General features: G+C 46.4%; 1 protein-coding gene across 1 annotated transcript; it reads left to right on the top strand.

Annotated features, from left to right (window-relative positions):
- The first annotated feature begins 16,527 nt into the window (after positions 1 to 16,527).
- Positions 16,528 to 66,875, top strand: FZD6 (frizzled class receptor 6). Its single transcript, XM_044294684.1, has 7 exons — positions 16,528 to 16,672; positions 28,826 to 29,175; positions 56,306 to 56,502; positions 57,184 to 58,186; positions 59,372 to 59,520; positions 64,209 to 64,640; positions 66,183 to 66,875. The coding sequence occupies exons 2-7, from the start codon at positions 28,996 to 28,998 to the stop codon at positions 66,325 to 66,327; spliced, it is 2,106 nt and encodes a 701-aa protein (XP_044150619.1). The 5' UTR covers positions 16,528 to 16,672; positions 28,826 to 28,995; the 3' UTR covers positions 66,328 to 66,875.
- Positions 66,876 to 72,089: the final 5,214 nt, after the last annotated feature.

The following is a 72,089-nucleotide window of genomic DNA, read 5'->3' as shown; positions in this document are numbered from 1 at the left end:
CATTGTAACTGAGAAAAGTTGTCTCCCGAAAGCTGTGACTGCCGGCGTCTTGGAGAAGGAATGAGCTCGCTGCTAAAAGCAGAAATGGAGAAGTGTAAAAACTGTAACATAATGGTTAAGCAAATATGTCCTGAAATCTTCCTTTTCTGGCAAGTTTCAAAAACACTACAAGTATTCAAAAACTAAGACGACAATAAAAAGAAAAAGACACTGTTGTAGCTCCCGCAGTGCAGATATATAATTTAAAGCTCCTGGGACCAACTAGAAAATGTGAGAGTCCTTAAAGGGGTTAGCAGGGGTACCCTATTCATTAGTTAGATATCTAAATTTTAAATCATTTAATAGAAATATGAGAATGTACAAATACACATATACACAGAGTTATGTTGCAGTTAAATCCAAGGAGAGGCCAGAGTATAGTCAGATATAAAGGATAAATACTGAATAGAAGCGGGGGGCCGGGGAGAGAGTCCCTCGCACTGATTCCCTAAACTGATCCTCTGCCCAGGGACGTCTCCTGGTGGTGGAGGCGCCCTGTCCACGTACCTATTCTCAAATTCCTAAATGTCCCTGCTGGGGTGGCAGGTGGAAGAGGAAGGGTAATACGTGGTATCCTAACGGATAACTAGCACAAAACAATGAAAGAATTAGTTAAAGAGGTGTCCACTGTATACCGCCCTCGTGGCGTAACCAAGAGGTACAGGGCACACCAAGAGGATAAAATTAATAATACAAACAAACACACGCACAATTAAACACAGATATACTGAAATGGATAGCCTACAGCCCCGACGCGTTTCACCCATACCAGTGGGTTCATCAGGGGGTTATATGTGGTAGGTATAATAGGTCCTGGGACCCTTGCCAAAGGTTATGGCCGTCCCAGTCCAATGATACGTGCGTAAATAGATATAGGAATAAATAATCCTTTACGACATGACATCAGACCCAGAATAGATAAATGATCGCCCGGAGGCAATTTACATACGGTTACTTTACAGCATGATCGATGATCTCAACTGCCTAGATACACACTGCAAAAGTGAAGATAGAGGGGCACCTCTATCCTTTTTTGGTACATTTCAGTCAGGTTGACTCATGTACCTATCCATGAACCTCCCGACCAACGATCTGTACGTGATCCGTTGTTATTGCCAACATCAGGTACCTATATACCTTAAACATTTATCACTATGGGCGTTCATCATTCGTTGTACTACTTACCCTAATCGGAATCCTCTATCTTCACTTTTGCAGTGTGTATCTAGGCAGTTGAGATCATCGATCATGCTGTAAAGTAACCGTATGTAAATTGCCTCCGGGCGATCATTTATCTATTCTGGGTCTGATGTCATGTCGTAAAGGATTATTTATTCCTATATCTATTTACGCACGTATCATTGGACTGGGACGGCCATAACCTTTGGCAAGGGTCCCAGGACCTATTATACCTACCACATATAACCCCCTGATGAACCCACTGGTATGGGTGAAACGCGTCGGGGCTGTAGGCTATCCATTTCAGTATATCTGTGTTTAATTGTGCGTGTGTTTGTTTGTATTATTAATTTTATCCTCTTGGTGTGCCCTGTACCTCTTGGTTACGCCACGAGGGCGGTATACAGTGGACACCTCTTTAACTAATTCTTTCATTGTTTTGTGCTAGTTATCCGTTAGGATACCACGTATTACCCTTCCTCTTCCACCTGCCACCCCAGCAGGGACATTTAGGAATTTGAGAATAGGTACGTGGACAGGGCGCCTCCACCACCAGGAGACGTCCCTGGGCAGAGGATCAGTTTAGGGAATCAGTGCGAGGGACTCTCTTCCCGGCCCCCCGCTTCTATTCAGTATTTATCCTTTATATCTGACTATACTCTGGCCTCTCCTTGGATTTAACTGCAACATAACTCTGTGTATATGTGTATTTGTACATTCTCATATTTCTATTAAATGATTTAAAATTTAGATATCTAACTAATGAATAGGGTACCCCTGCTGGACTGTTTGTTTCATACACTAATACCCCGTTTTTGTATTTCTTGATATTTGTATTGCTGGACCTCTAAATTATTGTTTCTTTGCTATGGCTACATTCCTAACAGGAACTATCTTTACTGATGATCTGATAAATGAAGCAAGGGACGTCTTCTCGGATAGGGGCGTTCCCGCGCTGGACCAATCAGCATCAGGTAAACAGGTATTCAGTGATCTATACACCTACTATAAAGACAATATCAAATCCTGGTGGGAAATAAAGTCGCTTGAGAGTTATCTCGAGCAAAAAATTGTACCACGGGGACTCCGTATTCGTATACGGCCCGCTGACAGAATCTCCTCACCAGGATTCTTGGTTAGGTGGGAGGACACCCTGACTCATAACTCCCTGTCTCTTATGAAATTGTTGTTGGATGAAGAGAGATTATTGTTTGAAAGCACTTCCAAGAAATTAAGGGAACAAATTGACAGGGCCCTTAAACTCAAGGAAGATCCAGAGTTCGCCAGAAGGGAGGCATCTCTACAATCGGCTGTAGTTAGGTTTCAGGCGCTCATAAAAGAGCGCAAGCACAGACAATTTGTGCGGGACCTGGGTGATTTTAGAGAAAATCGGGCATATATTGCCACACAGAGTCAGGTGTCTGAATCCGAACCATCATTCTCGGACGCAGACACGTCTGACACCGAGTCTCGACCAAAACCACGATACGTGCCTTCGAATCGGGGTCGCCCTGACTCCAGACGACAGGGCGGTCGGCGATGGTCAGGACAAAGCGGCTATCGTGGCAGGGGCGGAGGCTATCGGGGTCAAGGGTATCAACATCCCCTCCCCGTTTATCAGCTGCTCCCCTCCTCCGGTTCTTCTCAAAACCACCAATCCCAGCAGCCGCCACCTTCCGTTGCCTCTGCCTCCTCTTCATCCTCCTCATCTTTTTTAGAGAAAGGGGTGATCCCTTACTCGCTTCGGAATCGCTAAGAAGGGTACCTGCAGATGATCTCCAAATCATCAATCTCTCTGCCCGGACCCTTCGCCCTGAGGAGGTGGAGGTCCTCAGGCGGGGACTGTCGTTCGTACCCACCACGGACTTTAGTACCTTCGCCTGGACTAAGGACCTCCACCTCTTCTGTAGGAGGCTCAAATGGCACAAGTTCTTCAAGAGCTCCAATAGAGACACATGCCGAAGACTGGGCCTGGAAGAGACGGACTTTGGGGACCTGCAGGACCTTGTTGACCTCAATAGTGAACATAACAGAACCCCTGGTACAGGCCCATTTACCAAGCTTAGGCCCAAAAGTAATAGAATGCCACCCCCATTGAGTTCAGAACACATTGATATATTCCTTCAGCTGGTCACACGAGATCTTGACCAGCTAGGATATGTGAGACCTAGATCCTTTAACCTATCAGTTTCGGAGATGGAGGCACTGAGGTCATTGGAGGGATGAGACGATCGTGATCAAGCCATCCGATAAGGGTGGCAACCTTGTCATCCTTGACTCCTTGCTGTATAAAAATATGTGCCTAGACCTCCTTAAAGATAGAGAGGGCTATGAGATTCTTCATAATAACCCGACTGTAATGTACTTGGGGGAGCTCAAAAATATCTTGGACATGGGTTTACAGAACAAGGTGATCAGCACCACGGAATATGCATTTCTCCTGCCAGTGAAACCTTTGGTAGCTACATTCTATGGCCTCCCTAAAGTGCATAAGGGTACTTCTCCCCTCAAAGGCCGTCCAATCGTGTCAGGCGTCAACTGCTTGACACAGAACTGTGGTGTCTATTTGGACCAGATTCTGAGGGAGTTCGTCGTGTCCCTCCCTGCATATACGAGGGACACGATGGACTTCCTCAACAAGATCAATGCCTTGAATCTGGATCCAACATGTATACTTGGTAGTATTGACGTCGAGGCCTTGTATAGCTCTATACCACATGAGTATGGTATTAGGGCTGTTGACTACTACCTGAGAACCAGAGGTACTCATTGTTTTTCCCATAATGTCTTTATTCGTGAACTCTTGACGTTCACTCTCAATCACAATTTTTTTCTGTTTAATGCACGGTTTTACCACCAGCTCAGGGGGACGGCGATGGGCAGTCCTTGTGCCCCGTCATACGCCAACCTCTTCCTGGGCTGGTGGGAGGACACTCATGTTTTTCCGGACCACGTCGTCTGGTGGGCAGATCATATCCAGTTTTGGACCAGATTCATAGACGACGTGTTCATTGTCTGGAAGGGCGATCCTCCCAGCTTCAAACGATTTGTGGCGGACCTTAACGCCAATGCTGTGGGCCTTAACTTCACCTGTGAATGGGATCATGAGTCCATTACCTTCCTAGATGTAAGGGTCACTAAGATGGGTGATAGCCTATCAACTAATATCTATCGCAAGAGTACGGCCACCAACTCCCTCCTCCACTGGAGCAGCTATCACCCTGCCCCACTTAGACGAGGTATACCCAAGGGCCAATACCTGAGAGTGAGGAGAAATTGCTCCAATGATTCCTCTTTTTTTCATGAGGCTGGCAGGCTTCAGGATAGATTCCTGGCAAGGGGTTACCCTAGAGGAATACTCAGGGAGGCGTTCCAAAGTGCGTCCACTAGACTGCGGACCGAACTCCTAGTCCCAAGAAGGAGAACTGACGATAACCCTCAACCGGCACGTATCATCGCGAATTTTGACTCCGCTAACCGTCAAACGAGGGAGATCCTACAGAAATACTGGCCGATCCTACAAATGGATACTGATATTTCTGACATCATAAGCAAATACCCAGCGGTTTCTTATAGACGGGGCAGGAGCCTTAGGGACCGTTTGGTTCATAGCCACTTTTCACCACCGCATAAGGTTGGCTCCTGGCTTGACCGCAAACCCATGGGTATTTACAAATGTGGTCGATGTAAGGCCTGCCAATACGTCCTAACCACCAAATCAGTCACCTGCTCGGCCACCGGCCGCTTGTTTCAGGTCCGGGATTTCGCCAACTGCCTATCCAAGGGGCTGGTCTACCTGTGCCAATGCCCATGCCCATGCCCCATGGATTACGTGGGGAAAACGATACGGGAGTTCAGGAGAAGAATTTTAGAACATGTGAACGATGTCATTAATAAGGAACCCACACCTGTGGCCACACATGTGAATGATTGTCATGGTGGCGACCCCTCGTGCCTCCGGTTCACGGTCCTTGATGTGATATCCCCCTCTCCAAGAGGTGGTGACCTCGACAGGCGTATTTTACAGAAGGAGAGCGAGTGGATTCACAGGTTTCGCTCCCAATCACCTTTAGGACTCAATGAGCGTTTGACTTTTTCATGTTTTCTATAATTACCCTCCCTCTCTATATGTCCGATGACATTAATACTCATCATACACTTGATTGTAAATTCCTTTTTGCCGTGCTGGCTTGGCCTGGATGCGGGTTCCCCCGGTTCGGGAGCCATCCACTATGCACCTCTGGCCCCAGTAAAATATTAAGTTCCACGGGATATAGCCTGGGCACGTAAAGTACCCAAAAGTTACTTATATGGTGTGTCTCTGTACGTTAACACACCCCCTAGTTGGCATCCTTGTTATCCTCAAGGGAGCCCTCCATATGCACTGAGTATGTTTATATATATATATATATATATCTCATCTTCCCTGGCACATTATATTCTGATGCCCCCCCCCCCCCCCCCCGTTTTTCACCTTTATACGTCCCTTATCATTTTGTCCATTCCGTTTGGATTTCACCCCATTTTTTGGATTTATGCATACCGAGGATTCCCTATCAATATAACGACTTGGACAATTCTCCTATATTTGCAGTCCACTCAGGGCTATTAGTATGGCCGATCGGAAATCCCTGTTTCACACCAGACCTCCGGCTCGGCACTGACCTTGCTGCGTCAGTTCCGGGTTGCGTCTCAAGCTGAAACGCACGCCTCCTACCACATACCGCACTTCCGGTTTGGTAATAACTACATGCACGTCACTTCCGGCGTGCGGTCCATGCTGACACGCACGCCGTGATACTAGTAACACATGGCCGGACCTGACTACACCTTTGGGTGTCGCTAGTTATGATTGGGCGCATGGGGTATTTAAAGGGAGGGGGAAACTCAGGATGACTACATCAGACCTATTTCCCTTCACTGCTAACGACACCATGTAAGTTTTTGACAACATTATGTGCATTGCCTATATATGGTTTACCTTTTAACCTAAGTTTAGACACTTATACAATTTAGGTGTCTCTTTGTTGGCTAGCCCTGCACCTTGGGGGACATAAATCAGGGCACCTCTATCCTTTTTTGGTACATTTCAGTCAGGTTGACTCATGTACCTATCCATGAACCTCCCGACCAACGATCTGTACGTGATCCGTTGTTATTGCCAACATCAGGTACCTATATACCTTAAACATTTATCACTATGGGCGTTCATCATTCGTTGTACTACTTACCCTAATCGGAATCCTCTATCTTCACTTTTGCAGTGTGTATCTAGGCAGTTGAGATCATCGATCATGCTGTAAAGTAACCGTATGTAAATTGCCTCCGGGCGATCATTTATCTATTCTGGGTCTGATGTCATGTCGTAAAGGATTATTTATTCCTATATCTATTTACGCACGTATCATTGGACTGGGACGGCCATAACCTTTGGCAAGGGTCCCAGGACCTATTATACCTACCACATATAACCCCCTGATGAACCCACTGGTATGGGTGAAACGCGTCGGGGCTGTAGGCTATCCATTTCAGTATATCTGTGTTTAATTGTGCGTGTGTTTGTTTGTATTATTAATTTTATCCTCTTGGTGTGCCCTGTACCTCTTGGTTACGCCACGAGGGCGGTATACAGTGGACACCTCTTTAACTAATTCTTTCATTGTTTTGTGCTAGTTATCCGTTAGGATACCACGTATTACCCTTCCTCTTCCACCTGCCACCCCAGCAGGGACATTTAGGAATTTGAGAATAGGTACGTGGACAGGGCGCCTCCACCACCAGGAGACGTCCCTGGGCAGAGGATCAGTTTAGGGAATCAGTGCGAGGGACTCTCTCCCCGGCCCCCCGCTTCTATTCAGTATTTATCCTTTATATCTGACTATACTCTGGCCTCTCCTTGGATTTAACTGCAACATAACTCTGTGTATATGTGTATTTGTACATTCTCATATTTCTATTAAATGATTTAAAATTTAGATATCTAACTAATGAATAGGGTACCCCTGCTGGACTGTTTGTTTCATACACTAATACCCCGTTTTTGTATTTCTTGATATTTGTATTGCTGGACCTCTTAAAGGGGTTAGCCCACAAATTAAAAAAATATATATCTGTGGCTCTTGATGACTATAACGTATTAGTGACAGGTAGTGTTGATCGAGTACCAAAGTGCTCGGGTGTTTGGGTCGAACACCTCGGGATGCTCAGGTGCTCTACCGAGCACAATGGAAGGAGAACCCGAGCATTAAGCCAGGTACCCCGTGATCTGAAGAGGGGAGGGTGTCTGGTTCAGAGGAAAATGTCAGAAATTGATGGAAACACCACTGAAATGGTTCAGCATGGGGAGGATGTCTGGATGCATCTTGGACTCCCAGGTCGCTGCTGGGAACAGTGTTGTCCGAGTAGTACGCCACTTTTACAGACTGACAATAATACACACCAAACCGAAGATAAAATCGATTTTAGAGGAAAAATTGTTAGGAAACATTCTTTCCTGTATATTTACTTGTATATAAAGGGCAAGTGCTGCCAAAAATTACAAGGAAGAGGCACTCCGATACAACCTGTATATCACATAAAGGAGGGCATCATTCACATTGTGGTACAATTGTTCAAGTAGTGGGACTCCTACACTCATAAAGCCTATGCACTAATTTAAAGGGGTTCCAAAAATTACAAGGAATTGGCACTCCAATACACCCTTTATTACACATAAAGGAGGGCATCATACACCCTTGATGGCCTGCTGGTGAGTGGTGACCCTCAAAAACATTAGGAGCACGGGCCTGCAGGTGACACTCTAAAACATTGCGGGCGAGGGCCTGCTTCTGAGCTGACCATCTTAAACATTAGGGGTGAGGGTCTGTTACATAGCTGACTCTCTAAAACATTAGGGGCGAGTGCCTGCTGCTGATTTGAGCATCGAAAAAAATATGGGCGAGTGCCTGCTGCTGAGCTGACCATTGAAAAAATTATGGGCGAGGGCCTTCTGGTGAGCTGACCCTCAAAAACAGGGGTTCAAAAGTACTTTTTGTAAAGGTCCACATACCTGAGTCTGCTGTAGGATGAAGGTCCGAGCTGCAAAACATAAAAATATATAAGGAGGGACAACACTATTGGCGTGTAGCGCTGCCTTATTATTATTATTTTTTTATAATAATCCACACCTCCAAGCCCACCTAATCTCTTTTCTGCTGACCAAGCAGTAAGAATGTCCTTTCAGTGCCCCCTAACAATAATGATGTACCTTTATTGGCCCTTAGACAGTATGATATCCCTTTAGTGCTCCACAGAGTATGATACTCATAAGTGCACCCTCACAGCAGGGTGATCCCTTGGTGCCCCCACACATTATGATGCTCCTTAGTGCCCCTGACACATTGTGATGCCTTCTTAGTTCCTCCCTACAGAATATGAATACCCTAAGTGCCCCCCTTACAGTACTAATGCCCTATATGTGCTCCTTCACAGTTGTAATGCCCTTTTTGTGCCCCTTCACAGTAATAATCCCCATTGTGCCCCTTCACAGTAATAATCCCCATTGTGCCCCTTCACAGTAATAATGCCCATTGTGCCCCTTCATATTATTAATCCCAATTGTGCCTCCTTCACAGTACTAGAGCCCCTTAATAGTAGTAATGCCCATTGTACCCTCGTCACAGTAATAATGCCCATTGTGTCCCCTTAATAGTAGTAATGCCCATTGTGCCCCCTTCACAGTAAAAATGCCCATTGTGCCCCATTCACAGTGATAATGCCCTCTGTGCCCCTAAATAGTATAAATACCCATTGTGCCCCCTTAATAGAAGTAATGCCCTCTGTGCTAGTAATGCCAATTGTGCCCCTTCACAGTAATAATGCCCTATGTGCCCTTTACCCCCTTTAGAGTAGTAATGCCCTCGGTGCACTGTGCCCCCTCCAAAGTAGAAATGCCGATTGTGCCCCCTTAACATTAGCAATGCCCTATGTTTCCCCTTAACATTAGCAATGCCCTATGTGCCCTCTCCATAGTAGAAATGCCCATTGTGCCCCCTCCATAGTAGAAATGCCCATTGTGCCCCCTCCATAGTAGAAATGCCCATTGTGCCCCCTCCAGAGTAGAAATGCCCATTGTGCCCCCTCCAGAGTAGAAATTCCCTATTGTGCCCCCTCCAGAGTATAAATGCCCATTGTGCCCCCTCCCGAGTAGAAATGCCCATTGTGCCCCTCCAGAGTAGAAATGCCCATTGTGCCCCCTCCAGAGTAGAAATGTCCATTGTTCCCCCTGCAGAGTAGAAATGCCCATTGTGCCCCCTCCAGAGTAGAAATGCCCATTGTGCCCCCTCCATAGTAGAAACCCCTATTGTGCCCCCTTAATAGTAGTAATACCCTCTGTTCTAGTAATTCCTATTGTGCCCCTTCACAGTAATAATGCCCTCTGTGCCCTCTGCCCCCTTCGGAGTAGTAATGCCCTCTGTGCACTGTGCCCCCTCCATAGTAGAAATGCCCATTATGCCCCCTCCATAGTAGAAATGCCCATTGTCCCCCTTCACATTAGCAATGCCCTCTGTGCTCTCTCCATAGTAAAAATGGCAATTGTGCCCCTTTCACATTGGCAATGCCCATTGTGCCCCCTCCATAGTAGAAATGCCCATTGTGCCCCCTTCACATTAGCAATGCCCATTGTCCCCCCTCCAGAGTAGAAATGCCAATTGTGTCCCTCCAGAGTAAGAATTCCTATTGTGCCCCCTCCAGAGTAGAAATACCCATTGTGCCCCCTCCAGAGTAGAAATGCCCATTGTGACACCTCCAGAGTAGAAATGCCCATTGTGCCCCCTCTAGAGTAGAAATGCACATTGTGCCCCCTCCAGAGTAGAAATGTCCATTGTGTCCTCTTCACATTAGCAATGCCCATTATTCCCCCTCTAGAGTAGAAATACCCATTGTGTCACCTCCAGAGTAGAAATGCCCATTGTGCCCCCTCCAGAGTAAATATGCTCATTGTGCCCCCTCCAGAGTAGAAATGCCCATTGTGCCCAATCCAGAGTAGAAATGCCCATTGTGCCCCCTTCACATTTGCAATGCCCATTGTGCCCCCTCCAGAGTAGAAATGCCATATTTGCCCCCTCTGTGTTAAAAAAAAAAAAAGAAACAAAAAAATTCAACACAGTAACTACTCACCTTGTCCAGTTCCTGAAGCTCACAGTCCTCTCTCCACTGCAGACACAGATCGCTCTGCAGCACTATGTGGGCGGAACTTATGCGGATTTCCGGGCTGCAGGCTCCTCCCACACAGGCCGACAGCGCAATCAATGCCTGCAGGCTGAATGGTGGAGGGGGGAAAAGTCTTCCTACTTAGCAACAAACGTGTGGGGAGGAGACTCGAGCATTGCGCTTGAGCACATGCAGTATTTGGCTAAATACCGCCATGTGCTGAGCATTGAGATGCTTGAGCCGAACTAGTGTTCGGCCGAGCATGCTCGATTTACACTAGTTACCTGTCTTCCCCTCACTAAAGTCTCCTCTCCAATCTATCCTGAAAGCATCAGCCAGGCTTATCCATCAGTCGAGCCGCTACACCAGTGCCTCCACCCTTTAGCAGTCCCTACACTGGTTTTCCATGCAATTATTACTGCTCACCCATAAAGCTCATGACAGTGCTGCTTCCCCTATACCTCCACCCTCATTTCTATCCTGTACCTAGGCTGTGCTACTTCTAACAAATTAGAGTCAGCCAGCACAATACCTTGCTGTCTGACTCCGATGCACGGCCTTGCAGGTTCTGGACCTTCTGACTTTTTCCCTTAATCACTTTTGATGATAAAGTAACTTTTTGTGGCTGTAGCTGTCTCAGAGATAAAGGTTCTCTGAGCTCGGGCCTAGCTCTGAGGAGCTTGTACATGTGGGTCCTCTCTGTAGCTCACTACACACTAACCAGGGGCGGACCCAGGTCCATCTCCTGGCAGCCTAAGAGGAAGAGCCTAGGTGTTAAACCTTGCTTGACCATACAGTGATATTAGGTATACAGATACAGTAAATTAAAACATTTCACTTGACATTACAACAATTTACCCTTTGCAATGACCCTGTTCTGGGGGTCTGCATTCCCATCTCAGACATGGATGGCATATAGCTAAGATACGCCATCAGTGTCAGATAGGTGTGGGTCCCGTCTCTAAGACCTGCTCATATCTCCAGAACGGGCCCATTGAAGTGTAGAAGAGCACACCGTGCAAGTGCAACCGCCTTCCATTCACCTCCATGGAAGTTCCGAAAATAGCAAAGCACACTTGACTATTTCAGGAACTCCCACAGAAGTGAATGGAGAGGACGCTACACATGCATGCTGTGCTCTTCTACAATTCAGGAGGCCCTGTTCTTGAGATAGAAGAGGGTCCTAGAAGTGGGATCAAAAACTATCTGACACTGATGGCTCTCTGCAGTTTCCCCCTCACTCAAGTTTCTGTCACATCAAGGACAATGAGGGGACCCCTCTCACTGTGACAGGTGTCTGTCCAACAACTACTGGTGTCAACTCCAACCGCTCCATCCTGCTCCACTGGGTGTCACCATAGGGATCTCATGTGGAGAAGACATGTGTATGACCAGCCTCCTGCAGAACAGGGACTAGAGCCATAACTCCCCTCTAACATTTTGCTAACATGGACCCGGAGGCTGCACGCCTGGCCATACTGCCCAGCCCAGTTAGGGCTGGGCACACTGCTGTAGATGTTTTGTGGTCCACAAATTGCCGATCTGCAAAACATGGATACCATCAGCGTGAATTCAGAATTTTGCGGGAAAAGAACATCCGGCCCATAATAGAACAGTCCTAGCCTTGTCCGTAATGCAGACAAGAATAGGACATGTTCTATATTTTTGCGAATGGCACGGAACGGACAATTCAGAATTGTTAGCAAACCATCTTCACAAATGTCTGTGATCCCCAGTATTCATACCAGTATGGCCATTATAACCTGGCTCACAGCTGATATAATGTGTGGGAACATGTCCAGGAAACTGGAACAATAGCCTTTTTCCTGTGGAACAAAACTGATTGGTGGCCGGGTGACTTCCTGGAAATCCATCCAAACAGGTGCACCAGGAAGTGAGCCAGCGCCATACTGCCCTCGTCATTTCTATACACCGACACTAACCTTTCTCAGGCTGTCACTGCACATAGGTGCTGCCTACTGTACCTACAGTCATTTCTGGTGACATGCTGACCGGCTACAAGGGGTGCAGAGTCTAAAAAATGCCCTTGTTCTTCATTCCTAACCCACAGCAAGGAGGTTATAAACTTTCACAGATTACCAGATCGCAGTCCTCGGAGGAGCAGAGCCAGGGATCACGACCAGAAGGTTGAACTACAAGTACCAGGTGACAATCCAAAGGAGCAAGACAAAGGCAAAATCCAGAAGCAAGGTTAGGGTCAGAGTCAGGATCAATAGTCACAAAACACAGGCTGCAAAAAGTACCGTAATATGCAGGCAAGGATATCTGGCCAACAGAGGCGGATTGGCCATGGTCCCTACAGGGAAATTTCCTGGTGGGCCGATGCCCAGGGGGCTACCTGAGCATTCTTTACGGCAGGGTACATGTGATACTCTCAGCTTTAATTAATACTCGGACCATCAGGTACTTATGCATCTGGCAGGTGCCCTCCTGAATTAAACTGTATCCTCAGGACTTTTATACAGTTAGGCCTCATGCACACGACCGTTGTTTGGGTCCGCATCCGAGACGCCGTTTTGGCGGCTCAGATGCGAACCCATTCACTTCAATGGTGCCGCAAAAGATGCGGACAGCACTCCGTGTGCTGTCCGCATCCGTTGCTCCGTTCCGCGGCCCTGCCCAAAAAATATAACATGTCCTATTCTTGTCCGCAAAACGGACAAGAATAGGCAGTTATATCAATGGCCGCCCGTCCGGTTCCACAAATTGCAGGAAGGCACACGGGCGACTTCCGGTTTTTTGCGGATCCGCGGTTTGCGAACCGCAAAAAATGGCACGGTCATGTGCATGTAGCCTTATACTGAAGTGGGGCGGCAGTATTTTGTGCTGCACTGTGGTATTTGGTTCTGCTGGGACAGTATTTTGTGCTGCACTTGGTATTTCATTCTGCTGGGGCGGTATATTGTGTTGCCTTAAAGAGGTATTGCCATCTTAGACAATGGGGGCATATCGCTAGGATATGCCCCCATTGTCTGATAGGTGCTGGTCCCACTTCTGGGACCTGCACCTACAAGGAGAACGGAGCCGGGGAGAGTTGTGGCTGGAGGACCCCGGATTTCTCGGGGTCTGTCCACCCACCAGGCGCAGTTCCCCGCCTCTCCCATTTAAGTGAATGGGAGCACACCGCGCATGGGCGGCCACCGCTCCCATAAATTTTTCTATGGGGCCGACGGAAATAGCCAAGCCAGCGCTCGGCTATTTTCTGTGGCTCCATAGAAATGAATGGAGGGCAGCTGCACATGCGCAGTGCGCCCTCCTAAAGTTTCTCTGCTCCGTTCTCCTTGTAGGTGCGGGTCCCAGAGGTAGGACCCGCACCTATCAGACAATGGGGGCATATCCTAGCGATATGCCCCCATTGTCTAAGATGGAATAACCCCTTTAAGGTATTTCTGACCCCACCTGTTCTCCCTGCCTATTCGTGTTGCCCTCCGTTCTGTCAATTTGGACCCGCCTACAAAATAGGGGCCACCTCTGCTGGCGAAACACAGTTTTAAATAGGCTACCAGGAGGAGAGCCATGGCTGTAACACCACTTCCACTGTTTTCAATGGGAGGTGTATAAATCCATGTGCAATAGGCTCCCCCTAGTGGTGGTTGTAAAGTGGCATTGTAAACTTTTGATATGTCATAGGGACAAATCACATCAAAAGTTTAGATTGTGGGGGACTAGAAGACTAGTCACATGACCCTTATCAGCCAATAGAAGCTCGCAGGCCTTTAGTCTCCACATGCGCACAGTTTTAAACCAGGTTTCCATACCAACCCAGCCATTTTTCTTCACTGTTCTAGGTCAGCTTTAAAGGGGCAGGGCACTGTGGATGACACTGTTAAGGGGGCGGAGTGCTGTGGAGGTCACAGTTCAGGGACAGGTAGGGTGGCTATTCAGGCCATCCTCAAAAGACGGACTTAAAAACCAGGCCCCCAGGTCCCACTAAACCACGCCGATCCGGTTAGGCCACGCCCCCTCCCACACCGCAGCTGGCGGAGATTGAACAAATTAAGGTAAAAATCTACCTCTGTCAGCTGCAGGGGTGGGAGGGAGGGTGACTTTCTCCCTGCAGCTCACGCTCAGACAGCACAGTGCTGCTGTCTGAGAGTGAGCTGTTCAAAAGGACATCCCTGCGTCCATCCAGGCCCTGGGTCAGACGGAGGACAGGGAGTCTGAAAGCTGGACTGCCCGCCCTAAAACCGGACCTCTGACCACCCTAGGGGCAGGCTGCTGTGGAGGTCACAGTTAAAGGGACGGTCTGCTATGGAGGTCAGTGTTATGGGGCAGATTGCTGTAGAGGCCACTGTTAAGGGGGCGGGGTGTTGTGGAAATCACTGTTAAGGGGATGGGGTACTGTGGAGGTCACTAATAAAGAGGCGGCTGCTGTGGAGGTCATTGTTAAAGGGGCAGGCTGCTGTGGAGGTCACTGTTAAGGGGGCAGGATGCTGTGGAGGTCACTGTTAAAGGGGCAGGCTGCTGTGGAGGTCACTGTTAAGGGGGCAGGATGATGTGGAGGTCACTGTTAAGGGGGCAGGATGCTGTGGAGGTCACAGTTAAGGGGATGGTCCGCTATGGAGTTCAGTGTTAAGGGGCGGGGAGCTGTAGAGGTCACTCTTAAGGGGGCGGGGTGCTGTAGAGGTCACTCTTAAGGGGGCGGGGTGCTGTAGAGGTCACTCTTAAGGAGACGGGGTACTGTGGAGGTCACTAATAAAGGGGTGGCTGCTGTGGAAGTCACTGTTAAGGGAGGAGGGGACTGTGGAGGTCACTATTAAAGGGGCAGCGGGGTATTGTGAGGTCACTGTTAAGGGAGCAGGGTACAGTGGAGGCCTTCCTCTGGATCAACTTGCAGGATAACAGGCCGAATTGGTTGGACAGATGTCTTTTTTCGGCCTTATATACTGTTACTATGTTACTGTTAAGGAAGCGGGGTACTGTGGCAATCACTGTTAAAGGGGCAGTCACTGTTAAGGGGACTATAACCTATGGTCACTGTTAAGGGGCGGGTGCTGTAGGGGTCACTGTTAAGGGGGTGGTGTGCTGTGGAGGTCCCATTTTAAGGAGACGGGGCACTGTGGGGGGGTTAGTGTTAAGGTGTGGGGGGCTGTGGAGGTCACTGTTACAGTGGATAATGTTGATTTATTTTAATGACACACAAACATTAAATGAAATAGATGAAATATACCCGTGCAACGCCGGGTCCTTCTGCTAGTTTTAATTAAAAATGAAATAATTATTTTTTATAGGCAAAAAGGGGGCAAACCTGGTTCCCAGCATGGTGCCCTTCATGTCACATAAGTGGAATGCTGGGTTCACATCACGTTTTATTTTATAAAACCACAACTCTCATCATGCCCTGATAGCTGGAGAGCCACAGGTTGGGGAACGTAGCTGGAAAACATAGGGCCACAGTATTCCACAGAGCTCCCCGGACAGAGGCGGATCGGCCATAGACCTTACAGGGAAATCTCCCAGGGGTAGTTTTTGGGGATGTATTTTGTGCTGCTGGCAGTTTTATGTGATGGACTGTGGTATTTGGTCCTGTTGGGGCGGTATAATGTGCCACAATATGGTATTGCTGGACTTGCCTTCCATCAATTTGGACCCAACTACAAAATGGGGCCACTTTTAGTATTTTTACCAGGGCCACTTTTAAGTTCCTAGTCCGCCCCTGCCCCCCAGCCACCCCATAAGGTGGCAGACCCCTTTATTAATCATTATGTGTGGAGGTCATGCAGATCTCCTTTAATAATAATCCCTATAGGGCAGGTGACTAGATCTTTGGCCAGTTTTCGGCTTTCAGCCTGTGAGTGCAGGTCCCAGTGGCCTCTCCTCATGACACCCAGCAGGGAGGTCACAGCTTTCACTCAGCAGATGATGAATAAATCATTAGCACTGATTGTTGTCAGCCTCCCATAAACGAAAGCCTCCGATTGTAAAGACTGGAGCCAATCAGCAGTGAAAGTTCAGTGAAGAAAGGATTGGGGGCCGGCGCGGCCAATCAGAGGGCGTGTCTACGAGGAGGGGGGCCCGGAGCAGCCAATCAGAGGGCGCGCCAGGTAGAATGGGGGCTGCTGCGGCCCAATCAGAGGGCGGGCTTCAAAGTGAACTTCAGGAAACTCTATGCACATCGTGGGATCAGAGGATCGCTCTCGGGGCGGGCGCAGGCTGGATGGGAATCCGGGTGATCGCCCGAGCTTCACACAAGGTGGATTACATTGGCACGGTGACCCCGGAGAATCGATCGGCCAGGCAGGTAAGATCGATGACAAGGAGAGGAGGCGGCTTCTCTGCGGGGGATAATGGGAGCAGCCGGGGGGCTATACAGATGGAGACGGCGGTGAACAGATCAGCAGGCAATAAAGAGAGGAGATGGGAAAGGCTGGGGGAGGGGGGTTATATTCTGGAAACAGGTGCACTGGGGTCACAGGGGAGGCCGCTGTGTTGCATTCTTGAGGGGGGGTTGTCACATGCTGCGACTTTATTGCAATGCGACTCATGGTTATTACTTCCCATAGAAATCCATCAAAGTGGCTCCTATTAGTATTTGCAAATGAATGCGACTTTTTTTTTGCGCCAGATCTGATGACATACAATGACAGCTAGAGACCCTGGCTCCCATAGCTCTGCATGTCTATTTGTACTAGAGAGCAGGGGCTGCCAGACTCTGCTGGCGCTGCTTATCTCCCACAGAACAATCAGGTTCTCTATTTACATTGTTATATGATGTGATCAGATAGACTGAGAGATAAGCAGCTGTCGGAGACCTTTTGTTGCCGCTTATCTTTTGCGGACAAGGTAAAATCCAGCTTGTCTTTGCAGTGGGGGGCAGTCAGGTTGACCCCCATATGTGAGAGATTGGGGGATCCACTAACAATATCTGATGTGTAAGTGAACATGGCTCTCCTGTAGGTGCCAGTGGCGGCACGGGGTGACAGCCCGCCAGGGGCCATAGAGGTGCAAGAGATACATCGCCAAGAAATTTCTGTGGCTGAGTATTTGTTCCTTGTCCTTGAATGGAGATGTTTTTGCAAAAAAATCTGCCGTGTGAGAATTTATCCTGAGGGCTCATGCAAACAACCATATGTATGGATCAGCAAAAAAAACAAAAAACGGATGACATCTGTGTGATGTCCGTGTTGCATCCGTTTTTTTGTTTTTGCGGGTCCATTGTAACAATGCCTGTGCTCTGTGCTTGTCTGCAAAACAGACAAGAATAAGACATGTTCTATTGTTTTGCAGAACGAACATACGGACACGGGATGCACATGGAGTCATTTCCGTTATTTTTTATTTTTTTTCCAAGCACCATTGAAATGAATGGTTCCCCATACAGACCTGTGAAAAAAAAGTAACAGAAGAAAAATATGTTTGTGTGCATGAGCCCTAAGGCTATGGCTACACGACGACATGTGTTGCACCAATGTCGTGCGGCAATTTTTATAATGATAGTGTATGGTGTCGCGCTGCAACACGACAGTAGCAAAAAATCCATCCAACATCTTGGATGGATTTTTTGCTACTGTCGTGTCGCAGCGCGACACCATACACTATTATAAAAATTGTCGCACGACACATGTTGCAGTGTAGTTGTGCCCTATGTGTTGCGTGAAACATGTTGTCGTGTAGCCCCAGCCTAAGGCCTGGTTCACCCTGCAGTGAATCACGGACATGTGCTGTCCATGTTCTCCATGTTCATCACACATCTCCACTGACTTTTAATGTGTTCGCACATAAGTGGTTTTCCATGGACCGTGGGTCAGTGAAGACATCTCGGAGACATGCACCACTTTGGTCCGTGATGTGGTCCAAACACGCTTATTGGTATCCGTGTTCTGTCACAGCCAAAAACACTGAACAGTCTTGTCTGGACCATTTCCTAACCCATGACCTGACACGGCCCTGTGTGATCACCGCCCTTCTCACGCCGTGGTTTATTTTGCCGTCTTAGCATAATATCAATTCTCATTGCAGGTGGGTGGTTTGTCCTGGGAGCTGTGACACGTTGTGTAATCGCAGACTTGACAGCTCTGTGCAATGTATAGGTGACTGGGAGTAATGGGAACAAGTCTGGTTACTGGTTATCGTCCACCTCTTCTGGGGCACTTTTACTGGACTGCCCCTTAAAAGGGTTTTCTGGGATTTTGATACTGATGACCTACTCTCAGGATAGGTCATCAGTATCTGATCGGCGGCGATCCGACACCCGCCGATCAGCTGTTTGAGAAGGCAGCGGCACAGCTCAATAGAAGTTAATGGGGCCATGGAGTGTTCAATAAAAACATGGAAACATTATATTCTTTGTGTGTTATTAGTTTAAGCAGACTGTGATTGTCTATTGTTGTGACTTAGATCAAGATCAGATCACATTTTATGACCAATTTGTGCAGAAATCCATATAATTCCAAGGGGTTCACATACTTTTTCTTGCAACTGTATGTATCTGGTTTATTATAGCGAGGTGTTGATTTCCTCTTCAGACTTCTCGGATTTGCAGGTTTTTCTCTGGCTTATTTGCAGTCATGTAATGTACACATTTGCGCTGAGGTCAGCCAAGTGTTTTCACAGGTGTGGATGTGTGTGGTTATTGTCCCTGCGACTCCTGCTTGTCACGTCCTAAGGACAGGAGGAGGGCGGCTCTGCTGGTGGCCAGCATTTTAGTTTTTACTCCCTTCTTTCTTGTTTTCCTCGCTTAGTCCATAACATGGATGAATGTGAACGTCTGTATCATGGCTGCAATATCCAGATCCATTGCGCGTCTACTGACAGCGCCACCCTTGTTCTAGGGGCCATGTCCGGTATTGCTGCTCAGTCCAGTGAAAATGGGCCTGTCTGAGGTAGATTCCTGGATACAGACATATCTTGGATATATAGTATGGTGGTAAATATGGCCTCTGTCCTTTTTCACTCTGAAATCCTAACAAAAAAGTGTGAAATTGAGGCCTGTTTTAGACGAAGGGTATCAAGTTGTCAAGACTGACAGGGCTGGCAATCGCCTCGCTGCTCCTTGCCTTGGGGGAAGTAACTTATGTAAATTTCACAAGTAATCCTGCCAAGCCCAAAACAAAAAACTGGTGCCTGCGTGATATCGGTGCGACGGTGAGAGAACGCCATGAAGAGAACCGTAGGCCGAGCTGTCCTCTTATGCTGCATGGACACATGAAATGCGGGCGCCATTTTGTTGTGGTCCACTGTGGCTTGAACCTGTGGGGATTTTGCCCAAAAGGTTCATCTATACGATGTGCAAATGTTTGTCCTCAGCCCCCGGGCCCAGGCAGATAGTCACTGAGGTAAATAAGAAGCTGACCATGGCTTCCCCTGGCAAAATTAAATACTGTCACCATATTGCCGCTTCTTTCTTGCCTTTTTTGTAGTTGCTTTGACTAATTTTTCAAATTTAGATTAGACTTGGGAGAATTGCTGTGGACACTTTCATCCTGTTTTTGCCCAATCAGCAGGATTTGTGGAGAAATGCATTTCTGGTAAAGATTTGTCAGCCAATAGTACGTAAAGTGTCCGTCCCTGCGACACATTTATCATCCAGTGATAAATCTGTATACTGTCTATGGGATTAGTAAATCTGGGCTATTGTGTGGAGAAAATTCAATTGTGGGTGGAAATTGAGCACTTGGTGTGGAAATTATTATGATTATTAATACATTAAAGGCCATAGTGAAATTTAAAGCTCAGTACATACAGTGCATTTTGTTTTGTGCTTTTTTGTGGCTTCAGCTCCAAAAACTGTGTGACACTATCCTAAAAATTCCACTAAAAGGCGTGTAAAAATATGAACAGCACTCGAAATTCATTATAAAAAATGGTGAAGAACTATGTATGAAGCTCTTAGGGCTGTTTCACACCAGCGAGTCCATTGCGGGAGTCGCGCTCCGTGTGTGATCCTCCGCTCTGGACTTGCAGAAACACGCGGCATTATTATAATTTATAATGCTATGTGTCTCTGCATGGCCTTATTTCTACAGAGTCATACTGACAGCTTTCTGTCACTTTGATTCTGTGGAAAAAAGGCCATGCAGAGACACATATCATAATGCCGTGCGCTCCTGCAAGTCCAGAGCAGAGGATCACACTCTCTCACACGGAGCGTGATTCCCGCAATGGACTCGCTCGTGTGAAACAGCCCTTGGTGTACGCCCGCACTGGACTGAAATGCCGCAGATCAGTGTGTGGCTGCGGAAAAAAAACCCACAATGTAAATGTATTCACCTTCTGGATTTTAGCTACATGCACACGACCGCAGTGTCCTTTTGCAGTCTGCAAATTGTGGATCCGCAAAACACGGATGTCGGCAAATTACGGAACGGGCTGCCGATGATAGAAATGCCTATTCTTGTCTGCAAAAAGGCCAAGAATAGAACATGTTCTATAATATAAAAATATATATATTTGCAGCCAGGCCACAGAACGGAGCGATGGATGCGGACGGCATATGGAGTGCTGTCCACATCTTTTGCGGCCTCGTTAAAGTGAATGGGTCCGCATCACGGCTTGGATGTGGACCCAAACAACGGCTGTGTACATGAGGCCTTATGCTGCAGCTCTCCACTGTGGATTTTACCCTTTGCAGTGCCTAGGGTAATTTCCGCCGCAGATCTGCATGTAATATGTGGATTTTGCCACAGATTTGCTGCGGATTCATGGCAAAATCAGCAGTGAGGGACCCTTTTCATCAGTCATTTATTTATTTTTGCAGTAACGATCTTTCCTCCCTCATTCGAAGTTTGCTTCGGCCTGTGTAATCAACGAGCTCCAATGGATAATTATCATCCAGTGACACTTGTGCTGCCTGAAGATCAGGCAGTGTAATACCGCCCTTAGGGTACTTTCGCACTAGCGTTATTCTTTTCTGGCATAGAGTTCCTTCCTAGGGGCTCAATACCGGAAAAGAACTGATCAGTTTTATCCCTATGCATTCTGAATGGAGAGCAATCCGTTCAGGATGTCTTCAGTTCAGTCTTTTTGACTTTTCAGGACTGAGATAAAACCGCAGCATGCCGCGGTATTATCTCCGTCCAAAATTCCACTGCTGGATCCGGCATTAATTTACATTGAAATGTATTAGTAAAAATACCGCAATGCCGGATCCGTCCTTCCGGTCTGCGCATAGCAACCAATGACGCCGTGCGCGCCTTCTGTCAGCAGGAATCCAGGCCGGCATACCACGGACCACTCACTGCCGTGTGCATTCGGCCTTAATGTGCGCGTTTGGTCCAGAAAACAGAACAAAGCTTTGTTTTTTTTGTTTTTTTGTCCGCAGAAATAAATGGAAGCCTGAATATACTCATTGAAGTCAGTTTATCTGTATGCTGTCCATGGAAAACATGGATGGCACACGTGTGCAAATAAGGTCCCATGCACGTGACCATTATCCATTTTGCAGTCTGCAAAATACAGACCCTGTCCATGTTGCATCCGCCTTTTTTTTTTGTGGACCCATTGACTTCATGGGTCAATGCGGTCTGCATTTTGCAGACAAGTGGTAGGACATGTTCTATATTTTTGCGGAATGGATCATCCGTGTGCTTTCTACATCCGTAGGTCCGTTCCAGAAAAAAATGGCCTATACCTGCAAACTGCGGACCAATGGGTCTGCAAATAAAACACGGACAGCACACGGACCTCATCCGTATTTTGTGGATCTGCGATTTGCCGATATGGTCGTGTGCGTTTTCACCCTTTACTATAACAAGAAGTGTAGATAAGCTAAAGAAAAGCTTTATCCCTGGCTGTGGCTATAGACTCACAGAAACGCATACAGGTATATTACAGTGTAGCAGCAGGTCGGCGGCCATTTTTGGTCAGTGTGTTGCTAGTTGTCATATTTGCTTGTTAATGACAGGAGCCAGCTGGAGCCTCACGTGTTTTTCGTCTGCGTCGTCGCCACAGTCATTGGCAAGGTGGACTGAAGAGAAGACGCTGAGATCTAATCTTGGGATTGTCAGATCCTTATCAGTTTCCCTGGGGCTAATGCTGGGCTGATCCTCGGCTGTGGATGTAATTAGCATTGTGAAAGCTATACGCATGAAAATGAATGGCGGCAGAAGAGGAGGGAGAGGTAGGACGGAGGTGTGGTAGTAAGGCTAGGTCTACACGACCACATTTGTAGCACCAATGTCTGGCGACAATTTTTATAATGATCGTCTATGGTAGGCATGCTCTCACCCTTTGCGCCTCCAGCTGTTGCAAGACTACAACTCCCATCATTCCCTGACAGCCTACAGCTATCATCCTACAGAAGGGCACTGTGGGAGTTGTAGTTTTACAACAGCTGGAGGGCCGCAGTTTGAGCATGCCTGGTCTATGGTGTCTCACTGTGATGCGACATTCGCAAAAAATGTATTCAAAATTGATTTTTCTGCGACTGTCGCAGTGCGACACCACAGACTATCGTTATAAAAATTGTCGCGTGACATGTTGCAGTGTAGTTGTGCCCTATGTGTCGCACGACTTATTGTCGTCGTGTAGACCTAGCCTAAGAGAGGTGGCACTCGCACGTGGGCTCTGATGGGCCTCTCTGCCACACAAGATGCTATAAACTGCACGTGGCAGGTAGGGGCCCTATTACAGGGTTTGTATTAGGCCCCAGGAGCTACACCCCTAGATACAACATACACGTGTACCCAAACTCCTCACAGGTCTCCGTCACACACATTTCTTGTTTTTGGTTTTTTATTTTATTTTTGTAACATTACCTTTTTTTATGGTATTTTTCTAATCTTATAGGGAAGCCTGTGGGAAACACCAGGAAAAAAAGCCATACCCAGACCTTGCAATGTTCTGAAAAAGACGTGGGCTCAAAAACATAAAACAACTAAAACGTACTGTGCTTTATATTTCACTATGGACTTTCATATAGAATCTGGCATTTTACATAAAATCTCTGTTGCAAATTTAATAATCCTGTCTTAAGTGTTGAAACCCTAACCTTAAGGCCTCATGCACACGACCGCTGTGTGCATCCGCGTCCGTTCCGTCATTTTTCACAGTTTAGTGGAGGTCCCAATTATTTCTATGGAGCTGTGAAAAAAAACTGATAGTCCTCTTTTTTTTTTTTTCTCCGCGTCCGTGATCCGTGATTCCAGTCCGTCAAAAAAATATAACCTTATAACCTGTCCTATTCTTGTCAGTGGAAAACGGAGGACGGACCCATTCAAGTCAATTGATCCATAAAAAAAACAAAAAAAAAAAACGGATGCACAATTGGTATGTCATCCGTGTCCGTTTTTTTTTTTTCTACAAGGCCTTGGTGCAATAAAATTACACTTTTCATTAACCTTTCATTTATTTTTATTTTTTTCCTGTCAGACAAAAAAAAAAGACACAAGGAAACACAACTGAAGCAAAATCGGACACAGACCACTGAAGCAAAATCACTGACAGTGAAAAAACACTGTTGTGTGCATGAAGCCAAAAGGGGTTGTTCTCACTTCATAAAATAGCATTTATCATGTAGAGAAGGTTAATACAAGGCACTTACTAATTTATTGTGATTCTCCATATTGTCTCCTTTGCTGGCTGGATTCACTATTCCATCACATTATACACTGCTCATACTGTATCTGCTCGTTTCCATGATTACGACCACCCTGTAATCCAGCAGCAGTGGTCGTGCTTGCACACTAACCCTAAGTTCACACCTGAGCGTTTTACAGCGCGTTCAAACGCGCTGTAAAACGCTCAACACGTGAAAACCAATGCTTCCCTATGGCCCTGGTTCACACCTGAGCGTTTTACAGCGCGTTTGAACGCGCTGCAAAACGCCCGACGCATAAACAAGTTCTTGAGCTTTTTTTTGGACGTTTGTCGCGCGTTTTGGCCCATAGACTCATTGGACAACACTGCAGTCAATCACACAAACGCGCGTTAAACGTGTTTACTATTGCAAAAAACGAGCATAAAAACGCGCGACAAATACGCGCGTAAAACGCGCGTCTCAGAAACGCTCAGGTGTGAACCCAGGGTAAAGGAAAAGGTGCCGGCTTCTCTTGTGTCCAGGACCGTGAGAGTGCACATAGGCCAGCGGTTTTTTTTTTCCACTATAGTTTGCAAAAACGACCACCGCTGCTCGATTGCAGGGTGGTCATAACCTCTGGATATGAGCAGTGTATAATGTGATGGAAAATGACTCCAGCCAGCAAAAGAAGGAATATGGATAATCATAATACATTAGTAAGTACCTTGTATTAACTTCCTCTACATGATAAATGCTATTTGCTGAAGTGAGACAACCCCTTTAAGGTCCCTTTACACGGGACAACAGAGCAGGCAATTCTCGTGAGGGAAGCGTTACTTCCTGTCAATCATCTACTCGCTAGCGGAGGAGACTTCTAATGCATGCAGCGATCTCCTCCACGGTATGGGGAGGAGCGAACGCTAATGCCATCGCTTGTCCCCATACTGACTAGTTATTTGCTGGCAGCAGATAATGATTACACAGCACGATCTGCCGCCAGCAAATGATGATTTTTGTGACCGCATGAATTATCTATTACCCAATGAATGAGGATTTCTTTTGTTTATAGGGTAATCAGTGGTTTTATGAACGCTCGTTAGCAATTATGTACGGGATTCTCAGCCGGTGTAAAGGACCCTAAGGACAAGTAGCCTACAGATGCACCAGGTTCATCACAGGGTCGGGCTGCAGGGATAGATGCTTTTCTCTGACTCTATCCCAACTATTGGTTGGATAACTAGGAGAATTGTGTGGCAAAATGGTGTATCTTAAGGGGTTCTTTCACACCTGAGCGTTTTTACTGGAGGGTTCAGCAAAAACTCTTTTGTTAGGGTACTTTCACACTAGTGTTAGAGGATTCCGGCAGGCAGTTCCGTTGACGGACTTGGTACCGGTCCGGCATTAATACATTTCAATGGAAATTAATGTGTTCCGGAATTTTTGGCTATTTTCTCCGTCCAGATACCGTAAAAGTGACTGAACTGCATACTGAACGGATTACTCTCCATTCAGAATGCATTAGGATAAAACTGATATATTTTTTTTTTTTTTTTTTTTTTTGGTATTGAGCCCCTAGGAAGGAACTCAATACCGGAAAACTTTAAAGGGAACCTGTGACCAGGATCTGTTCATAACGGATGCAGATGGTTGTATTATCAGTAAGGGTACTTTCACACTAGCGTTAAAAGGGAACCGGTCACCAGGATTTTGTGTATAGAGCTGAGGACATGGGCTGCTAGATGGCCGCTAGCACATCCGCAATACCCAGTCCCCATAGCTCTGTGTGCTTTTATTGTATTTAAAAAAAAATTGATACATAAATAACCTGAGATGAGTCAGGGACAGGACACATCTCAGGTTAGTTTGCATATGTATCAAATTGTTTTTTTTTTACATAATAAAAGCACACAGAGCTATGGGGACTGGGTATTGCGGATGTGCTAGTGGCCATCTAGCAACCCATGTCCTCAGCTCTATGCACAAAATCCCGGTGACAGGCTACCTTTTAATGCTAGTGTGAAAGTACCCTTACTGATAATACAACCATCTGCATCCGTTATGAACGGATCCGGTTGTATTAACTTTAACATAGCCAAGACGGATGGCTATCATGGCCGTCATGAACTCCTCTCAAAGTCAATGGGGGAAGGATCCGTTTTCTATTGTGTCAGAGAAAACGGATCTGTCCCCATTGACTTGCATTGTGGGTCATGACGGATCCGTCTTGCTCCGCATCCCAGGACAGAAAGCAAACCACAGCATGCTGCGGTTTGCTCTCCGGTATGAGAACGGAACAGAATGCATTTTGGAGAGTTCCGTTCTGTTCAGTTACGTTATGTCCCTATTGACAATAAATGGGGACAAAACTGAAGCATTTTTCTCCGGTATTGAGACCCTATGACGGATCTCAATACTGGAAAATATTAACGCTAGTGTGAAAGTAGCCTTTCCCGGTAAACAATGTCTCCTCCGAGAACAAGGCAAAGCTTATTCTTTTTTAAATAAAATAGCGTTTTTGGTGGTGATTTTAGATTAGTACATTAAGAACCTGTATTTGTCAAGCCCTATCGAGAAATCTATGGGAACAATTTCAGCATGTCTTGTTCAAAAAATAAAACTGGTGTAAAGTAGAACAGGCTTAGTTGCCCTTAGCAACCAATCAGATTCCACCTTTCATTTTTCCCAGCTCCTTTGGAAAATGAAAGGTGGAATCGGATTGGTTGCTATGGGCAGCTAAGACAGTTTCCCTTTACACCCTTCCTCCCCCCCATCATTTGTCCCTGTCTTGTGATCGCTCATTTCCTAATATACTGCTATTATCTGTGTGACTCCTCTCTTTACATTGTCTGATCCAAACTATGTGAGCCAAGCATGCATGTGTATGGGAGGATCGGGAGAGAGATGTTGTGTATGCACAGCTTTACCTGAGCATGCATGATATTCCAGTAGAAGTGGGATAGCTGGCTGCCATGCAAGTTTGACGCTGCTGATCTCTAGTGGGAAAATAGGATTGAACAAGCAATAATCTCCGGTAGTTGTGCAATCGGGGACCTGCTGCAGTTGCCATACTTGTCTGTAGACTTAATCTAGGCAGGAGATATTTAGTAGTAGGATGAAAATATTTCGCACTCAGTCGCTCGTGTTAGGACTGTGATTATGAATGATTGTGGACTGCAGAATTGCTGCCATTCTGCCACCATGACTTCTGATCACAGACCTGGAAACTGGTTTTACTTTACGGCCTGCCATAGACGGCCGTTAAAAAAAGGAGCCACAAATTGGGAGCAGCGGGAGCTGACTGCCCGGCTCCTGGGGTTATTATCATTTCAGTAGTGCAGTCCACTGTACTAGAGCTGGGCCCTTCTACGCATGGGACGATGATTGGGAACGAAAAACACTTATCCCCAATCATGCCACCCATGAGGAGCTCAGACACCCTTTAGTCAGGTGATCACATCTTTCATGTGTCACCAAAAAACGCCAATGACATGTGCAAAGTGAATGGGGACAAAGTTTTAGGAATGATTCCGTGAGCGACATTGACTTGTATATTGTTGATTGGTGCTCGTTCTGGTCTGACCGCACTGCGCGTTGGGGTACTGCGCAGTCATACAGGCCACAGCTGCCCATAATTAAACTAATGAGGACCACTCTGCTTAGTTGGTCTGCATTGGTAAAGGGCTTTTCAAAGTGTTTTTTTACTGATGACCTATCCTCTGGTCATCAGTATCTGATTAGTGGGGGTCCGACATTTAGCTGTTTGAAAAGGCAATGGCGCTTGCAGTAGCGCCAAAACCTTCTCTCAGCTTTTCGTAGGACAGTGACGTGACTTCTACTGGTCTCGAGGCCTATGCGCATCTCGGCCCCATTGCATCTCGCGATACCAAGCTCAGCCACTATACATTGTACGGCACTGTGCTTGGTGAGCTGAGAGAAGGCAGGGGTGCTACTACTGCGAGCGCTGGCGCCTTCTCAATTGGCTGATCGGCAGGGGTCACGGTTGTTGGGCCCCCACTGATCTGAAAACCCCTTCAGTATACTGAGTGCCACGTGGCCATAAATGATGCACACTGACTAAACGGTGTGGTCCTCATTAATTTAATTAGGGCCCGTTGTGGCCTGTATGGCTGTGCGGTACATGACCACAGTGCGCTTGTCAGAACTGCGACATAACCACACTGTGTGGTCGTACCTAGAGATGAGCGAATCTAATCCCACGAAGTGGAATTCGATACGAATTTCAGGATAAATTAGATTCTCCTCGAAGCTGAATTTCCTCATGCTTCCTGTAAGCGAATCGATTTTTTTAACCTGAAATAGTATAAAAATAAAATAAATTCTTACCTACTCCGTTTGCTCGCGATGGGCCGCCATCTTGACTGAAGATCTCGGCCGAAATCCCGTCGGCCGGCGTGATGACTTAATCTCCCACCGTGTGAGATTTCGCGCCTGATTTACAAGCAAGATGGCGGTGGCCGGCCCGTCACGTGCAAATGGATGCGGTAAGTTTGATTTAATGTTAATTTCACACAGTTTTTACACTCGGATGCCGCGATCATGTATAAACGCGGCATCTGAAAGGTACAATGATGGGGGATGGCGGTATCGCAGCTCCCTGTCATTGCACCCACTACTTACAAAAAAATGCGCTTGGTCACAAAGCAAACTTTTGAAAAATTTGCTCATCTCTAGTCGTACCCTAAGGGATCCTTAACTGAGAGGTCGTAGTCCTTGTTTAAAACAACCCCCGGGGTGCCGTCATTTATACGCGTATCCAGGGTTGGTGACGTCACTCATACTTTATAGTGTCACTCGGCCTGTCGTCACTTCTGTATGTCTATTTTCTTGATTCATTCTTCTATACAGCTTCCATATTTTTTATATGTCTGTTGTCCCTGGTGCTAACCTCTATCTTGTTTTGTTTTCCCCCATAACCAGGATGTTCACCAGACATAATTGCTGCAATATTCCCCTGCCTGGCCTCGTGTTACCTCCAGGGAATGGTCGCTGTAAGGATACGTCGCCATTCATAGTCTCCTAACCTCGTGCCGTTCAGCCTGGACTCTGTGGACTGTGATCACGCCTTTGAGGCTCCGCTGTCCGCTAAGATGTGGCGTTTTGGGGTTACCGTCCTGTACGCCTTTCTGCTGCCTGTTGTAAAAGCTCACAGTCTGTTCACTTGTGAACCCATCATGGTGCCTAGATGTATAGGAATGTCCTACAATATGACGTTCTTTCCAAACCTTTTGGAGCACTACGACCAAGCAATCGCAGCAAGTCGAATTGAGGTAAGTGTTTACTATGAAGTACTTACTCCATGAGCATCTCTACCAAATGTAATCTACATGGCTTCTTAAAGGGTTATGGAGTGAGTGTGCTCGTGTCCATACAAGTGCTCCCCACTGCTGATGTGCAGGGATGGGGACTGTGGCTCCACTTACCGATAACCTGTGGGAGTCCTAGTGGTCATACCCCTACCGATCTAACATCCATCACTAAACCAGTAAGTGTCCTATAGACATCTACAAAATGCACTGTACAGGAAACCTGGGATGGACAGGATGAATTTGCATGCCTGGAGATGAGCGGCGGCGGAGCTGTATGGTAGCTGCTCATCTTCTTCTGCACCATTGGAGTAACCTACACCAACCTGAATGTGCATATTATTGGGGCTGCCCCAAAGTCATAGTTTTTAGTGTCGGCTGTGTTTCACTTTATTTAAAGGGGATGTCTGCGTGATCAATATCTGCAAGGTAGGTGATCGGTGGAGGTCCGATGCCTGGCACCTACTACTGATCAGCTCTATGAAGAGGCTTCGGTGCTCCCGTGAACACCACAGCCAAGCTCGATGGCATCCACTGCCTAGTGGTTGTGCTTGGTATTGCAGGCTAGCTCCATTCACTTGAATGGGACGGAGCTGCGCCTAGGTCACGTGACCAATAAACGCAACGTCACTGACCTAGGAAGAGGCTGCGGCGCTCTGCAAACAGCTGATTGGTCAGTTATCAATATTAAACACTCAGATAACTCCTTTAAGGAAATATAGCAATTCTGGGAACAGTTCTCAACCCAGCAGCTTTATACTGTTTGGGCTGTCTAGGCGAAATACTTCATTTTCATAGTCGGTCTGTCTGCCAGACTATAGTGCAAAGACTTGTCTGCGCTTTCTTATCAGGCGGGAAGGCCAGCCTTGGCATATTTAGTTTTTAGTTGGGTCTTGCAGATCTAACATATGGCCGTAAATTACAGGGAGGCGATTATCTTGGTTCACAGTTGCATTTGTATTATTGGGTTTTCCCTGTGATGGCTGAGTGGCAGCATTCTGCCAGCTCTTACAGGGGTTGTCCTGTCTGGACATTTATGACTAGAGTTGAGCAAAGCGAGCTTTGGATGCTTAATCCGAAGTTGCTTCGTTCAAAACTTCGGAATAATACTGTACGGAGATTCAGCTCCGTACAGTATTAGAATGTATGGGCTCCGATGAGCCGAAGTTCGTTATTCAGGGACCTTCGGTAGTTGTTACTGGTTTTCCAGTTTAAAAATCAACTACCGAAGTTATGCAACGAAGTCACGCGCGACTTCATGAAAAACGTACTTCGGCTCATCGGAGCCCATACATTCTAATACTTCTAAAAAAAACGGAAGGCGCACGTGTTGCCTTCCGCAATTTGGGGAACGGCCGCCGGCAATATAAATGCCTATTTTTGTCCGCAAATCGCGGACAAGAATAGGACATGTTATATATTTTTTTTGCGGTGCCGTGGAACGGAGCCACGGTTGCGGACAGCACATGGAGTGCTGTCCGCATCTTTTGCGGCTCCATTGAAATGAATGAGTCGGCATCCGAGCAGCCAAAACGGCGGCTCGGATTCAGACCCAAACAACGGTCGTGTGCATGAGGCCTTAAGGTACAGGTGGGGATTTAATCTCTGCCTTCCTCTGACAGGACAGGAAGAACACAATCTCAGGTGTGCTGTCAAGGAGACTTCCAGGAAACCGGATTACCGGTGAAGTGTGATACTCGTTTGATGGGCATTAAAAGTTAGTGGAGTGGTCTAAGGCTTCTTTAAGTAGTCTTAAGTTGTCTGTTTTTCTTTTTAAATCCCCCCCCCCAGCTAGCAGGACCTGTGAAGAGAAACATACTTACCTGCTTCCCCCCCCCCCAGCCTCTGGGTTGCCTGCACTGCACTTGCGGTCTCCGTCTGTCAACATCCACACAGACGGGGTCCTGTGCGCTGCAGCCAGTGACTCTATTAAATGCTGACGTGTTACAATTGTCATGTCACTGCTGCCTCCAGAGCAAAAACCAAGCGGTAGGCAGCAGGTAAGTATATTTTTATTTACAGTCCCTGCAAGCTTTGGGGAAGGAGTGGGATTTAAAAAAAAAAAAAAAAAAAATCCCAGAAAATCCCTTTGAAGAGGTTGTCCACTTAAACAAAATGTTTTATAATGTTTTTTAAGAGGTTTCCCCAATTAAAAGCTCATCACAGGGATCCCAGCAACCAGCTGTAATCGGTGAGAGGACCAGGAGCTAGGGGTTCAATTTCCCTTTGGCGCCACCACAGGGGGAGTGATGCATTACAGAATTCCCATTGAAATAAGTGAGCTGTCCTGGTAATGCATGGACGTGTTGGGTCCTCCAGAGCTTGAGACACTCTTTGTGACCACTTTTCTCCCCGACTAATAGTTGAAGGTCCTGATCAAAACATTGCCCACTATTAATCGTCATGCCTTAATTTCCCTACTTTCTACTCCAGCCTTCAGGTATGGTCCCTCTCCGAGACATCTTTATTACTTCTTAACTTGCTCCTTCCCACATGAAGTCCGCTGGTATAAAAGCCCCTGTTGTCTAGAAGCGTTCTTCCCCTCTGAGTGATAAACACCAGGAAATTTGCTCTTGTCCATATCTTGGAGTCAATATTTTGACCGGCCTGTCACGGAGCCTTTTGGAAGTCGTTTCGTTCCCATCTCTCAGTTGAGTCTTTTTTTTTTTTTTTTTTTTTCTTGTCTCGCTCTCTATAATGCTTGTCTTGTTAGGAATGTTTGGCCGTGTAGACTAAAGCTTTGCAAGACGAAACGGCATTCTTTAATCTGGCGCTGAGCCATAGAAAACAATGGCATTTCCAGGGCGAAGCTCACAGGTTTCATCAGGCGCAGGAACTCTCTCAGATACCGTATCACTTGGTAGTTTACGCGGCCTGAATAAAAGATCTGTAACTGGCGTCTCTGGGTCCGTTTCAGGGCCATCATCACGAAGGTCATATATTAGTGATAAGCGCGTGTATTGTATTTTCCATGACAGGTCGTGACTCTTTATTTTCCATGACAGGTCGTGAAACCCTTTTGTGTTCTCATTGCTCACACATTTTACTCATTGTTCCTGTTGCTTGTTGCCTGCAGCATTTCCATAACGTGTCAGCCTTGGCGTGACGGGAGCTGCTTACCATTTTCATGCACGCTGGTCACGAGAATTGGGTCTTCTATTTTCCGGTCCTTTCCCTATCGCTTTTATATGCAGTCACTTTGGAGAGTTGCAAACCTAATTTGGGGCAATTAAAGGGGTATGGCAGTTCTAAAAAGTTATTCCCTATCTACAGGATAGATCTGACCTCTGCTGGAACCCACACCGATTAACAGGGGCCTCGTTTCCCAAAATAAATGGAGCAGTTGGTCGAGCATGTGCTGTGCCGCTCCTTTTATTCTCTATGGGACTGCAGGAGATCTCATCTTATAACCAAAATGCCCCTTTCAGCCCCTCGAGACCTCCATCAAAACCACACATCGTCGTCTTTTTTTTTTACATAAATCCCTTTGTGCCTGGCAAAACCGGGTGATCAGAATTGGTGCCATGCAGGAGAACGCTTTGATGGAACCCCAGTGCTAAACCATCGCCATGGCCCCTCCATGCTCGGGATCGTGCAGGACCCGACAGTCCAGACCCCTACTGATCAGAAAGTGATGGCATATTGCCATGGTGGCTATCCGATGCATGAATTGACCGGCTGCAGATTTAACGCCCACACCACAGGACAATTTCCAGGGGTTGTCTCACTTCAGCAAATTGCATTTATCATATAGAGAAAGTTAATACAAAGCACTTACTAATGTATTGTGATTGTCCATATTTCCTCCTTTGCTGTCTGGATAAATTTTTTCCATCACATTTTACACTGCTCGTTTTCAGGTTTACGACCACCCTGCTATCCATCAGCGGTGGTCGTGCTTGCACACTTTAGGAAAAAGTGCCAGCCTCTCTGGTGGCCGGGCCGTGGGAGCTCACATAGGCTGGCACTTTTTCCTACAGTGTGCAAGCACGACCACTGATGGATAGCAGGGTGGTCGTAACCATGAAAACGAGCAGTGTATAATGTGATGGAAAAAGGAAGCAATATGGACAATCACAATACATTAGTAAATGCCTTGTAAATGCAATTTGCTGAAGTGACACAACCCCTTTTAATTTGCACATTTTATTTTTTTCATCATTTTCTAAAGATGAGATTTCTTAAACTCCTCATCCACTTTCTTTCTTGGCACTTTAAAGGGAACCTGTCACCTTTTGGGTATAGAGCTGAGGACATGGGTTGCTAGATGGCCGCTAGCACATCCGCAATACCCAGTCCCCATAGCTCTGTGTGCTTTTATTGTGTAAAAAAAAAAAAAAGATTTGATACATATGCAAATGAACCTGAGATGAGTCCTGTCCCCGACTCATCTCACGTACAGGACTCATCTCAGGTTAATTTGCATATTAATTTGCATATTAATTTGCAGAAGGCACACGGGCGGCATAATTTTTTTGGCGGATCCGTAAGACATGTCCTATTTTATGATGGACGGAGAGCCCCATCATTTTGTTCCCAAATATACTATATGGCGCAATACCTTTTTTTTTGTACTCGTCGATATAGTAAATATAGATATACTGTATATAGGGGGGGCACATTTACAAAGACTGGTGTTTTCCAGCAGGTCTTTGTTTCCTGTTGCGCTGCCAGAGGATTAGCCTAATTAATGGCGCGGCGCCCAACTGTCCTAAAACTTCAAAAAACTGTCACAAGTCTCTTGATGAATGAACCCCAGTGTGTATCTATAAGGCTACATGCACACGACCATTGTGTGTTTTGCGGTCCGCAAATTGCAGATCCGCAAAACACGGATGGCGTCCGTGTGCATTCCGCCATTTGTGGAACGGCACGGACAGCCATTGATATAACTGCCCATTCTTGTCTGCAAAACGGACAAGAATAGGACAGGTTATTTTTTTGGGGCGGACCACGGAACGGTGCAATGGATGCGGACAGCACACGGAGTGTTGTCTGCATCTTTTGCAGCCCCATTGAAGTGAATGGGTCCGCATCCAAGACACAAAAACTGTGGCTCGGATGTGGACCAAAACAACGGTCGTGTGCATGAGGCCTAACATCGGTGGATATTCTAGAAGCCTCCTCGCCATTCCTCCAGGACTGCTGCCTTTGGATTCGGGTCAGTCCCTTGCACAGTCCCGCTCTGCTCCCTGACTACGGCTTGTTACATTCTACACTACATAGTTAACAATCTACTAAAGCCGTTCCTCAGCCCTCGTGTGGGGCTCGTACAGTTCAGGAATGTGCTAATGTTTATCTGGTGCAGAGCATCGATCTGCAGAGTCTAATCTCCATTTTCTCCGAGGACTTTTAAGGCCTTTATGAAGGTAGAGCCGGCCGCAAGATGTTCTTCCTAATTGCGGATTAATACCAGAGCTTGATCCTCGCGCTAGGTTTTAGTTTTTCTTATGTATAAAACTTCTCGCTGTCATGGTGTGCCGAGGGTTAGTTGGCGTGACAGGTGGTACAGAGGTGCATGGACCCAAAAACCAGTTGTGCTGGCGCACTAACTGGTCCCTCGCCGCCTGGCCCCATCCCCCCCCCCTTCCTCTGTGCGTAGTCCTGTTTCCCTACGGGTGAGTTCACACGCAGCAGATTTGTTGCAGAAAGTTCATCGATTGTTCCCGTCATCCACATGTTCGGAATGGGTTTTCAGCTTCTGAATGTTTTGCAGCAGATCTTCAATGTGTGAATGTAGCCCAAGGCCTTGTTCACATTTCCGGATCAGTATTAGGCCTCATGCACACGGCCGTTGTTTGGGTCTGCATCCGAGCCGCCGTTTTGGCAGCTCTAATGCGGACCCATTCACTTCAATGGGGCCCCAAAAGATGCGGACAGCACTCCGTGTGCTGTCTGCGTCCGTTGCTCCGTTCCGCGGCCCCACTAAAAAATATAACATGTCCTATTCTTGTCCGCGCTTTGCGGACAAGAATAGGCATTTATATTGACGGCCTTCCGTTCCGCAAATTGCGGAAGGCACACGGGTGGCTTCCGTTTTTTGCGAACCGCAAAAAAACGGAATGGTCATGTGCATGAGGCCTTAGGCCCCTTTTTTTTTTTCCCCCTTCCATTCCATTTTTGCGGATTCTGTTTGCGGTCCGTATGCAGAACCATTTATTTCAATGGTTCCGCAAAAAAACTGAATGTACTCGGTATGCATTCAGTTTCCGTATATCCTTTCCGCTGAAAGATGGAACTTGTCCTATTATTGCCCGCAAATAACGATCCATGGCTCCATTCAAGCCAATGGGTCCGCAAAAAATACGGAATGCATACTGAACACATCCGCATGTCATCCGTTTTTTGTGGATCCATCCCCACTTTGCCCATGTGTATACTGTTAAAACACATTCCTGTACATTACATCAATGATTAAAAAAACGTATGTTTCTGTTTGCGATCCGCAAACAACGGATCGCATACGGAAACCATACAGAGATCTTTTGTGGAACTACGAAACGGAAACACAACGGATCTGTTAAAAACGGACCGCAAAATACTGAAAAAGTCATAGTCGTGTGCAAGAGGCCTTACGTAGATGAAAAAGCCTCCTTATTTAATCCGTGGATGGGCCGTGTGTCCGTTTTTACCCTCTGTGTCATCAGTAACGGAAATTGCTCAGATGAAAATTCATTTCAAAAGCATTTCCGATCAGTCTTCCATGAAAATCGGATGCAGCACAAATGCCAACCGTGTTGTGTCCATGATTTTCACGGACCCATAGACTTCAATGCGCATGTTTGGTCTTCATCACGGACCAAAGTATAATTTATTTTTTTACTACATCATACTGATGTGTGAACAGACACCTTTAAATCAATGGGTATGTGTGCTGTCCACGGAAAATGCGCACAGCATATGTCCGTGAAAAACGGAAGTGTGGATGAGGCCTAAGAGTACCGGCTCCATTACAGTGAGGACATGGCAATTGTAGCGGGCTTTTCTGTCCATTTCCGTCTAGTTTCTGCTTTCTCTTGAAAACTGCCATTTTAGTGTTTCACTCCATAATATGGCAGCAGTTACCTGTCACTACAGTAAGCTACTCGATGGCAGCTTGGCATCTGATGCATTTGGGTTTGATGTCTGCTGTCACTGCCTGTTGGTTCGATGAACCTATTTTGTTATTTGCGGACTGGTGTTACAGACTTTAAAAAAGTGTGCAAAAATGTGCAGCTCCTGACCCCTGCCACCCTAGGCAATGGCCTATGGATGCCATATAGGAGATACACTTTATCAGGGTTGGCCAACCAGAGCTATAACTCCCAGCATGCCCGAACTACCTACAGCAGGGCATAGTGGAAGTTGTAGTTTTACAACAGCTGGAGAGCCGCAGGTTGGCCATGCCTGTGCTATATGGACGAATGTATTGAGACACCTACACATTACACCTACAGGAGCTTTTATGACCTCCCATTCTAAATCCATAGGCATTAATATGAAGTTGATCCCCACTCGGCAGATAAAGGCAAGATTTTGGACGTTGTCTGTAAGAACTTGAGATGATGATGATGACATGGCCTAGCTTGCAATCTCCATTCTAGTTCATCCCAAAGGTGTTGGATGGAGTTGAGGTCAAGGCTCTGTGCAGCCAGTCAAGTTCTTCCACACCAAACTCGCCCAACCATGCCTTCATGGTACTTGCTTTGTGCACTGGGGCACTGTCATGCTGTAATAGAAAAGGGCCTTCTCCAAACTGTGCCCACAAAGTTGGAAGCATACAATTGTCCAATATGTCTTGGTGTGCTGAAGCACTGAGATTTCCCTTCACTGGAACTGAGGGGTCTAAGACCAACCCCTGAAGAGCAGCCCCATAGCAACTTTACAGTTGGCACAATGCAGTCAGGCTGGTAACGTCCTCCTGGTATTCGCCAAACTCAGACAGCCAGATGGAGAATGATAATCCATCACTCAGCAGAGCACGTTTCATCTCCTCCATAGTGGTGATGTGCTTTTCACCCCTCCATCTGAAGCTTGGCATTGTGTTTGGTGATGTAAGGCTTGCATGCAGCTGCTTGGCCATGGGCACCCATACCATGAAGCTCCCGGCACAGCACTGTTTAATGTTAATGCCACAGAAGGCTTGGACTAGGCAGTTATTGGGGGGTCAGTCTTTTTATGCCAGTCTTTGATAGCCCCTGCCTAATTTATGATGATGCACAGGCCTCGTCATAAATTAGGTGCACCTCTGGCAGGCCGTGTGTTTGAAGTAAATATTGGGCTAGTCCCTGACTGAAATAGTTCTCACTTATTTCCAGGTGTAAATGTTAGTAAATGTGCCAGGGCCTATGCCACTCCAGCCCCCAGCACTCCTTCACCGCTCCCAAGTGATGAGGAAGGAGCAAAAACACCTGTGCAACAAAAACTTAAATTGCTGTAAAAAGGGGTCTTGCGACTTTTTCACCAAAAACTGGTTACTAAATGACCCCCATTGAGTTGACGGCTTTTATGTACAATTGGGCTCAATAATTAAGACCGGCTTTTTATGCAGGTCGTGGTTTCCCCCTCGTCTAATTCATGAGGCTGTAGCAGTCCTTGCGTCTGGTAAAAAAAAACGACACCAGCCCCTGACGGGCATAAATGTTTGCGAAAAACTACGCCAGTTTCCAGGCTTAAATGTTAGTAAAACCAGCCATGCGACTAAATACTGTACAGACGGTTTAAAAATAAAAAGGGTCTTGAAATGGTTTTACGCCTAAAGTAGTCACAAGTCCTTTAGTAAATGTGCTTCAGCACGTGCCGATCCTGCTCTTTAATTTTCCGTAGTGCCCACTTCATGGCTGAGTTGCTGTGGTTTCTTCCACTTTTTGTAATATTGCCACTCACAGCTGATGGTGGAATATCTAAAAGGAAAGACCTTTACAGAGGTGGCATCCCATTACAGGACCGCGCTAGAATTCGGTGAGTTCTTTAGAACGAGTCCTTCTTTCACCAATGCCTATAAAGGCAGACTGCAGGGCTAGGTGCTGGATTTTATACACCTGCGACAATGGCAATGACTGAAACACCCGAATTCAATGATTAATAGGCGGGACCCAATGCTTTTCGACATGTTGTAGAGACTTGCTGTGCCTTTAGCGTTGTGAAATGTTGCCGTATTAAACTTATTTTAGGCTACGTGGCAACTTGAAGTCGAACAGCATACGTTTGCAGAGTACTGCATCGTACCTGATGATGGGGAGTGTGGTCATGTCTCAACCTGCAAAGTGCCACAACCCAGTAGTCGGCAGAAGTCGAACCCTGTTGGATTTATGCGCAGTCACCTTCACTGTCATGAGAAAGGGGGGACCCGCATGCCTCCTTTTGACTGGAGTGGCACAGACACGTGTGTGTCCGCTACTCTATTCAACTCTACGCTCCAGTACAAGCGTTTGGCTATCTCCAACAGTCGCCAGACACACATGAATGACTGCCGTTCGAGTCAGATGGAGAAACACAGGCCCCCATTCTTGTAATCATGGAGGGCCCCAGCAGTTGGACCCTCTTGGATAGGGGGATGAGTTCCTGTAATGGGACAACCCCTTTTAATATTGCAGGACCACAGGTCACGGTGTAGCCCTATCCTTAAAACTGGATGCTGCTTATATTTTACTGCGTGCCGCTGTACGTTATCACACACAAACCGCCTCATATCATGGCGATCCGTCCAGCTTGTAAGAAACTGGTACATGGAGGTATCCTCGTTTTATGTAAGGGTGTAACTACTTGCTGGCTGGCATTGCATGTATTGCCCCAGTGGAGGGTTGAGCATTGCTAAGGCCTATTGGCAAGGTGCACTGACCGTGCAATGTCCTGTGCATGTGGATATACCGTACGTCTGCACATTTTCCTACAGTCAGATATAGTCATGTAAGGGTTAATCAGAAATGCTCAGAATCGCCCACTGATACTCATCGTCAGGCCTCATCCACACAGCGGTTTTAAGCCTTTTTGTTTTTTGCAAAGGTTGCAGCATAAGGCCTCCTGTTCTATAATTTGCAGAGCGGACACACGGATGCGGACAGCACGTGGGTGTGTTTTAGGAGCCCTTACAGAAGTATTAAGTGACCCCCCCCCTTTATATGCGTTGCTTCCGGATTTCAGTAGGAACGATGTAATTATTAATTTCCCCTGTGGTGGCGCTGTAGCGAAATTGAAGTCTTGTGGGAGGTTCACACTGCGAAATCGGCGTCTGAAGATGCTTAAATAAGTGTCCTTATGAAATGCCACCCTTTTGCCGTGTTTTTGTTTTGCGCGGAAACCACAAGTGTAGTTACAACTGCAAATCCGGATCAGAAAGCTGAGGGCCCGAATTTCTGCTACCGGTTCCACAGCAAATGCACATCTGCTCTTTCCAAAATGTCTGCCGTCCGCTAGGTAAATGTGCCCTTATTGCTGGGGGACCCTGTGATCAGCTTATCGTTGGTTGGACCCTTCTTAGTGTAGGTTCTCGCTTGCGTTAAACGGACCCGGCCGGCTGTTCTGGCAGAGTCTATGGACTATAATGGATCCGGCTGCTTTTCTACCTGCCAGTTTTCAGCCGGACACTTATTTCCAGCCATAACTCTTAGGCCTAGTTCACACGATCGTTTTTTTTTGCAAGTGTACGGGCCGTTTTAATTTCAATGGTTCCGCAAAAAAACGGAATGTACTCTGTATGCATTCAGTTTCCGTATTTCAATTTTTCCGTTCTGTTGAAAGATAGAACATGTCCTATTATTGCCCGCAAACCACGTTCCGTGGCTCAATTCAAGTCAATGGGTTCGCAAAAAAAACGGAACACATACGGAAATGCATCCGTTTTTCCGTATGGCATATACAGTAATTACATAGAAAAAATTGGGCTGGGCATAACATTTTCAATAGATGGTTCCGCAAAAACAGAACGGATACGGGAGACATACGGATGCATTTCCGTATGTGTTCCGTTTTATTTTGTGGACCCATTGACTTGAATGGAGCCACGGAACGTGATTTGCGGGCAATAATGGGACATGTTCTATCTTTCAACGGAAATACGGAATACATACGGAGTATATTCCGTTTTTTTTGCGGACCTATTGAAATAAATGGTTCCGTATACGGACCGCAAAAAACGGCCCGCAAAACGGAAAAAAAACTGTAGCGTGAAAGAGGCCTTAGGCCTCACGCACACAATAGTTGTTTTTTGCATCCGCAAAAAAACTAAAACGGATGCTGCATCTTTTTATTTTTTGGGAAGATCCGTTTTTTTTCCCACAGATCCCTTGTAATAAATGCCTATCCTTGTCCGCAAGTGTGAAAAAAGTAGGACATGCACTATTTTATTTTTGTTTTTTGCTAAAGGGAAACTCTGACAACTGACGCGGAACACAAACGGATGAACTATCAGCATTTTTTTGCTGACCCATTGAAATGAATGGGTCCCTATCCTATCCGCGAAAAAAACGGAACGGAGGCCGAGAAAAACAACTGTCGTGTGCATGAGGCCTTAGGCACGTGTTCCGTTGCCATACAACAAGCTTAAACCTACGCCAGCTCCCTTGCTGATGTAGATTTAAGATATTGTCTATGGCAAAAACTGGCATCAAATGGTAAATGAGATGGGTCAGACCTCTAAAACCCCCATGCCACGCCCCCTTTGCTCGACAATGGCGAACGGCGTAAGAGGGGGAAATGCTGCAGATTTTGCCACAAAACACTTTTCGACAAAATCTGTGCCTAATATATGCCAAAAAGGGGCATATTGGTTGATAAATGACCCGGTAATTGTGTAAAGTAGACAACCCCTTTAGGCTTGCTATATGACTACATCATGAAATCTATTTGCTATTTCAGTTTTGTAGCTTTGTCGCATCCCTGGGGTCCTAGGTTAGAATCCCACCAGTTGTGCCTGCCATCTTGGTGCTACAGATGTCTCCAGCATACGATGGGGTAGTCGGGTTTATGTCAAATTAACCCTACTCTGTCTGTGTGCGATGGGGAAATTAGATTGTGAACCCATGGGTGAGGGATGAGGATGGTGGCGATCTCTGTACCGGGCTTCACTATGTGGTGGAACCTTACAACTAACTGGTAAACAGTTGACCGGTACTGTTCTCCAGCTACGTAGTCTCCATTGACTCGGGTTTTATTTTGCGAGCAGATGACAAGTTTCCCCTTGTTTTTGCAAAAATCCTCAGTGCAGAGTCCGGGTGTTTTATAGGGACATGTCGGCAGCCGCATGTACACGTCTGACAGGTTCTGCCGGTCACTGAATAGCACAGTGATTATGTGTTTTATCATGAACGCTCTTGCTGCAGGTCGGGTTGTGGTGTGAATTACACTGAGCTCCTCCATGTTTTTGAAATCAATCTCTTTTTATATTAAGTTACGTTCCCCAAAAAAAATTAAAAATATTCTCCTCCCCAGCGACGTGTCTCCTTGCCCCCGGCCATATCATCTGATCTAGGCCAAGATGTACGGACAGGTTTCAGGAGCTAGGGATGGTTTGAGATCGGCTTTCCCGGGCGCTGTTATGACTTGCTAATGTGCAGTCTTCTTGCTCGGATCCAATGTGACACTTTCGACATGTTTTTGCTTTTTCTTTGGCACGCTGTGTTTTTCAGGGAGGAGTAGGGGGGTAATACAGGCTGAACAGGTATGACGTTAGTTTGCCCCACCTTGTCGTTACTGCTGCTGATAACGCTGATTAATTCTCCACCGCATTGTCCTGATTGCTTGGAAATCCTCTACTTACACCGTACTCCCCGGCCTGACTGGAGTCTCCCTCTAAGTGCTGCTTATTAGATGGATCTAGAGCTAAATGTTATCTGATGAGCCGGATAACTGCTGCCTGTAGACAAGACCGTGGGCCTGAGGAGCCCGGGCTGATTAGTGATGGCCCGTCCAGATTGCTAGCTGTCGTCAGTCTCTCCTGCGATGTCTCTTGTTGATTTTCATGGTTACTATCTGCTTTGTGTGCTGATCTTCACTTCTACATGAAAGATTTCATGCGTACGTGTTCACATTGGGGGCCATATACCTGCATATACATGGGTTTCTTTATTTACTTTTCCCAATCTGCTGTGGGCCAGGTAACAAAAATAAATAAAAAATGGCTTACAATCCTGGGCCCCATCTGAAATGAAAGAATACATCATAGCCAGGGAAGTATTGGCCATAGACCTTACAGGGAAATTTCCCAGTCGGCCGATGCCCAGGGGCCACGTGAGCCCTCCTCACAGCCGGCCAGTGGAAGTTTATGGGGATGTATTTTATGATGGACTGTGGTATTTGGCTCCGTTGGGGTGGTATAATGTACCACAATCTTCCATTAATTTGGACCCCAACTACAAAAGGGGCCACTGTTAGTATTTTTTATTTTTTTTCCAGGGCCACATTAAGTTCTCAGTCCGCCCCTGATCATACCTGCAGCCCAGCGGTGCTGGATCGGAGGGGGCTCCGTGAGCCTGGAGTCCTGGTATTTCGCCGCCGATTGACTGCTTTCTCCCTATTACTGTACATAGGGAGCCCTCCGCCCATGGACACTGTGGATTCTAGAGCATGAACAGGTCATACTTTTACTACATAAATGCTTATGAGTGTAGAGATTAGATCAGATTATGGAGATCCGTATTCACGAGGGAGGGTTTAGGAACTCCTGAAAGCTACATTAATGCTTTAGTCACATATAGCTAATCTAATATAAACCCATCCGAGAACATGAAATATCGTCTTCCGTGCTCGTGTTATACCGCATCCACCAACAAATGTTCCAAACCAGTTATATCCTTATTTCTCGCCTGCAAGGTTTGCGTTCTCGGCGACAATGTTCTCGCATGGAAGAATAATCCACAGATTGGGATTGAATTGTGACATGGCAGACCTTACCAAGAAAGCTCACATTGATAGAAAATGAAGTGATGGATTATAAATGGGATCTCCACCACGTTGGGGACCTTATAGGAAATTTGCCCACTACCTTTCCTGCGCAGTTTGGATCTAGATGTCTACATCGCTCATATCTCCTTGTATATGGCTGGTATATCAGATCGGTGGGGGGGCAGACACTTTGCACCATGGCGCCGTAAACTATACAGTGTACGGAACTGGGAAGAGGGCTCCATACACAATGTAGAGGCCAAGCGGAGGTACTGCAGCTCAAGTGAATGGGAGCCGAGTTGCAGTACTTCGATGCCAGAAACTACACAGTATACAGAGCCTTCGGCTGCCGCTCTTTACACTGTTAGTATCTGGCGCCTTGACAGCTAGAGACTGCAGGTCTGTAGCGGTATTGAACTCCCACCTATCTGATGTTGATGACCTGTCCTCAGGATTAGGTCATCAATATCTGTAGCCCAGAGAACTTTTTAAGGGCATGTCTCAATGATAGATTTTGGCACGTATTTAAAATCAGCAGGAGACCAGTGTCCCATTGACCCTCAGTTGGAATCCCCACTGCCATTATGGAATTTGTGGTGGGTGTCCGCAAGGAGATTAACCCCCATTAACTGGAGCTAATCCACATCCATATCTGCAGCATTCAAACCTGTGGTAGAAATCTTAAGGTCGGGGACCGGTGCTTGCTATGGTCAGCGCATGTAAAAGGGCCCTAGGTAGGGTCAGGCTTCTGATAGTTTCTGGGAGTTTTGTAAATGGAGAAGCAGGACCTTATAGCAGGACCCCTAACCTTGAGTATCTGATCTTCACTTTATGAATTGTGAAGATATGAATTAAAGGGGTTATGCCATGAATGATGTAAAAAATCTGAAATATAGAAAATCAGACATCATATAGTCCATGATGATCTCTTTCTAACAAAGCTAGAACCAGCCCTGGACCTCACATGGATCCAGAGATCTCCACATTCATAGCTCCGGTTTTCTGCTAGATTTATTTCAGGCTGGTAGCTCAGTGGGTATGTCCTTTCTCCTGCGGCTCTTTCCCTAGAACTGCCACAGCTTCTCAAAGAAGATTGGTTGGTGGCAGTTGAAGATTTAAACAGAGTGCCTGCGACCACCTCTGTGAGGTGGACAAGAGATGAGGAAAGAACAAACAGCAGGTGGCGCTGTACAGATACATTTTATTGAATAGCTCACTGGTTATGCAAAATTTTTTATTGCGTGCAATTACAAAAATATTCAGATCCAGGTGCTGGTTTGAAAAAATGTTGAATATTTATCTTAAAATAGATTGAGTTTAGAAGAGTGCTCTTATGTTAGAGGAGCGTGCCTACAGCAGTAGTCTAATGTGTCCGTTAATAGAAGAAGGCAGCGGAGGGGGATTCAAAAATCTCTGCCTCAGCAGATACAGATGGGGAGACTTATCAAAACTAGTGCCAGCTACAACTGCAGGTGTTGCTCAGACCAGAGGTTTGGCGAATATCTTCACCGGATTGCTGGCTGTAGGAGACTTCTCCTGCTTTTCTCTGCACTCGTTTTAATAACCCTCCCGCTGTGGGAACCTCTGCGCTCCCCTGTACACCTCCCACCCAATGACCGGCGGGAATTGTCCCTATGAGATTTCGGCTAATATTTTATTTAAACACTGTTTTTGGAGATTTAATAATAGTCTCTATTGTAGTCATCACAATGGAGATGTTGACGTGTGCCTGCTTGTCGGCGTGATTCCTGTTTGCCCTCCATACTGCTAATCCCGATTCTCTTACACTCCCTGTATGTCAAACATCTCCTGAATGAGCGCGGGATGCCAGGCTGTCACCTTCAGACATTTTACCCTGAAGCCTTGGAGGTTAACCCTGTGACTGCCGCCTCACGGCAGCCGCAGCGCTGCTCCCTTTTAAAGGGGTATTTCCAGGTTGACATTTTTGCCATTTCAATAGGACCTGCCATAAATAGTCCCACCTCTGGGAACCACCTGTTCCTCCCTTAAAAAACTGGGCCCACAGAGAATGGAAAGCACGCGGCACACGCACAGCTTTCTCCATTCACTTCTGTGGGACTTCCAAAAATCGCCAAGTGCCCTGGGTTGGCAATTTTTGGACATTTTTATAGCGGTGAATGAAGTGGACAGTGCGTATGCATGGGGTGCTCCTCATTCACGGCAGGGCTCAGTTTTTTAAATAGGAGCCGGTCCCAGAGGTGGTGCCCACACCTGTTAGGCATTTATGGCATGTCCTATTGATACGCCATAAATGTTCAGATGGGACAACTCCTTTTAAGTGAAGTTCAACTGTTGCACATCTGGCAGGCTTTAGATAGGTTGGGGGGTCATTTATCAAAGACTAGCTTTTAACTCCAGTTTCTGCACTGTGTCTCTCGATTCACCCCATACACATGGACAATTGGCTCAGCCGAGTATGCATGTGTTCTCAACAGAGTGGAATAAGTGGCTACAAGACACCACTGGCTGCAGCTCATCTCCCTCTTGAGAACAAGGGATCAGGCATGTTCAACTCCAACATGCACAACCTTTCTTTTTTCCCAACATCTGCCACTGGTGGAGAGTTGGGACACCCCCATTTGATGGTCAGCCTGCTAAAATCAGGTTCATCTGACATTCGTCTTATGTTTATGGTCCATATGCTACAGCTTTATCCTTCATAGACAGTCTTCACGATTATAGTTTGGACTTACCAGCCAATATAGTTTCCGTAGAAAACCGCAAACGATCAGGACAGGAGAGGGCTAACCAGGATTGTATAAAACTGTGTCCTCTCCCTAGGCCTGTGACATCACGTCCGTCCTGACCTTTGTTCAGCTCAGTCCCATTCAAGTAAAGGGGATTGAGCTGCAATACCAAGAACATCCACTATGTAATGTATGGCGCTGTGTTTAGCGCACTATGCAAAGAGACTTGGTGACCCCTTCAAAAAGTTGATCGTTTGGAGTTCCAGGAGACAGACCCCCTACAGGTCAGACACTGATGACCTGCAGGTCAACAATATTTATTTATTTTCCCCGGCGCCTCCACAACGGCATTCACAGGAGGGTGTCCCCGCCTCCAGGACAGGAAACAACGAGGAAGCACAGGATTTAAGGAGCCTTCTCCCCTTACCTTACCAGTCGTTGTTTCCTGTCCTCGGACGTGCGTGGAAGCCGCTCCTGGGGTCATCCAGGAAATTGAATACCGCACCGGCCTGGTCCCTTCCCTGTTGTTCAGGAGGGTCGGTGCAGGGATTGAGGGACTCCGGGGACGCATTGCCTCCCCTCCTCGATCCTGCGGAGTAAGCCCTGTCTTCAGGTATCCCCGGGCTTGCGAGTCCGTCGGAACTCGCGCGGGATCTGGCGTGGTGACGTCAGCGGAGCGAGATCTCCTTGGGCAAGAGGTTCTCGCGGGACGCTCCTGCGCGCGGCGGGAGATTTAAAAAGAGCATCATATCCTCCTGCGCCGGTGATCTGCAGCGATGCCTTCCAGCGACAGAGAGTCGTCCAAACGCTCCGGTGATCCCGCTGTCTCGGCCCTCAGCCCGGTAAGCCTCCTCCCGGGGGGGGGGGAGTAATCCCTATTTCCTTATGTCCTTCCTAGCAGTAGGTTTATACAGGTTATGGGATCCCGTACCCCCCCCCCCCCCCCCTACACGCTGGGTGTCCGTAGTTCACTATACTGACCCCTCACCACCCTTACTCCGGGTCCCTCTTTGGCCTATACAAAGTTTGTTTTATTCCCTTAGGACAGTGAGTCCAGGAAGCTTAAAGCCAAAGGGGATTCGGGGCGCCGGAAGTGTGGTGGTTGCCGTAAGGGCCTGGTGTCGGACCCAAAAAAGTCCCTCTGCCCTAGATGTATTGAAAGGGTGATCGCTGAAGAATCCCCTTCCTTCGTGGAGTCCATGCGAACCCTCATTAGAGAAGAGATTAAGGCTGCAGCTGACTCTAGACAGCTGGCACCTTCCCCTGGGCCTTCCCGTTCCCTAAATCTGGAAATATCAGAGCAGGTGGATCTGGATGAAGGGGAGTTGCAGGATGATCAGGTCTCCTTATCCTCTGAGGAGGCCGCAGGGAGGCCTATGTGCTTTCCCGAGGAAACACAGTCCCTGCTGAAGGATATTAAATCTACGCTGGGATTAGAAGATGTCAAAGAGACTCAGTCCCTTCACGATCAAATCTTTCAGGGCTTGGGGGAGAAAAAGAAGAGATCCTTCCCCATCCACAATAACATCAAAGCCCTTATTTCCAGGGAATGGAGGGATCCTGATAAAAGGTGGACTGTCTCGGCCGCCTTTAAACGCAAGTACCCCTTTTCGGAATCTGACTCTGATTTGTGGGACAAAACTCCCAGAATAGATGCGCCAGTGGCCCGTATTTCTATAAAATCCTCGCTGCCCTTTGAGGATATGGGTCTCCTGAAAGACCCAATGGACAAAAAATGTGAAAACCTACTAAAGAAATCCTGGGAGACAAATACAGCAATGTTGCGCCCCAGCATAGCGTCCACTTGTACGGCCAGAACCCTCTCGGTTTGGCTAGACCAGCTTGAGAGCAATCTGTCGGGGGGTACGTCCAGAGAGGAGATCTTAAACTCTCTTCCCTCCCTGAAAAGAGCATCCAATTTTTTAGCAGACGCCTCGGCCGACTTGGTTAGACTCTCTGCAAGGAGCAGTGCTCTAGCCAATGCGACCCGTAGGGCGGTATGGCTCCGTTCATGGACTGGGGACGCAGGTTCTAAAAACCGCCTGTGCTCCATCCCATGTGAGGGGGATAGATTGTTTGGCTCCGCCCTGGACGACATTCTGGAGAAGGCCTCCGATAGGAAAAAAGGTTTCCCCTCTGATAACCGTTATTACCAACAGAGACGCTCCTTTCAAAGTCAAAAAAGGGCAAGATCTGATCAGAGTAAAAGGGATGGCTCAAAAAGATGGCAACCTTCTAGGGGTAGAGGAAGAGGATACCTTCCTAAGCCAGAAGCCTCTACCCGCCCTACCCAGTGACACGCCAACCCAGGTAGGGGGCAGGCTAAAGCAATTCTCCTCCGCCTGGCAAGAAATTCACGCCTCCCCTTGGGTCACTCGTACCGTAAAGGAGGGCCTAAAGCTAGAGTTTGTTTCCCCACCCCCAAGTCTTTTTTGTATCAACCAAAGGCAACAGCCCGACAAACAGGCATCCCTAGAGTCAGAAATAACTTCCTTAATCCTCAAAGGAGTGCTCATCCCTGTTCCGGAAGAACAACACGGCAAAGGCTTCTATTCCCCTATATTTTTGATAAAAAAACCAAAATGGCTCCTTTCGCCTGATAATAAATTTGAAGTCCTTAAACAGGTCCATCGTTTACAAAAGATTCAAAATGGAGACCATAAAATCTACCACTCAGATCCTTCCGCAGGACTGCTTTATGGCTACCGTCGACCTTCAGGACGCTTACTACCACGTCCCAATATACCACAGGCACCAGCGTTTTCTGAGGATCGCAATTTATTATCAGGGAAGATTGTCCCATTTCCAGTTCACAGCCCTTCCTTTCGGCCTATCCTCTGCCCCCAGGGTTTTTTCAAAAATAATGTCAGATGTCATGAAGTTCCTTCACCTTCAGGGGGTACAGATCGTCCCGTACCTGGACGACTTTCTGGTGTTTGCGGAGTCGCGCCAACTTCTACATTCACGCCTCAAACAAATCCAGGACTGTCTTACAACTCTAGGGTGGATAATAAATCCCAAAAAATCAGACCTTATCCCCAGTCAGGAAAAAGTGTTTTTAGGGGTGCTGTTGGACTCAAGGCGTCTAATGTCTTTTCTTCCTCAAGACAAACAGTCTCACTTAATCCAGACAGTGTCTCTTTTTTCCAGCAAAGATCGGTCCTCGATAAGAGACATCATGGCGGTACTGGGACTGCTAACGGCCGCAATCTCGTCAGTAAGGTGGGCCCAGAGTCACACAAGAGTCCTTCAGACCTTTCTCCTATCTTCATGGGACGGAAAGAACTCTTCTCTAGACAGAAAGGTTCACGTTCCCAGACAGGTAAAACAGTCACTAACCTGGTGGAGAGTAAAAGGGAACCTGAGCGTAGGGGTTCACTGGCGCCCAAGAGATGTCATGGTCATTACAACAGACGCCAGCAACTCAGGGTGGGGAGGTCACTCTTCAGGAGCGGTAGTTCAAGGATCCTGGGGAAGAGACATGCAGGACGCCTCCTCAAATTTAAGAGAGCTGTCAGCTGTCCACAGAGTTCTCCTTTCCCTTTACAAAATTCCCTCTCCAAGACACGTAAGAATATTAACAGACAACACTACAGTCGTGGCGTACATAAACAAACAAGGGGGAACCAGAAGTCGATCACTGGCGGAAGTGTCAAAGGGCATTTTTTGTTGGGCAGAAAGAAACCTTCTGTCCCTTTCGGCGGTGCATATCAAGGGGGAAAAAAATGTGGTGGCCGATTATCTCAGTCGACACCTCTTAAGGGAGGCCGAATGGTCCTTAAATCACCGCGTCTTCAGCCAGATCTGCCGAATGTGGGGGACCCCAGTGTTAGATCTGTTCGCCACCAAAAGCAACAAGCAGGTCAGAAAGTTCTGTTCCCTCTCGCAAATGGATCAACCCGGTATGGCTAGACGCCCTCTCCAGGCCGTGGCCAAGACAGCTCCTTTATGCCTTCCCTCCATTCAGCCTCATTTCAAGGGTCCTGGTAAAGGCTCAGGAAGAAGGGGTCCACGTAATTATGGTGGCCCCCTTCTGGTCAAGAAGGGCTTGGTTTCCACTCCTGCTCAGACTGTCAGCCGGTGTTTATTGGGCACTGCCATCAATCCCGGACCTACTCCACCAGGGACCAATAAATCACCCCAGTGTAAATCAACTCAGTTTGACGGCCTGGAATCTGAACGCCTCCTGCTAAAACGGAAGGGTCTGTCGGACGCAGTCATCGCCACGATGCTCAAAAGCCGGAAACCGGTAACTTCCCGGATCTACCTGAGAACCTGGAATGCCTTTTTGTCCTTCTTGGGAAGTGTAGATTCTCCTGATATTCCTCAGGTCCTCCAGTTCCTGCAAGCGGGGCTAGAAAAAGGCCTCCGTCCATCAACTCTGAAGGTTCAGATTTCCGCGCTCAGCGCCTTCCTGGACGTAAAACTAGCAGATTCCCCTCTGATCAAACGGTTTTTAAGGGGGCGGGAAGAACTTCGATCCTCCCTCGTCCGGTGGTTCCTCCCTGGGATTTGGGCCTGGTTCTTTCTGCTCTCACTACTCCTCCGTTTGAGCCAATTGATGAGATCCCTCTAAGGCTCCTCACCATGAAGACGGTTTTTTTAGTTGCCATAACCTCTGCCAGAAGAGTGGGGGAAATTCAAGCTTTCTCTTGCAAGCCTCCCTATCTTACAATTCTGGATGATCGTATAATCCTCAGGCACTGTCCAGCCTTTCTCCCAAAGGTAGTATCCAGATTTCATCGTGAGCAGGAAGTCTCCCTACCTTCCTTTTTCCAGTCTCCTTCTAATGATTCGGAGGATACTCTCCATAATCTGGACGTCAGGAGGTCAGTCCTTTCTTACCTTCAGGCCACTAAACCGCTTAGAAGATCGGACCACCTCTTTTTACAATTCCAGGGCCCTAATAAGGGGCAAGCGGCTAGCAAGTCAACCATAGCTAGGTGGATTAGGAACATAATATCCTCTGCCTATGTTACCAAGAACTGTCAGCCGCCGGAGGTACTAAAGGCTCATTCTACAAGGGCAGTAGCCTCATCCTGGGCAGAAACGAAGGCAGTCCCTCTGGAACAGATCTGCAGGGCCGCCACATGGGCCAACCCTATGACTTTTTTTCGGCACTATAAGCTAGATGTAGTAAGGGATCAGGACTTGTCCTTCGGTCGTGAGGTCCTATCTATTGTGGCCCCCCCCTAATATTGATTACTCTGTTAATCCTCCTGTGAATGCCGTTGTGGAGGCGTCGGGGAAAAGGGTAAATTACTCTTACCGGTAATTGGATTTTCCAATAGCCTCCACAACGGCATTGGGTTCCCTCCCAAGCTTTAAATGTAAATGAATGATGTAATTTGTTTACTATAATATATAATTTGTTATGCATCACTTCTGTGTCCTCTCTTATTGACTGGTAAGGTAAGGGGAGGAGGCTCCTTAAATCCTGTGCTTCCTCGTTGTTTCCTGTCCTGGAGGCGGGGACACCCTCCTGTGAATGCCGTTGTGGAGGCTATTGGAAAATGCAATTACCGGTAAGAGTAATTTACCCTTTTCCGGAAAAATGCTTTTCGCTGTATTTATATGAAACTGGAACTCCCCTTTAAGACATGACCCCATAGAGCGTCCTTTCCTAATTAACGTTGTGTGCAATAAACCACATTTAATGTTAATGACGGCAGAACATTGTGTATTTTTCCCTTCTTTTACAAGTATATCTTTATGTATATTTTACTTTGTGATGAATCTGTCTCTGCGGTGGCGTCTCGAGGACCTTGTGGGTTTCTTAACTATGAAAGGCTTGTGTGTTTTGTGCACTGGGGTCCATTTCCAGCTTAAATAGAGTATTTTGTAAAAATCCAGTCACCCCTGTGTTCTATGAGCATTTTCGAAAGATTAAAATCCCCGGCGGAGAAGCGTGCCTCCTGCCAGATTTGACTCATATTTATTGACCTAACATCCAAATGTCCTAATAAGACACGTATAGTAGACAACCCCTTTAAACCTATGAGACCCAATCCCCAAACATGTTTACTTCAGTTAGGAAATGGAGATAACTAGCTCCGGTGCTACTTACCTCTACAACAGATTGGACTTGTTAAAACATGGAAGCTACATATTCCCGTCCGCTCAAGCGCTGATGCTCCAGTCGGTCTTTGTTTACGGTCAGTAGCGGTGATGTGCCCTAGAAGCATGTGACCTCTGTAGCCAATGACTAGCCTCACCAGTGATACCAGTACATAACAGTGGCGGGTATGACACCACTGCTGGGGCAGTGGACAGTCTAGCTTGCCCCTAAGTTTTCGATTACCCCATTAAATGTCTAAAGCTGGCCCTACCCATGATATACGTGTCGACCAAATGCTCATTCGACGGGCGGTTCTCTGTCCCGATCCTCGCTTCTTCATAAATGGCCAATAATTAGTAATAACTAATTTCCCCTACTAAAATGGTAAAATGGCTTCTTCTCACCATAAGCAATCAGGCTACTTTAGATAGAACTTAAGGACCATTCGCACAACAGATTTTATTTCTGCTGCAGTTGCTCACTTTGGATGCTACAGACCTGCTTGTGGCTTAGCTCCATTGAATGACTTCAAGCGGCAGCTGTCTGCCCACTGCACCAAGAAAGGACATGAGCATGTGCGACCACCTAAGCAAGGTGGACAGAAAAATAAGGAAAAGAACAAACAGCAGGTGGCGTTTATACAGATAGATTTTATATAAATAAGACTACTTTCACACTGGCGTTTTGGTTTTCTGTTTGTGAGATCCGTTCAGGGCTCTCACAATCGGTCCAAACGGGATCAGTTTGCATTCTAATGCATTCTGAATGGAAAAGGATCCGCTCAGAATGAATCAGTTCAGTCTCTATTCCACTTTGGAGACTGACACCAAAACGCTGCTTGCAGTGTTTTGGTGTCCGTCTGACGAAACTGAGCGAAACGGATCGATCCTGGCACACAATGTAAGTCAATGGGGACTGATCCGTTTTCACTGGCACAATAGAAAACTGATCCGTCCTCCATTGACTTTCAATGGTGTTCAAGACGGATCCGTCTTGGCTATGTTACAGATAATGGAAACGGATCAGTTCAGAACAGATGCAGATGGCTGTGTTATCTGAACAGATCCGTCCATGACGGATCCGCAGAAAACGAGTGAAAGTAGCCTGACTCAGTGGCTTTACTCAATTTTGAATTACACGCAGTTACAAAAGTGTTCAGATTTAGTTTTAAAAATGAAGAATTCTTTTCATGGAACAACCTCTTTGATACCATCTTCCTGTTCTGTCTAGCATACCCAGTAGAGAACATCCTCCTCTGGTCTTCACTACTGAGCATGTGCAGCACAGTTTCAGGCATAGTCACTATGGGCCTTGGAGCAGCATGAAGATACCTAGTATAAGGGGCTAGAGAGGTGAGAACTGATTATCTATCACCACTCGAACACCCTGCTCATCACTGTGTATAGTATAAATGACAGGAGAGGTGAGAACTGATTATCACCACTAGAACACCCTGCTTATCATATAGTATAAGATACAGGAGAGTTGAGAACTGATTATCTATCACCACTCGAACACCCTGCTCATCACTGTTTTATACAGGGTGGCCCACAAAATGTAGCCCGCCTCTAATATCTCCAAATCAAGCTGTCGAATAGTAAATCAGTCTTAGTTGTCCATAGCAACCAATCAAAGCTCAGCTTTCAGTTCCCACAGGGCTCTGAAAGCCGAAAGCTAAGCTCTGATTGGTTGCTATGGACAAGTAAGACTGATTTACTATTAGACTATTTGATTTGGGGATATTGGAGGTGGGCTACTTTTTCATGGGCCCCCCTGTAGTATAAGGACCGGAGAGAACACTGGAGAGATTAGAACTGATTATTACCACTAGAACACCCTGCTTGTCACTGATTTTGGTAAATAAGGGCCTTGGATTGATAGAACGTAAAACTATATATTTAATTTACATTCCTATGAAAGTTAATGAATTAATTATTCAATATTAATAACAGCAGATATTTTTCAAGCCTCAGTCAGTACATTTCTACCGACTCGCTCCACCAAAAATCGGCTTAGACTCCAATTCCACAGCTCTGTTTATTACTTTCCACTGAATACATAACCACTGCTGACTTTCCATCAAAGAGCACAAGTGATCTGCCCTGAGACCGTGTTTGGCGCCAGGTGTTCAGCAGATGTCACATTGGCTTATGTTATGATGAATGGGGATCTCCTGTAGATTATTAGTCTCCAGTAAGAATTATCTTATTTTTTGGCTCCTCTACTATGTCTATCAAATGTTTGTATTTTCCATAATTCAAAAATTCTAAAGTGTTTTTTCTTAAAACTGGGGTACATTTATCAGAACTGGTGTAAAGGGAAAACTTTTGGCTGGCTCTGGGCAACTAAGGGCTCTTTCACACCTGCGTTCTTTTCTTCCGGCATAGAGTTCCGTCGTCGGGGCTCTATGCCGGAAGAATCCTGATCAGTTTTATCCTAATGCATTCTGAATGGAGAGAAATCCGTTCAGGATGCATCAGGATGTCTTCAGTTCAGGACCGGAACGTTTTTTGGCCGGAGAAAATACTGCAGCATGCTGCGCTTTTTGCTCCGGCCAAAAATCCTGAACACTTGCCGCAAGGCCGGATCCGGAATTAATGCCCATTGAAAGGCATTAATCCGGATTCGGCCTTAAGCTAAACGTCGTTTCGGCGCATTACCGGATCCGACGTTTAGCTTTTTCTGAATGGTTACCATGGCTGCCGGGATGCTAAAGTCCTGGCAGCCATGGTAAAGTGTAGTGGGGAGCGGGGGAGCAGTATACTTACCGTCCGTGCGGCTCCCGGGGCGCTTCAGAGTGATGTCAGGGCGCCCCACGCGCATGGATGACGTGATCGCATGGCACGTCATCCATGCGCATGGGGCGCTCTGACGTCATTCTGGAGCGCCCCGTGAGCCACACGGACTGTAAGTATACCGCTCCCCCGCTCCCCGTTCCTACTATGGCAACCAGGACTTTAATAGCGTCCTGGCTGCCATAGTAACACTGAACGCATTTTGAAGACGGATCCGTCTTCAAATGCTTTCAGTTCACGTGCGTTTTTCCGGATCCGGCGTGTAATTCCGGCAAACGGAGTACACGCCGGATCCGGACAACGCCAGTGTGAAAGAGCCCTAAGTCAGTTTTCCTTTACACCAGGTTTGATGCCTCTCCTCTCCCCTTTGTGCTATGCCATTCCTCTGCCGTCCTCCTGGAAAAGTGCAAATAAACTGGCAATGGAGTGTGACATCCCCATTGTCAATAGTGTGTCTCCCTTTGACATAGCCAGTACTGACTGGACAGTTTCAGAAGGAGAAGGGTAGCACCCGGTTGTTAATGTAGCTGTACATTTCCAGGAGGAATAACTGAGGAATGTTACAGTGCAGTTGTCAGAAAAGATGTTTCACAATTGTTGTTTTATGGGGAATGATGGTTATGGCCTGTCCTGACAGGTCTGTTGTAGTAATAGGTCCCCATGTAAATGACAGTATGCAGTTCATAAGACATAACATGGATGGTCCCAGATGTCCTTCGTATAGGACTGTTCATGATCAAAACAAGATGGTTGACAGCCTTGACCATTTCTTAGTTGTTTTCATCTCTTGGTTAGTGCAGAGCCGTATACGTTGACTTGATATGCCGAGAAATCTCCTGGCGCATATGTTATCTGAAACCGAAGGTTGCCATTTATATGGAGAAGGTTATTTTGGCCTGTGTTTGGCAGTATTTTTTTTTTTTTTTTTTCCTGCATGGAATAGCAGAGCAGACTGCGCCATACCATACAAAAGTGTTCAGTTAAAAAATACACTGCAAAATCGCAATATTCCAATTTTTTTTTTCATCGGAAACAGTAGACGACGAACTGTACTCAATGGTATCTGTGAATTGCGTGCATCCAGGGTAATCAAACGGAAGCCTTAGACGTACAGTGTGTAAAGAACTTTAGATAGATGGATCCGTTAGGAATGGGGCTGTAGCAGGGGCTCTCCCAATTTCTCCACTTTGTGACCTTCTTTTTGTAGGTACTGTCCAAAGTGTTCCCCGCTGGAACCCCATCAGTCAATTGTAATCTGTGGTAAAATCTGGCATTACATGTGCAATTTTCCTGCAGCGCCCCCACAGAGGAAACAAAGCATTACACAGTGCCTACCCTCATCAGTGGGCTGTCTCTGTAATGCAGGACAGGAGAGGTCCTCCAGAGAGAGAGAGCGACTCTGTAACTGCTCTACACTCTGGCCAAGAGATGTGAATCCTGAACAGTGGACCCCTTCTATTACCTCAAAATTTCCGGATATGAAAATTAGTTCTTTTTTTAAACTGGACGACCCTTTTAAGAATCAACATTTCAGGTCGTGTGTGTGTGTGTGTGTTGTTGTTTTTTTTTTTATAGAAACCTTAACACTGGAGCATTTCTGTAGACATTTCTTACAAGGTGGAAATCGTGTGACCCTCCTCTCTAATGACCCATGTACGCTTGTGTCTCTACAGCCCTTCATCCCGCTCATGAATCTCCAGTGCTCTCCAGAAGTGAGCAGGTTTCTTTGCATGGCTTTCGTCCCCGAATGTACAGAACCCAAGCACATCGTGCTGCCCTGCAGGGCCGTATGTGAGACCGTTTACTCCGACTGCAAGACCCTGATTGACACTTTTGACATTACCTGGCCTCCGGAGCTGGAGTGTGACAGGTGAGTGGTGGGCTGCGAAAAACAATATATCATTAAATCATACCTGGGTTTCAAAAAACCTTTTGCGTAATGGCTGTGCATCTTTGTACAACCATAACTGTGAAGGAATAGGGCTTTTAGAGGCTTCCCTAATATCTTTTTCAGCCTAAGTATTCCAATCTTCAGCTGCACAGCTAGGTGCATGTCTCTATTACAAGCAGGGGGTGTCTCTCTCCTGTAGAATTTGTCGGCACTATCCTTTACCTTACATCCCACTATGTTTTCAGCTCTGGAGCTCACAGAACAGATAATGAGGGATAAATCACACTTCCAGACAGAGGAGGTCTTTTTGATGTTCAGAAGCCGTGTAGAAGCAGTTCTTTTTATTAGGCTAAGGATCCCAGCTAGCTCTGATACGCCCCCTCTCAGCTGTATTTTGAGTTTCTATTACCAGGGAGCGATCTTGCCTAACAGGCTGTAGACTGAAAATTAGGTGAAAGCGAGACCCCTAGTGACCATGACTTTACAGCTTTTTTTCAGGTGGAGGCATATTTTTTTTTAAATTAAGTGATTTAGAGATTTGCGATTTACGCCATTTTCTATTAAATGAAATGAAATTGTGTCAAAGTATTGTGACTCTTTTAAAGGAGTTATGGAAAAGTTTCATCACATTTTTTATTTCATTTTTTTCCTCTTCTCCAGGCTAGAAGACTGTAGTATACCAAAGATCCCTGAGAAGGAACAAAGCACACTGACACCAGCAGAAAAAATCCAAAAAGACTATGGGTTTTGGTGTCCACGACACTTGAAAACCTTCCAAGTGACTGGTTACAAGTTTCTGGGGGTAAATCACTGTGCACCACCGTGCCCTAACATGTACTTTAAAAAAGAAGATTTGGACTTTGCCAAAAACTTCATTGGCATTATTTCCATAATTTGCCTCTGTGCCACGCTTTTCACATTCCTCACCTTTTTGATTGACGTAAAAAGATTCCGCTACCCAGAGAGGCCAATCATTTTCTACTCCGTCTGTTACAGCATCGTATCACTCATATACTTCATTGGGTTCGCCATGGGGAACTCTGTCTCCTGCAACGAGGCGCATGAAGACTATGCAGACGAAGACACGGTGGTCCTTGGTTCCCAGAACAAAGCCTGTACTGTTATTTTCATGCTTCTGTATTTCTGCAATATGGCCGGAACCATATGGTGGGTCATGCTCACCATAACTTGGTACTTGGCAGCAGGTCAGAAGTGGAGCTGCGAGGCCATAGAGCAGAAGTCCATGTGGTTTCACGCAGTGGCCTGGGGCATTCCTGGGATTCTTACCATTGTACTTCTGGCCATGAACAAGGTGGAAGGAGACAATATTAGTGGCGTCTGTTTCGTTGGACTCTACGACCAAAACGTATCCACCTATTTTGTGCTCCTGCCTCTTTGTCTTAGCATCTTCATTGGACTTTCTCTGCTCCTTGCTGGGATTATATCTTTAAACAACGTGCGGCAAGTGATACAGCATGATGAGAGGAACCAAGAGAAACTGAAAAAATTCATGATCCGCATTGGCGTGTTCAGTGGCACTTACCTTGTTCCTCTGGGAATATTACTGTGCTGTTATGTCTACGAGCTCTTCTCGAGATCTTCTTGGGAAATGACTTGGGTTGCAGACCACTGCAAGGAGTACCATATTCCTTGCCCACATCAGGTAATTTGTTTTTTTACTATCAATCTTTATGTAATTTTTGTTTGTTGTTGTTTTTTGTTCCCACCCCTGAGGTGGGTGGTTCACGTCTACACCGCTCTGGATCCTAAGGGTGCCCAAAAGGTCACTCTTCTATGAAAGAAAAGACTAATAGTGTAAATGATACATGGCAGCCGATGAGCTCTGTTAGAGTAGGGAGCATTAAAGGTGGCTGGGTGGGCAATGCAGACGGGAGAACAGATGCAATTTTTGAATGTATGCAAAAAAAAATATCGATTTTTTTTTTTTTTTTTTTTTTTTTTTTTTTTTTTTTTTTTTTTTTTTTTTTTTTTTTTTTTTTTACGGGGGTTGTCCGGGTTCAGAGCGTTTCATGCTGAATCTCGCAGGGCAAGGGCTTTTTCATTAACATTTTTACTCTGCTAGGTGGAGGCTTCCACCTAGCAGTGTTCCCGGTGACATCACGGCACTGATGGACGGACTTTAGCATTACCCCATCCGTTTTACAGGCTAGGGCAGCGCTAAAGCCCACCTATTAGTGCCAGTGACGTCACCAGGCTCACTGCTAGGCGGAAACCTCCACCTAGAATTCCCATGGAGTGCCCGGTAAATCACTGGATCTCCTGAAAAAGCCCTTGCCTTGCACGATTCAGAGCAGGGCAAGGGAGAGCATCAGAGCATGAACTGCTCCGATACTCATGTCAGAGGGGCTGAGTGGAGGAAGAAGGGGATATGTCGGGGTTCAGCTTTGAACCCGGACAACCAGTTTACGACATTATAGGACATGTAGTCCTAGGAAAATTAGGTATTGAGATAACCCTAATGGCCTGGATGATTTTTGGGCCAGATATGGGAAACAAGTGTACATAGGAATGTTCTTTCCCTATTAACTGACCCGTATAATAGTACTGCTAATAAACGAGCAAATGCAGGTTTGTCAGCTGCTTTAGCATTTTTCATCAGGATGAAAAGTGCACGATTTTCCACAGCACTTCTCCCGGTTTAGTCATTAGCAATGAATGAGGGAGGAACGACTGCAGTAACGATCATTCCTCCCCTATTCACTTTGCATCAGCTTGTCTGATGCAAATGAGTGGCGATCAGCGCGTTCATCGGCAGTGTCGTTAGGGCAGATTTACAGTTTACCAAGTCTGTGATATCGATCTGTAACTATGTCTTCTTTCACTACAGCTGAAGACTTTGTCCAGACCAGACCTTGGCTTGTTTCTAACCAAATATGTGATGACTTTAATCGTGGGGATCTCTGCCATTTTCTGGGTTGGAAGCAAAAAAACCTGCTCTGAATGGGCCAACTTCTTTCACCGAAACAAAAAGCAAGAGTAAGAAATAGTTATATTATATTTGCATTTTCCTTTTTTTTTTATTTAGAATACAGTAATACTGAGCAAGGACTGGCCATGCAATAAAGACTGTCTTAGGCTACTTTTACACTGGCGTTTTGGCTTTCCGTTTGTCAGATCCGTTCAGGGCTCTCACAAGCGGTCCAAAACGGATCAGTTTTGCCCTAGTGCATTCTGAATGGATAAGGATCCGCTCAGAATGCATCAGTTTGCCTCCGTTCAGTCTCCATTCCACTTTAGAGACGGACACCAAAACGCTGCTTGCAGCGTTTTGGTGTCCGTCTGACGAAACGGAGCCAAACGGATCCGTTCTGAGTGACAAACAATGTAAGTCAATGGGGACGGATCCGTTTTCTATGACACAATAGAAAATGGATCCGTCCTCCATTGACTTTCAGTGGTGTTTCTTGGCTATGTTAAAGATAATACAAACGGATCTGTCTGTGCAGAGCCATGATGGATCCACACCAAACGCGAGTGTGAAAGTAGCGTACTCTTAGACGATCATCAACTCTAACAGTGGAGTAATCTGCTCCATGTTATAATCATGTATTGACAGTACTGTGTATGTCCTGTCTGCCACGAGACAATGAAACTGTATGGGGATGACCAATCTCTGTAACGATCATTCATCCCTTCAGCAGCGATCATTGTTGCATGTAAATGCAGCAAACGAGTGGTCATTGACCAGGAATTGACCTTGCATTCCTGATCACTCTGAGCACTATCCCTAAGAAAGCATTAAAATGTTGTTTTTGTTGTAATTTTCACAAAATTAGAGTGTCTCTGTTCTGTGAAAATTGCTTAAAAAACCCCACAGTAGTTAAACGCACTAGATGATCTAGTTTCACACTAGCGTTGTGAGATGGGGCAGGCTGTTCCCTGCTCCGGATCTCTCTGTATTGTGGCACTGCCAGAAGCTACCGCGCTATTGTCTGGCCCCATTAATTATAATGGGAACCAGTAGAGATCCTGCCGCAACCCGGCAAATATGCATTTTTGACCAGCTAATTCTCAGCATCTCCGCCAGACCCCATTATATAGTTAATGGAGCCAGTGGGTATCAGGTAGCGGGGGAGGACTAGCAACTTAAAGTAGTCACAAAGTACTGCATCAGCTGCACAAAATAAACCCCCTAAATATGCCAATGGCGGCCGAAAGGAGGGTTCAGGCAGCCCCCAGGGGATCGGCCCACCGGGAAGTTATCCTGCAGGGTGTATGGCCAGTCCGTCCCTGTCAGGTAGCGTCTGGCAATGTCGGATCCCTACATCTCCAGCAGGCTGCTCCCTGCCAGAGATGTCTAACGCTAGTGTGACACTAGCCTTAAGGCTTCCTTCACAAATGGTATTTTTGTGGCTTTTTTAGTTTTTTCTTTTGTGGTAGATAATGGCATGCGTTTTTTATTTTTTTTCCTCACTGCATTTTTTCCGCCTTTTTTGTTACAAGAGTTTTCCAGACATTCTTCAACTCCCATAAAGAGTCCGATAGAAAAACACCTGAAAAATGCACCATACCCAGAGCGTGCTGCATTTTGACGAAAACCTTAAAAAAAAGACAATCCGAAAAACGCTATGCAGAAAAGCACTGTTGTGAATTTCATCGGTCACTATAGAATCTAAAGTGACATCTGGATACATAAAATTTGTGAAATAAAGCTAAAAACAGCAAAAATTCACTCTGCATTTCGACCTGCGAATGTTGCACGTATTCCACGCCAGAATGCCAGTGGGTGGCAGTGTGTTTTCAATGGGAGGCAGCAGTATACAATAACGCTGCCTCCCATTGAAAACAATGGGAGGTGGTTTCTGAGCTTACACCTCCTCTGCTTTCTAATGCAGAATCTGTGCCAAATTCCCCTGTCGGAATACTCCATCTGAACTGCCCCTAAAGAGGACCGAGTGGGTTGAATTAGGCGGCTGTGATGCTTTAATGCTTGGAGTGTCAGCAGGCTGCTTTCAACCACATGAAAGCAGAATACATATTTACATGTAGATAATAGAAATATCATTCCGGCGTCTGCCAAGAACATCCTCCTTGATGAATATCTTCAGTGCAAAGTCAGATTAAGAATACAATGGTTGTCAGTGTTGTTGCCTTTGAAGGAGTTGTCCTACCTGGAAAAACGCCAGTCCAGCTCCCGTGGTGATCGCTGTTATTGCCGCAGGTCCGACTGTTGTCAAAAATACATTTCCCTGCCGAAAATGCAGCATTACTCAGCACCCATTACATGAATGGGCGACTATGTGATACTTGGTTATGCCAGGCCCTACAGACCAGGAGCAGCTCTTTCCAATGACTCTTTACATATTCATGAGCTATCCTTAGGATAAGTCCTCCGTATCCAATTGGTGGGGGTCAGCGGCACCGGTGACGAGCACGACCTCATCCTCGGCCTGTGATGTCTCATGCATTGACCCCACAGCATTAGTGCAGCTAAATCGCATTCCAGTGGATGGTATTGCTGCGGTACCAAGTGCAGCCGCTATATATTTTAGGGCACTGTGCTTGGTATAAAGTGAACAGGCCAAAGACCTCGTGATCTAAAATAAAATAGTAGCGGATGTGCTTGGTACTGCAGCTCAATCCCATTCACAATGGCCATGTGACCGAGGGATGTGACATCACAGACCCTGGAAGAGGCCTTCCAATAGCTGATCAGTGGAGGTGCCAGGAGTCAGACTTCCACTGATCAGATACTGATGACCTTGTCTGAAGGTAGGTCAACAGAATGGAAACCCCGGAAAACCCCTTCAAATGATAAGCCAACCCCACCTAAATCAGGATATTTGGTTGTACATCTACGGTGTAGGCTCACCTTAAATAGATAATCTCTTCCTCTTGGATTCTTATGAGTGTATGCCTGTACTGTATCCCATCTCAGAGTCCTTTTACATTTTTGAGCGTACATTAGGAAATGACCTCATGCCAGATGGCGCGTTCTGCATGGCACAAGGCTTGCTTGTTCCCTCAGCACCTTTTTGGCCGGTTGTCCTCTGGACCTCCAGCTTTAGTCTGCAGATCTGCGGTTAATTCCTGCGGCGGTCTTTGAATGAAGCTTCATACACAGGACAGCTAGTGTTTCCTGTGTGCGTTCTCTGCTTCATATTCCAGCTAATGTCAGCAGGGGACATGTCCGCCTGGAGCAGAAATTATAAACCTCATGTAGTAATGTGCACCCAGTCTGTCTAATCAGCACATATTTTGTTTGTCTCTGACATTTCTCCATGTTTGGCTGAAACCTAATCCTTTTACCTGGAGGTTGTGGTAGGATTCTTACATGGCATGAGCTCTGTTTTGTTTTCAGACTCTACGTTCAGAAGGTCCTGAGAACTTTAAAGTCTTTTAGATACCAGAGATGAAAATTAGAGTAATTTCAGGATTACACTGAAACTTCATTATACAAGGTCTGGAAGTGTATCAATGAAAAAGATTAGTTTGGAGAATATTTTCCCCAATTTTTTTTATTTTTTTATTTTTTATACATTGTCAATATGAGGCATACCTATTGTTGGTGAAGATCCTATGTTTAGGTTCGCACATTTTCCAGATCCTGTCTGTTAGTGTATTGGTGGCTATACCCCTTAGATGGCTGTGTTGGAACACTAGTTTGGCCGGCAACTATTCTTCCCGACCTCCTCCATACACGTGCATAGCTAGCTCGGTCAAGCGTGAATGTGTTTTCAAAGGGGAGAAGCAATAAGCTGCTTCTAGACACTGTGGAAACACCTGGCAATGGCATATTAAAATCCAACATGCCTTATCCTTCTGTGCCCTATCATGAAATATATATAAACTGACTGACTGGTCTCTGAGGAATTGGTGGGTTTGACGAGCTTACATCTGTATAGGCACCTTAACTAAGGGCCTTAGATCTGGAACGAATATTTGTGCACCCGATCCATGCTCCATGTAAACATGCCATGGATCACCCAGCGAACGAGCAGACACTTGTTTGTTGGGTGATCACATCTTTAATGCAGCACTTAAAGGGGTTCTGTGATCAGATACGTCTCAATAAAACCATCTCACCCGAGACGTGCGTTTTGACAGTTGAACATCATGGTCTTGGTCCCATCCTCCTAGGTGCCTGCATTCTTGAACTTTGACCTTCTTATAATATACAGATGAGCTCCTAGGAGAAAAAAGGGTGCCATCCCAGAGGCTCCCCTCACTGCCCTTTATGTTGCACCCTCACCACTGACTTCAGGGCCAGGCAGTGAAGACGTACTCGCGCCTGGCCCTGAAGTGTAATCGGAGCTCATTCAGCGCACACGCTGTACAGGGATGGGCCTTCATACCTGTACAATCTGGGCGCTGAACAAGACTTGTTATAGTCTTGTAATAAATAACACCTTATAGGTTAAATGGCATTCGTGCTTGTGCCTGAATATGAAATTTAGATTGTGAGCCCCACCAGGGACAGGAACTGATGTGGATGATCACAATCTGTGTACAGTGCTGTAGAATATGTTGGTGCTATATAAGCTACAAGAAATAAAAATTTATGGTACATCTGTAGATATGTTTCCTATACCCACCTCACCCTGTCTCATTGCCTACTGCTAAGAATCTGTGACTATTCCACAGACCATTGTTCTGCTGCTCTTACTAGAAAAATGTCTACATTTTCTGTTTGCTGGGTTTTGATGTGAGTCTCTCTGTTTTAGCCCAGTCGCCGAGAGCAGAAGAGTCCTGCAGGAGTCCTGTGAGTACTTCATCAAACACAACTCTAAACCAAAGCACAAGAAACACCATAGATCCAGCTCCCACAAGCTGAAGGTTCTCTCAAAGTCCATGGGAACGAGCACCGGTGCTAAAGCCAACCATGGAGTGTCCACAGTGGCCATCACCAGCCATGATTTCTTGGACAATGAGACGTCGGTGGACCATCAAAGTACGAGGACCCGGTCACCGAAGGAAGACCAAGTGTCAGAAAGTAGTGTCGCCAAAACAAGATCAGACCCTCCAGCAGAGGTGACTACACAAACTCTACTGGAGAACTCTGAGGTCTCCACTCATCAGACAGAGCAGAATAGTCACCCCAGTACAGGCAAAGGGAATGGTGTGACTGGAAATATGCCAAAGCAGATTGAGGGCAGGTAAGAACACGTGATCATGTCAAGAAATGTAGTGTTTATGTACTTTATGGTGGTGGTGGTTTTTTATTTTTGTATTTTATTTTTGTATTTTAATATTTGTGTCTAATGTATTTCAAGGTTTTTTACATTTGCTGTTATAAAAGGTTGCAAATGTCAGTTCAGTTTAGCAAACTTGTATTTTGTCAATTCTTTTGGGTTGCCACTGCCACCTAATGTCTCTGGGGCACTCCACTGTGATCACCTGCAACTGAAAATGACCACAGGTCACTAATGCACAGCCATCATCTTCATGTGATTCATCCTTGGATATTATTGCCATACATGACCAAAAGTTCTGACAAATAATTGGCCGTGGAGGAGGCCATGTCAGTCAGAAGAATGATAGAATATGGGAAAACTGCATAGGGATAGTAAGACACAAATGGTAGACCTGTTTTAATTGGACATTGAGCTTTAGGGCTTGTGCACATGGGTGAAATACTTTTCCATACACCCATGGGCTTACGTAGAGTCGTGGTCTGAAAGAAAATTGTGGCATGTTCCCTCACATACCATATGTATGGAGGATTCTATAAAGGAATATCTCCATGCACACAGACACAACGCGCTGGGTTCTGCCATGTGCACAAGCCCTTACTGGCATGGAAACTGCCAAACTGTTTGTAAAGGGGTAGTCCCATAATCAACACTTATCTATCTTGGGTAAGAAGCATCTGATTGCTGGTGGGACACCCACTGATCACAACAGGGGTCTTGAGCCCATCATTTGAAAGGAGCGACGGTCCCGGCTGCACACCTCCACTCAATTTGTCTAGTACAGTGCTTGGCTCCCTTCAGCAGCCCCATAGAGAATGAATGGAGCAGCAATACACATGCTTGACCATTGCTCTCTTCAAATGGCAAGACACGAGACTCCCATTTTCATGATTGGTGGTGGTCCCTGCAGTGAGCCTCTAAGTGATAAAGCACTTCTTATCTATCCTGTGGATAAGGGACTATTAGACGGCACGATTATCAGAAAATTTCTGGGAACAAGAGTTCATAGGGACACTCGTCTGCGATGGTTGGCTCGCAATCGCTCGTTCTTCGGCTGCTGGGCATCCTTCAGGATGAAAGATGCTCGATTATTGGCAGCACATCTCCCTGTTTAATCAGTGCTGCCGATCATGATCAGAACAAAATGAAGGAGGAAAGATTAATTTCTCCCGAATTCTGTATGCATCAGCCTGTGTAATCAGGAAGGTGCCAACGAGCAGCAGGGGATGTTTTATTGGGCAGTGTAATGCCAACTTTAGTTGCTATGCTGTAAATAGAAGTCAGAGGACCTCCTTTCTCTTGGGTCCCAAAGGTAAGGCTCAGCCATTGAGAGCTCTTACACCCTTTAATAGTCATTGTGGCGTTTGGTTCCCTTTCCAAACGTTGCTGTGGGACCCCATGGTTACTTGTGTGTTGGACCAGAGTCATAACAATATCTGGTAAAAAAAAAATTGAGCCACTAAAATCTTTGTCTTTTTTTTTTTTTTTTTTTTTCTTTTAATCCAGTTTGCTTATTGAGAACCACCTGAGCAATCCAGTCCTGTATCCTGACAGTGCCTCTCCACCTTCTGCCCCAAGTCCCACCACTGTGCCTGCACCATTGCTCACCAACAAAGAAAGGGAACTTGGAAACTACACAAAGACTGCATGAGAAATCTGACTCATGGGGACTAATATCAGATTTTTTTGTTGCACGAAACGTTGACTTGACGCTCAACACGGACGTTAAATGAACTTTTGAAAGTTTTGCACTTATCGTACAAAGTAAAGCATTTAATGTATCTTGTAACAAGGGAGAAGGCCGATGTGCTGACGATACCGATGGCATGGGCAACCAGCTGAAGACTGATGGCTGTCCCCAGGACACCCCTTGTGGTGGTTGTTGTTTTTTTGTATACTGTTACATTTTGCAATGTAGATTTTCTAAATCTGTTAGTATGTAAGGATCTCCCAACAGATATTCTGTAAACTGTAGGTAAAAGCATTATCACCTATAACACGATGAATGTATATACTGTAGGTAGGTTGCAGGCTTGCTTAGAGATGCTTTTATACTAGTCACAACACTGACGAAAAGTACCTAGCAAATATTAGGCATACTGCCCCAGTTACTGGTTATGTTACATTCTGCTGGTCATTCTGGTAGATTTTACACTGGAAATTATTTAAAAATAAATAAAAATGCAAATTTTCATAAAACCTTTTTAATGATATTTTAATTATCGCCTACAGCACTTATAGACTGGCTAAAGTTTCCAAATATTTGATACATTGCCAGTTGCGTTGGTCAGAAACCAGACCAGTGGTCTCCAATGTATGATTCTTGAAATGTTGGGAAGCTACAACTCCCAGCATGCCCGATTTAACCTTTGGCTGGTAGTTGTAGCTTCCCAACTGCTTGAGATCCACAGATTGGAGACCACTGTCGTAAACCAGTGGATTTTCAACAGGAATGCGTCAAATGTTCTACAAAAACTGCCAGGAGAATCTACCATAGCTCAAAACCATTTTAATGATTTAAAAAAAAATATAGGATTTGATAGTTATATGCATAGAAAAGAAGGGTCCCCCTTAGGAGGCATCAAAATACCAAACTGGGCCTTCATTAAAGGGGTTGCAGAACTTTTACTAAGTGATGGCCTGAAGTCATCGGGAGCTGTGATGCAGTGATAAGTATTCTCCACTACACAGTTGATGTCCGCAGTTCAGCTGCCAACTTCCGGCTACTTGGTGGTGGTGCAGTTATCGGACCTGCACTGATCAGCTAGTGATACGGTAACCTATCCTGAGTAAAATTTGGGCAACCCCTTTAGTGTAATGTGTATTACAGATGATTGTCAAGGGAGCTTGTGCTCCTTAGGCCAATTTTCCACCACACTGGGTCACATGAACCAGTAGCAAAGTGTCACAACCAGACAGCTGAGAAGCTCTGACAGAGGCCTTTCAGAACCTCCTCCTTGAATTTCTGTGTTGTGGTATTCAGCTCCTCCTCTCGTCAGCCTCTCTCAGCTGTCATGTGTTAATTGCTTCCCTTTAAATTCTTCCCCAGAAGGCTTTTCTGAGCGGCTTATATTACTTCCTGGAGTGTGTGTGCACGCTGATCTGTCCTCCTGTTTGCTTCAAAGCTAAGTGTACCTTTATCTGTTAATATCTGTTTGCTGGATCCCAGGTGACCCTGACTCCCTCCGTATCTTGTGTAGGGAGCCGGTGGTCGTGTCCCCTCACTATTGTAGGGTGCTCAGGGCTTTATAGTCAAGGTTCGTGGATATGCAAACCTCCACCATTCGGATCTTTGCATAGGCTGAGCAGCCAGGGAAAGTGCCAGGTCTTCTGCAGGGGTCTCCCTTGGTTCCTTAGTTTTTGGATCCAGCGAGTCGTTTATACATGTTGCTTTGCCTTATTTCCTGTACACCGTCCATGACATTATAAGCCGCCATAACCGTCTCAAGCATGGATCCGGTTTCACTTTTGGCTGAACGCCTTCAGGGTCTTTCATTGGAGGTAGCTGATCTCCGCAGGACTTGTTCTCAGCTTCAAGTGACCGGTTCAGCTGGCGTTCATGGAGTTTGCTCTGAGCCTAAGATCTCGCTCCCGGATACGTTCTCCGGGGGTAGTGAGAATTTTGTGCGTTTTAGAGAGGCTTGCAAACTCCATTTTCGCCTTCTTCCCCATTCTTCTGGTGATGAGGAACGGAGGGTGGGGATCATTATATCGCTGCTCAGGGGTAACGCTCAGTCCTGGGCCTTTTCGCTGCCGGAGGGGGCACGGTCCCTCCGTTCAGTGGATGAATTCTTTTTAGCCCTGGGTCAGATATATGATGATCCGGATCGTATTGCTCTGGCGGAGTCTAGATTACGTCTCCTATGCCAGGGTAAACAATCCGCAGAAATATACTGCTCAGAATTTCGGAGATGGGCAGCTGATACTGGTTGGAATGATGCTGCACTCCGAAGTCAATTTTGCCATGGTCTTTCAGAGGGATTGAAAGATGCATTCGCCTTTCATGAAAGGCCTATTTCTTTGGACTCTGCTATGTCTCAGGCCGTTCGTATTGACAGGCGTCTTAGAGAGAGAGGAGAGATCTCTCCTTCCTGTCATACTCGGTCCCAGGACTGTGCAGCGGTCCCATTCTCTGCGCAGGGGTCTCAGTCGCTGTCAGCCCCTTCTGAGCAGGAGCCCATGCAGCTGGGGTTGATTGCTTCTGACAATAGAAGATTCAGCCCGCATGGGAGGGTTTGTTTTTGTTGTGGAGGTATTAATCATTTGGCAAATATTTGTCCCTCTAGGAGATTCAGACAGTTCTCTGGGTATAATAAAGAAACTAAGAGGAAAAAATCTTTGAAAAATGTTCCGTCTGTTACTATTGGCAGGGTTGAGGCGGAGATTGAAGGTTTTCCGTTTGCTTGTAGTTCCCGTTTTGTCCTGCCGGCTAGGGTGGCGCTAGAGAGCAAGAACATTTTTTGTGAGATTTTTGTGGATAGTGGAGCAGCGGTCAATCTCATTGATAATCACTTTGCGATAACTCATGGTTTCCAGGTGTGCGCTTTGAGAAAGGATATTCCTGTGTTTGCTATCGATTCCGCTCCACTTTCTCAGAAGTCATTAAAGGGCATAGTTCACAATATCCGTTTAATTGTGAGTGATGCTCATGTTGAGGATGTGTCATGTTTCGTCCTTAGCGGTTTGCCAACTCCTCTAGTGTTGGGGCTACCCTGGCTCACTAAACATAACCCCACCATTGATTGGCAAGCGAGGCAAATAAATGGTTGGAGTGACTTTTGCAGAGAGAATTGCCTCACGACATCTGTTTCTGAGGTTGCTACTAAGACTGTACCATCTTTTCTCTCTGAATTTTCGGATGTCTTCTCTGAGAGTGGAGTTCAGGATTTGCCCCCGCACAGGGAGTACGATTGCCCTATTAATCTCATCCCAGACGCCAAGCTGCCTAAATCTCGTTTATACAATCTTTCCCAACCTGAGAGGATTGCTATGCGTGCTTATATCTCTGAGAGTCTGAGAAAGGGACACATACGACCCTCGAAGTCACCTGTTGCCGCTGGTTTTTTCTTTGTTAAGAAAAAAGATGGTTCTTTAAGACCTTGTCTGGATTTCAGGGAGCTGAACAATATCACAATTCGTGACCCTTATCCGCTTCCTCTGATCCCGGACCTATTTAACCAGGTTGTTGGGGCTAAAGTCTTTTCCAAATTAGATTTAAGAGGGGCATACAACCTGGTCAGGGTCAGAGAAGGGTACGAATGGAAGACGGCCTTCAATACCCCTGAGGGCCATTTTGAGAATTTGGTTATGCCTTTTGGTTTGATGAATGCCCCAGCCGTTTTTCAGCATTTCGTGAACAGCATTTTTTATCATTTGATGGGAAAATTTGTATTAGTGTATTTGCATGACATTTTGATTTTTTTCTCCCGATTTCAAAACTCATAAGGAACATTTACGTCAGGTCTTGCTCATCCTGCGGGAGAATAAATTATATGCGAAACTGGAAAAATGTGTGTTTGCGGTTCCAGAAATTCAATTTCTGGGGTTTCTTCTCTCCACTTCTGTTTTTCGCATGGACCCCGAGAAGGTCCGCGCTGTGCTTGAGTGGGAGCTTCCTGAGAATCAAAAGGCGCTGATGCGTTTTTTGGGCTTTGCCAATTATTACAGGAAGTTCATTTTGAATTATTCTTCTATTGTTAAACCACTCACTGATATGACCAGAAAGGGGGTAGATTTTTCTTCTTGGTCAGTAGAGGCGCGTAAGGCTTTTTCTGATATCAAGGAGAGTTTTGCTTCCGCTCCCATCTTGGTGCAACCTGATGTTTCGTTACCCTTCATAGTTGAGGTTGATGCTTCTGAGGTGGGTGTGGGGGCGGTCTTGTCTCAGGGTTCCTCTCCTGCCAATTGGCGACCGTGTGCCTTTTTCTCAAGAAAACTCTCCTCCGCAGAGAGAAATTACGATGTGGGAGATAGGGAATTGTTGGCCATCAAGTTGGCTTTTGAGGAATGGCGCCATTGGCTAGAGGGAGCCAGACACCCTATTACCGTATTTACTGACCATAAAAATCTGGCCTACTTGGAGTCAGCCAAGCGTCTGAACCCGAGACAGGCCAGATGGTCGTTGTTCTTTTCTAGGTTTAATTTTGTTGTCATGTTCCGCCCTGGAGTTAAGAATGTGAAGGCAGATGCCCTGTCACGTTGTTTTCCGGGAGGCGGGAATTTTGAAGACCCGGGTCCCATTTTGGCTGAAGGTGTGGTGGTCTCTGCTCTTTTTCCTGAATTGGAGGCAGAGGTGCAGGCAGCCCAGTCAGAGGCTCCTGATCTTTGTCCTCCTGGGAGGTTGTTTGTGCCTCTCGCTTTAAGACACAAGATTTTTAAAGAACACCACGATACGGTCCTTGCTGGGCACCCGGGGGTAAGAGCCACACTGGATCTCATCGCTCGGAGATTCTGGTGGCCTGCGCTTCGTAAGTCGGTTGAGGGTTTTGTGGCAGCCTGCGAGACTTGCGCTCGTGCCAAAGTCCCTCATTCACGGCCATCAGGTCCTCTCCTTCCCTTACCCATTCCTTCCCGTCCTTGGACACATCTGTCCATGGACTTTATCACGGACCTGCCTCGTTCCTCGGGGAAGACTGTGATTCTGGTGGTGGTGGACCGTTTTAGCAAAATGGTGCATTTCATCCCTGGCGCAGGCATTTGTTGATCACATTGTCAAACTGCACGGTATTCCTTCAGACATAGTCTCTGATAGGGGCACGCAGTTTGTTTCCAGATTCTGGAAGGCTTTCTGTTCTCGCTTGGGGGTTCGGTTGTCATTCTCTTCTGCTTTCCACCCGCAGTCGAATGGCCAGACAGAGCGCGTCAATCAGAATCTGGAGACATATCTGCGTTGTTTTGTGGCGGAGAATCAAGAGGATTGGTGTTCTTTTTTGTCCCTTGCTGAGTTTGCTTTAAATAACCGTCGTCAGGAGTCCTCTGATAAGTCACCATTTTTCGGTGCATATGGGTTTCATCCACAGTTTGGGACTTTCTCGGGAGAGGGGTCTTCTGGTTTACCTGATGAGGACAGATTCTCCTCGTCTTTGTCATCTATTTGGCAAAAGATTCAAGATAATCTAAAGAGCATGAGTGAGAGATATAAGCGTGTGGCTGATAAGAGACGTGTGCTTGGTCCGGACCTGAATGTTGGTGATCTGGTGTGGTTGTCTACCAAGAATATCAAATTGAAGGTTCCCTCCTGGAAGTTGGGTCCTAGGTTTATTGGGCCTTACAAAATCCTGTCTGTCATCAATCCTGTTGCATACCGTCTTGATCTTCCTCAGACTTGGAAGATCCATAATGTTTTTCATAAGTCCTTATTGAAACCTTATGTTCAACCCATTGTACCCTCGCCTTTGCCTCCTCCTCCGATTA

Source organism: Bufo gargarizans, chromosome 5 (assembly GCF_014858855.1).
Source record: "Bufo gargarizans isolate SCDJY-AF-19 chromosome 5, ASM1485885v1, whole genome shotgun sequence".
Lineage (NCBI taxonomy): Eukaryota > Metazoa > Chordata > Amphibia > Anura > Bufonidae > Bufo > Bufo gargarizans.
This window is presented reverse-complemented; position numbering and strand designations above follow the sequence as displayed.

Coding starts and splice junctions, on each gene's coding strand:
- FZD6 (XM_044294684.1), top strand. CDS start 28,996: ATGTGGCGTTTTGGGGTTACCGTCCTGTACGCCTTTCTGCTGCCTGTT. Junction 29,176..56,305: donor TCGCAGCAAGTCGAATTGAG/GTAAGTGTTTAC, acceptor GTGTCTCTACAG/CCCTTCATCCCGCTCATGAA. Junction 58,187..59,371: donor ATATTCCTTGCCCACATCAG/GTAATTTGTTTT, acceptor CTTTCACTACAG/CTGAAGACTTTGTCCAGACC.